General features: G+C 27.6%; 2 protein-coding genes and 1 long non-coding RNA gene across 6 annotated transcripts; 2 read left to right on the top strand and 1 right to left on the bottom strand.

The window, feature by feature from the left end:
* Window positions 1-7,497: 7,497 nt before the first annotated feature.
* On the bottom strand, window positions 7,498-23,145 carry LOC107456491 (rRNA N(6)-adenosine-methyltransferase ZCCHC4). 2 transcript variants are annotated; one of them, XM_016074360.4, is made up of 10 exons: window positions 22,782-23,145; window positions 22,356-22,557; window positions 21,040-21,223; window positions 19,194-19,285; window positions 16,111-16,186; window positions 14,092-14,409; window positions 13,154-13,272; window positions 11,457-11,532; window positions 9,648-9,877; window positions 7,498-7,572 (listed from the first exon to the last, which is right to left on the bottom strand). In XM_016074360.4, the coding sequence occupies exons 1-10, from the start codon at window positions 22,828-22,830 to the stop codon at window positions 7,551-7,553; spliced, it is 1,368 nt and encodes a 455-aa protein (XP_015929846.2). In that variant the 5' UTR covers window positions 22,831-23,145; the 3' UTR covers window positions 7,498-7,550. The 2 variants fall into 2 exon arrangements, with proteins under 2 accessions (XP_015929846.2, XP_015929847.2); XM_016074361.4 differs by having other exon boundaries at window positions 7,498-7,569; window positions 22,782-22,940.
* LOC107456490 (wings apart-like protein homolog) lies at window positions 23,070-53,148 on the top strand. 3 transcript variants are annotated; one of them, XM_087153534.1, is made up of 15 exons: window positions 23,070-23,211; window positions 26,256-26,495; window positions 28,735-28,850; window positions 31,054-31,156; window positions 32,688-32,936; window positions 35,775-35,883; window positions 38,589-38,704; window positions 40,368-40,444; window positions 40,917-41,062; window positions 42,262-42,371; window positions 42,449-42,568; window positions 42,652-42,781; window positions 48,140-48,228; window positions 48,448-48,543; window positions 52,129-53,148. In XM_087153534.1, exons 2-15 carry the CDS (start codon window positions 26,262-26,264, stop codon window positions 52,207-52,209), a joined length of 1,776 nt encoding a protein of 591 aa, XP_087009660.1. In that variant the 5' UTR covers window positions 23,070-23,211; window positions 26,256-26,261; the 3' UTR covers window positions 52,210-53,148. The 3 variants fall into 3 exon arrangements, with proteins under 3 accessions (XP_087009660.1, XP_087009658.1, XP_087009659.1); XM_087153532.1 differs by having other exon boundaries at window positions 23,186-24,484; window positions 52,129-52,935; XM_087153533.1 differs by lacking the exon at window positions 23,070-23,211 and adding an exon at window positions 24,361-24,484 and having other exon boundaries at window positions 35,775-35,877; window positions 52,129-52,935.
* Window positions 53,149-59,035: 5,887 nt separating this feature from the next.
* On the top strand, window positions 59,036-59,304 carry LOC147802442 (uncharacterized). Its single transcript, XR_015429829.1, has 2 exons — window positions 59,036-59,154; window positions 59,255-59,304. It is a non-coding gene; the product is annotated as an uncharacterized LOC147802442 (long non-coding RNA).
* Window positions 59,305-63,374: the final 4,070 nt, after the last annotated feature.

The following is a 63,374-nucleotide window of genomic DNA, read 5'->3' as shown; positions in this document are numbered from 1 at the left end:
TACAAATTAAACATATTTCATATTTAGGGGAAACATGGAAAATTTGATCATACAGGAGTTTTAGACAATTTTTTTCTCATGTTTTAACATTTTTTTAGCTGATGATCATTTGATTTCAATGCTCTATTAAACAAAATCATATGTTGTTTCTGTCTATTAGCAGTAAGTAAAATTAAAATTAAATTAAATTTGTTATATCAATTTTATCCGGAACAGACCAAATCAAGAGTTTTGGCAAACAGGGAAACAGGCCAGTCAAAGAGGGAATTGAATAGTGGCCCGCCATTTAAATAAGCAAAAAAAAAAAAAAAAATCTCAATGAATATATAAAAAACTGCTCAAATCTTTCACGTTTTGATTGATTTACCAAAATTGATTTAATAGAAACATTTGCTTACCTCCATGTGAAAGATTTATGTCTTCTTAATATCCTACAAAAAGTTGATATAGAAATTCCTATTTCATTCTCTTACGATTGATTTGAAAAATAACAGAATTAAATCAACTACAATAATTAAATAAAGTAAACAATTATGCTAGTTGAAACATTTAGGATGATTAAAGGAAAGAAAAGCTTTTATAATAAATTAGAAAAAATATCTTCTAAATTTTGTAAGAGAGAAAAATTCGAATTGAACGAGTCCCAATTTAAAGACAGTATGGAAATCTCAAGACAGATTCTAACAAGACCCTCCCCCTATCTACAGCCCTAGAAATGTTTTCTTCTTAGAAATTTATGACCAGAAATCAAACAAAAGGGTGTTTCTGTGGATATCTGATATTTCCGAAGTTAGGAGAAAAGAGCCCCTAGGCAATATCAAGAAGCTAAAAACATATTCTCACAGTGTAAAGTGAGGAGGCTATTTAACAACTCTGTGGGTGGTAGCTACGAAAGTGGGGATATTTTCATCAGTAGAAAAAGCGTTTTATTGCTCTTTTGGTTAGAAAAGTGAAGAATAACAATTATTTTATGTTTGTAAGCACTTCGATTAGATTTTGAAAAGCATCCAACTATGTAAAAAAGAAAAAATAATCTGAATAAATCTCTGAATAAAACTTTAAAAAAAGAAGAAAAAAGTGGGATCTGGTGGCCCTCTTGAGTTATAAATAATAAATGAGTTAGAATTTAAAAAAAAAAAAAAAAGAAAACAATTAATGCAATGAGATTTTAGACTTTTCGGGGGCCCCATCAGAACTCGGGGCCCTGGGCCAGGGCCCAATGAGCCCATCCTTAAAAATGGCTCTGGTTCAAAATTACAAGGCTACGGAGTTAAACTTTAGTAGTCGTAAATCCGAAAATTAGGTCAGCTGTTCAACGACGGATAGAATAAAATAAAATAGCAAGATATACAAATTTTTATATTATTTTGTGGAAGGTAATTTTAAATTGTAAAATACAAAATTTGAATAAAATTGATTGAATAATTAAAGATAAATGAAATTTAAACAAACCGACGTTTTTAAAATTTGAACTCAGAAACATATCGATCGATTGCTCTGAAAGTTTGTGTTTTGAAATTAAAAGGATGTAAAAATATGTAGAACATGCAATTCAATATATTTTATTATTATTTAATAAACTAGTAAAAAGTAACAAATAATTATTTAAAATTATTTTTGCTTAAAAATTTGTGCATAATTTTTTTTTCTTTTTTTTTGTAATTTAATGTATACATTTTTCAATACACTCAAGAAGTTCTCGAGATAATGCGCAATAATCGAAGTATGAAGTTAAAATTAAAGGACCCAAACTTTCCATCTCTCTTTTTGCCATAACTTTGGACACTATCATCTTCCAGATTGCGGCTGTTTCCGCATTTTGAAAATTAAAAACCTAAAACTAAACTTTTGACAAACTTGCATGTTTATCCTGAACAAAATGCGCTTTAGTGCTCTTTTTCGTAAAAATATGGTATTGACTCTTTATACGTGAATATACGATTAAATCAAAAGTTAATCAAGGTGTTCCCTTTTTCCATTTCATACACTGTACATAAAATAAGTCAATGAGAATCTATTATGTTGATTAATATATATTTTAAGATATTGAATACGGACAGTTTAATTGTTTCTCTGAATCAATCAACAATCTTTTTATTACTAAGAAAATGATAGAAAAAAAAATAATAAATTAAATCTGCCAAAAAAATTAAAAATTACAAATATTTTGTTAACGTTTGTTTTTCTTTTTTTTCCGACTGCTTATTTAATGCGTTGATTAAAATATAAACCTTGAATCCGAATAAGTAAATGGTTTTCCTCATTTAAAAGTATTAAAAAAATGAAAAAATTAAAACTGACTTTTTTTTATTTTATTCTTTTACTTTCATTTTGCTTGAAAATTTCACAAAGCAATTATGTGATCCCATAAACCATTAATAAACATGTTACGTAAAAAAGAATTTGTAAAGAGGACCTGCCTCTCTCTCTCTGTCCCTCAGTCGGTGATTATCTATCCCCTCCTCAGTTCTCGAGAAAAAAGAATAGCAGTTTGAAAGATAAGTTTCCAAGAAAATCAAGATGTGTTTGAGGGGAAAGGATTTCTATGGGTCTTCGAAAAGTCTTCAATTTCAACCATGTCTAATCGCAACTGGACTCTAGTTTAACAATGTATGAGCAAAGTTAGGAGTAGTGCAAAGTTAGGAGTAGTGAAACTACAATTACATAGAATTGACAATATATTTTACAAAATTTTGTTACTAATTCTTAAAAATAAATAAATAAAAAGTCAACTACAAAAATTTTTATTAGGCATTTGTAAATGAATTTTTGACATTTTTTAGAAGAAAAAAAATTTGACCAGACTATTTTCCCGACTAGACTTTAAATTTTTCCCGATGGGGGGGCTGGCCATGCCCGACGGGGGTGCTCCAGCCCCCCTACTGGCGCCGCCCTTGGGGACTTGTCTCATTTCTTTAAAACACACGAGCTGCCGAAATTGAATTTTCTGGTTTTGAGATCTTGTCGAGAGCGAATTGAAGCAAGTGTTTTAGCAAAAAAATGCAATTATTCAATGTTGGTCAGTAAAGTATTTTATAGAAAATGGGCAAGAGTCGCGCTAGACTTAGTCCGATAGGGGGTTAGCAATAAGGGCTAAGATAATTTTGAAAATAAGCAATACTTTTTAATATACGAAAAATAATTAATATGATATACATATTTTTGGTCTGATAAAGTACTTATCATGATTCAAATATTAACAAAGAAAAAATATAAAGGTGCTATCTAAATAAATTAAAAATATATGCACATAGTAAGATTCTGCAGTGTTCTGAATTGAATATTATTCTACTCAAACAATAAAATATTTATGAGCAAACTAGAATAAATTCCAAAGATATCTGAAGAGCAAATTAAAACCAGTTTAGATATTTTGGTAACAGAGATACTTTCTTAAATTAGATTAATTATTATTTAACCCATCTTTAATATTTTTTTTCAGCTGTGGCTAAGAGATCTTGAGAAACCTTCAATTTTTTTAGCAAATCAAATACAGCAGCTTTCAATCTGCTTTCCTCAGTTTCAGTGTTTTCACATTCATTTCGCTTTCTTTTTTCTCAACCTCTAATCAAGCAGAATAATTTTTAAATGCTGCACGAGTCACTTTAATCACATCTTTGTCAACTTTAAAGTTATTTAAACCTCCAGCTGATATGTGACACAACTTGTCTCAATCCATTAACACTATGCAAATTTAAACTTGCCCGATTGTCAAGTAGCTTTTTATTCACACATATGAACAAAACTAAAACCTCTCTCAACATTGGCATTCCCATGTGGTATGCACTAAAGAGCTTTAAAAAGCTTTGTTATAAGATGATATTTGATTATTTCCCAAATTATATTTCTTCACAAAATAATTTTTCCAAAATACATCAATTGGTGCATATTAATTTGAGCCAGAAGAATAACCTTCTGGTTCTCCATGTAACAGTAACAAAGATGCCTCTTCAAGTTTTATTATGAATGGGGTTACTGTTGCCAGATATTTTATAGACTTAATAGAATTCCATTCTCATTACAGGATGCAACACTTTAAGATGGTACAGTAACCTATTTTCAAGATGTAATGCTTTTGATAACTTTTTTGCACATGCCATAGACCTTGCACCTAAATACATGGAATTTTTTTCTGAAGAAGATAATGATGTCATCGCATTTGTGGTATCTAGTTCAACATCTATTAAATTTGAATTTTGTCAAATTTCTGCGTTTTCTACATCCAAAGATTTTAAGTCCTTTCCTGTCAAACTAAGAAAAGCAGAACTCTTTAAAAAACGTCCTAACAATGCTTAAACTAGAGACATCATTTCATAATACAGCCAGCGAATCCATGGTGTCTCAGTTTGGAAAAAACCTAAAAATGTATTTAATATAGCCAAAATATTTCTTAAAAAAGAGCTTTTGGCAAAAGCAATTTAAATAAATTCAATATTGAGTGGCTCATACTATTTTTTAAATTAATAATTACTTTATCTAATTCTGTAAAAGGTAATTTAAAACTCTTAATTAATGTAACTATTATTTAAGGTTATTGAGTATATTTTTCTTAAAATTTAAATAAATGTTATTTGTAATAGTATATTCAACAAAACATTAACAAGATTAATATTGATCATTCCGAATTTATAAAAATATGTAAAGAATTAAGCAAACTTTAATAAATTTATATTACAAATGTAAATTAATGAATGGCCTCTAAAATTTTTAAATTAAAATTGGTTACCCAGTACAGTATGTCATTAATGAAATGATTAAAAAAAATTAAATAATTTTTTAATGCAAATACAATGAGTATTGAAGCTAAAAAAATTTTGTCAGAAGTAAATTATTATATTGTCCCTACACTCATAATATTTAACAAATCTGTGATAATTCAAATAATTTTTAGTGACAAATCTGAAAAACATAAGATTTCTTTGCTGCTTTAAAAATTCTGAAAGCCCCTCTATTCATACTTATTTAAAATCTTGCCTCTCATTGACGAAGATGATGGCACTTCAATAACGATGAAATTAACAAGAGAAATAAAATTTTCCTTTGCTATTAAAATTTGGCAATGTTTAGTTGGTCCCCGAAAATTCCAGGGAAGTTTCGGTTCCATTTCAGAGAGTGGAAAATGAAACCTGAATTTGAGAATATCTTGCAAAATTAAGCAGTGTTGCACACGAGAGTGCAAGAATCCTTCCCACTAAATCCAGAGCAACCCTCCACCTGGCAGTAGCTTGGTTGCCGCAAAATCGTGACTTGGCAATACCCAGGGGAAAATATCCCTTTTAGCGCAGATGGGCGCAATTTAAGCCTACTACTTCAATTTGGAGCATGAAGGCGCAGGTTTCCACAATTGGCGTGGATTGGCACGGTACTTGCAACACTGGGAGATAAAATTCCATGATTTTTTTTTTTTTTTAAAAATTGCAAAAATCATGACTTTTCATGACAAATTTTGCTCAATACTGAAATTCATGACTTTCCAGGTGCGCGGATACCCTGTAAATAAGTACTCTTTCTTCATTCTAGAAAGAATTATTAAATTTCAGTTCCCTCAATCACTAGGAATAAAATATATAAATCCTAGTTTTAAATTACTTAATAAGTTACTCATTACAATTTTGAATGAAGAAAAACAGTTTTCTTTCTCCATAATCCCAGAGCAGTGTTTTTTAATTGGGGTAGAAGTTTCCTGACCTCATTTAAACTCAGTATACAAAAATATTTAAGCATTCAAGCTAGAATATACTTTACACCTCTTTGAAAATTCTACTAACGTTATGCTAATTCATTAGTAACAATAATGTAAAAACGAACAAAAATGATACATCTAATTTAACACATTGGACATTATTATAATTCATATCAGGCAAAGTTTGACGTAATGAACTTTTTAAATTAAATAACTTAAAAACCTGAATAAATGTCTGCATTTCAAAAATATATCTGTGGCAAAACTTTGCTTGTTTACATGTTGTTTTTAAAACCACAAATGTTGAGAATTATGATTAGAAATGTGAAAAGAGATTAAACTGTAACTGCTCTCATATAAAGAGAGCGAAAGAATTATGATTTCAATAATTTATTTGTCCGATTAAATGAATTTTTCTTCACAGTAAATAACTAGTTAACTATTAACGATGCAAGCAAAACTTCATTGTGCATTAAATACGCATAATTTTGTAAAACATTTAAGAAATACATAACCATTAAATTTGCTATAAAACTGATAAATATCCAGGTACAGTAGAGCCCCGATTATCCGAACTGCTCGGGACCGAACATGGTTCGGATAATTGGAAAACTGTTTAAAATCTAGTGTACATGATTATTATTTATGCACTAACTTCCCTTCACACCTTTTGTAGGCTTAGGAATGGTAGTAGTATTATCTAACATAGCTTTGCGTGTTTTAAAATTTTTTTCCTTCAATTTTTAAATATTTTTAATTAACTTTTTTTTATTTTGAACTATTTTCATCATATTTCAGTTTTTTATAATTTTTTTTGTCAATTACCGATTTTACCACATTTTTCATTATTTTCCATTGCAAAAAAAATCCAGCAAAGATTTCCTTTCAAAGAAGATGTGTTTTTTTTTCAGCAGCCATCTATCCCTTATTCTGTTTAAATAAATCAACTGACCTAGATCAACATCATTTTGACGTTCTAGCCAATTCATTGCAATATCTAATGAATTGCATGCTTCTATATGAGAAGGTCCACTATCTTGAACTTGATCACTTACTTCTTCCTCTTCGTCTGTGGAGTTCCGATTTTCATTCAAAATTTCAGCAACAACTTCATCATTTTCATTCGAAAGATCTACTGGTTCAGAAACTTCAGTTTTTTCTGTTAAGAATTTTATTCCAAGATTTATTATTCCAAACACTGTAATCACTGATCGTTAAACATAAGTGACAACTGCCCATTCCCCAATTATAAAACTTCAGCACTTAACTATTCATAAACTTCTTCTGCATTCCAACCATTGTAGACTATCAAAAAGAAGCTCGCATTCTTGGAAGATAATGTTCAGTTGTAAAGGAGTAGGTAGGTTTAACAGTATCACCATACATGTATCTATGGCTGCTATAACAAAACTGCTCAAAAAGGTTGTAAACTAAATGTGGTCCTCGGATGTAGGGGATATTATTTATTCTTCTTAATTTAGAAAAATTGTCAAGAGGTTAAAAAGTATTCTAAACTTAAAAAAAAAAAAAAAAAAAAAACGAATTCAGACATAGTTCGGATAATTGGACGTTCGGATAATCGGCGCTCTACTGTATTTATAAATTTTGGGATTGTAACCAAAAGATATAAAAATCTGGGTATTTTACACCTATACTTGTAAGCAAAGCTTTGTAATCCCTTAGGACAAAAATAAATAAATAAAATAAGAAGTATAAAAATATATAAATAATAAGTCCATTTTGAAATTAGTTGAAATTTAAGTGATTAAGTAACAATCTGAGTAACTTCTTGCACAATTAATTGATGAGACGAATTTTCATTAAAAAGATTTTATTTAACAATCATTTAACAACAGGTATCTTCCATTTAATGTTTCTTCTTTTTCCTGCTGAAAAATAATTAATCAAATGAAGCTTTAGAAGATATAAAACATATGAATAGATTTAGAAAAAGTAAAAAAATATAAACAATGCATTTATTTATTTTCGAAAATATGAAGGATTTAAAACAAGATATCCCATACATAATTGTTAACAAATCAAATTTTATTTGACAACTACAATATTAGTCGAAAATATATCTAAACCCTTTTTTAAAAAAAAAAAATCTACCCACTAACAGCATCAATAGTAATGTATCAGCTGTTTAGGAATGCCTGCCTTAGGTGGGATACGCTTCAATGAGCTTAGTATTATTTTCCCCTAAAAAAAAAGTTACACACACACACACACACATATATATATATATATGGTACGGTCAATGTGAATAGTTGATTATTAATACTAATCAGTCAATACTAATAATAACTAAATAAACTGGTTAAAGTGAATAAGCAAATTTATCACATTAACCGGTCATTATTAATAATAACCAATGAAGTTTAGTCAATGTCATTCTTTTGCGTTTTTATAGGGGATATTTCTGTATCATGATATGCCACACCAAATTTATTTTAAACCGTAAAAATTAAAAAAAAAAAACAAAAAAAAAACATGTAGATGTTTGCCTGGGGATGGCTGCGAGTTATACCCTTGGAGTTGGTCCTATTCTGTGATGTCTTATAGTTTCTCTTGGGCCGCTGCACGGAAGTTTTCAAGACTTGGCAATTATTCTGCCGCAGATCACGAAACTGAAATCTCCAGTTTTTATTTCCCACTTCGACTAAAAAAAGCGATTGTTATTAATTTCGTTAGTAATAATAATAAACGGATTTATCTCTTCAACCGAAACACATATACAAAGAGGCACACCCATGCCACAATGCTACATAAACTGTTTAATCACATCGACCAAACTTCATTGGTTATTATTACCCAGGGGTCTGTTTAGAAGAAATTTGGGGCCGTTAACGAACTCTTCACGAAATAATTTATCTTTTAATTGGACCCTTCACAAATTTGTTTATCTTCATTATTGTTTTATTAATCGAATAACATTTTTACAAAAACGGAACTTTCACAAAATGTGTGGACAGACCCGTGTGACCAAAAGAAGCGATTATTATTAATATTGACCAGTAATAGTATTCATAGATCCTATAGGTATTTCATGCTTACTTCTTATCAGGTATAACTATAATGACTGATTATAATTATATTATTTTAGATATGACTACAATAAATGTGGTAAAATTAATAAAATGATTTTAGTCATCATGTGCGTTGTATTCGATTCAATATGCAAAAGTGCCATGTCACTTATATGGCTGCATTGTTCTGTTAAGGGTCAAAATAAGAAATAAGTAATAGTTGTTCTGTTTATTCTATTAAAATAAAATTTTTCCAGAAGACTGTAAAATTATTTTCTTATATATTTAAATATAAATATTTTGCTTCCATATGCTTTATGTTTTTATTTCTTGCAATTTATTTATAGATATCTATAAATGTGTATTAGCTTTTGAATTTCAAATTCATTATTGATTTCCTAAAAACAAAACTGAGCATTCATATGTCTGAATATGGCAAATATCATATTCTATGATGTTTATATAATTTCAATCTCAGGGCCGACTTCTTTCAGAATAAGAGATATTTGCACTTTCTTTGCTTTTATTTTTGTGCCAGTGTTAGTTTATAGCAGTATTTATTCAACTTGGCTAAATTATGTATCAATGTTTATGTTTGGCACAGTATAGCCAATTCTTACTAGGATATTTAAGGATTCAATTCAGTTTATAAAACATATTGACTGCATGTTCTTTAATCTTACTGCAAGCAAAATACAGATAAGTGAAAGTTACAATGCAATGATTAAAATAACACAATATGGGATAAATATTGGGATATGGGCAAAATACTATGTTAAGCGTATAAAGATTGTAACCAATACAAACTAAAAGTACGGCTTTTTCATATTCGTTTCCCCTATAATAAATATTCAAATGAAAAGCAGAAACACAATGTATTGTAGAAACTCGACAGCCAGAAGATAATGGATGGATTAAAAATGTTAGATATTCACCTCTGCTGATTTGATGGGCAATCTCTTTTTCTATGGCCATAACCAAAGCATTTAAAACATTTTTCCACCTCATTTCCATCTTCTGGACCAGGATTGCATGCACATTTCTTTTCTGATGATTCCAAGGAAGTCGGGACTTCGGGAGAGCATTTGTTATGGGTATTGCAATGTACATAAGAGCTTTTTACACATCTCTGGCATTGATCACAATGCTTATAAGTCTTACCATGCTGAAGAAAAAAAACATGTTCAGTTAAAATATTGCAAAGCAACTCAAGCTTTATAAAAACAGTTCTATGGCATTCACTTTGTACAAATTGAAATTATTTCAATTATAGAAAATACAAGATGTTCATAAATTTTGAGACTAGTAATTTTTGCTCATAAGAAAATGGATTTTTTGGGAGAAAAATGGAAGGTATGCGACTGACCACAATTTTAAGGAAACACTTTTTGGATAATATATTAGTATTTAATATAAATTGTGTAATAGTGCATATAATGTGTTAATAATATATATAGTATTATATTATGTGTTAAGTGTATTATATAATGTGTTAAATGCAAGTAGAAAAATAGTTAGCTATTCAAATATTTCTAGAAACCTTTATTGTTATTGCAGCTATTTCAAGGGTAATTGGATAAGAACCCCTTTTCAATGTCAAAAACGAAATTTACATGAAAACAATCTTTTGTTAGCAATATTTTTAAAGCTCACTTTTTATACATTTCATTTGTTATAAAAAAAAACCTAATTCCTGCCTAAATACAAAAATGTTATAACTTCAATGTAAAAATTTGGTTTGAGACAAACACTCATATTCGAATCTAAGTCTAAAATACGATCATTAAGACTTACACTGCTGAGTTTTTAAATAGATGTTGACATTGAAGAGAATAAAATTAGAACATGCAATTAACCTTCAAAACAACTTCCTTTAACCCCTTCAAGACTAGCAGAATGAGAAAAAAGCGCTTGTCCATGTTTGCATGTTCTGAGAATATACATACGTACACTTACATACCAGAATAAATACACTTACAAATAAGCAATGCAACACGAGAGTACCGTATTGAGATCTCACCCTGCATGCGTGATCTTGAACCACAAGAGTAAAAAAGATTTGTTTCATTTGTGACACAGTGGAGAACGAAGAAAGTTTGCGGGATCATATTCACATAATCACTGTTCTGAAGGGTTAAATGAAAAAACGTAAAATGACTAACACCACTTAATTAATTGGATGAAATAAATAAAATAAAAAGTTATCATTCATTCGAATCAAAACCTCATAAAGGTCAGTAATAAGCTTAAAACTACAAAACTTAGGGAGAAAAAATGGTTCAACTAAACTTAAAAGGTTTGGTTGGAGAGGATTTCACTCAATCTGAAGAAGATTGATTAGAGTAAAATAGTTTCATTATGAAATATCAAAGGAATTATGTTCTTTACACAAATTTAAAAAAATATATTACGTAAAAATATATGTATATGATTGCATAATAAAGTAACGAGGTATGTGTAAATGTTAAAATAAAGACTAGGTACAAAGAAAGCAAGTAGATTCGTAAAAATCAAAAACTTGCAAAGAACAGTATTTAAGTAAGTAATTAATTTTCCAGGGGCTTAAGAGGAAAACATTTGAATCCAAACCTCATTAACAAACATGGTTGAGTTGAGTCACATTAAGATTTTCTTTTCTTTATTAAGATGAATACACAATAATCACAAATATGTTAAATAAAATACAGTTAAGAGGTATTCTTACGTATATCCAATAAAAGATTAGCAAACAATAAATGTCTTACCTTTGTTGTACAGGCATTACATTTTTCACAGTGCAAATTATCTTTAAAAACATATCTTTTGCACTTGGTGCAAAATCTGAAATGAAAATTTTATAATTATAAAAATGAAAAATTAAATTTAACATCTACACAAGAAAATAGACTTTAGTCAGCTGTCTTAATATATTAGAGGGGGAAAAATGAAACAAAAGGCTGAAGGCATAACATTTTTACTAAACTTCAAGTTATCAACAATGTTAAATACTTTTAATTAAATTTTACAGGCTCAACATAATACTAAAAATTAAATATCAAGAAAAATAATAATAGGGACTTACAAATCATTAAAGTTATAAAAATTTATTTAGGAAAAGAAATTAATATATATAATTAGGCAGTTTTGTGTTGAAAGAAAAATGAAAGATTAGTGACAACAAAGAGTTCTGAAACTGACACAGGCGAGCATCAGTACCAAAAAAGTGAAGGTACATTCACAAAAACATGCAGATGCGAAAAAAGTCAACTAAATAACAGGACACTATACCACGAGATAAATTTTTCATGACAAATTCTGTTTCACTTCTATATGTATAGCCAAAATTTAAACCTCAGAGCAAAGTGTATTCAATGTTTTTACGGGATTACTTGCCATAATTTAGTTGGATTTTAATATTGAGAAAAAAAATCCGCAATTGAAACTTTATAATTTACTTGAACTTCCTCTTTCCGTATTAATATAGGCCATTGAAAATTTGCCATGAAGGATTTCTCTCATAATATAGCATCCCTTAAAGTAGGAACAATGAGAATTACATTGACTGCTTGGTCAAAAAGAAAAATAAGATGGATTGCAAAGTGGAGGTGTATTGAAAATCATAATTAAATTTTATCATGAAATCATTTAATTATGCCTCAGTAATGTCATTCATCGAGATGTTATGGCACAGGACTTAGGTTTCATCCCCAATGGTGGCTTGAAATATAGCCAGCTGCATATCGGTGCAAATTATTAACATACATCGCTTATTTAATGATAATATTAAATACTAATCCGGAACATTGAAACAGCTTTTTGTATTTCACTATAATTTTCTTAAATTGAATTTTTTCCCCAAAAATCTCATCAATCAATAATAGATTGCTTTTCATCTATAATTAAATTAATAAAAGCAAAATATTTAAAACAGCAACTGGGTCAACAACAGCCAGTTGTTGGTCAAAAGGTACATAGAGGTTAAGGCTCTTCTAATGATGTTGGCAAAGTAGTCAGCTTTGTATACTGGTTGGCTTTAATTTAAACATAAGCTGTATCTATCATCCTGCAGCTGGTTAGATTTCGAGCCACTACATAATGACTGCTTGATGCTTTAACCAATGTGCCACCATAGCTCGATGAATGACAATACATAAGATAGATCAAAAAGTTAAAACAAAATGCTATGTTTTAGTGCTAAGATTTAATCTGACAAATATGACAATATAACAAGAGTAACACATCAATGTGCAATTAGGCAAAATTAAACCATTTTAAAAGTTTTAATTTCTCTTTATTTTAAAATTAATTAATTAGAATTATTTTACAATTAAATATATACATCTTTTTTATTAAAGAATCATTTAATTTTTTAGGAGTAATATAAATGCGCATAAATGCACAAAAAAAAAAAAAAAATACTTCACATTCTAACTATTTACTTGAAATAAACTAAATTAATTACCCATAGCCTTCATTTTTAGGCAACTTGAAGGAAACAGGCGGAATATTAGTGTAAATACGAACTGGTGAATCTTTCATATCAAGCTTCATTCTGAACTTTTTATGGTTTACATACCCCACCTAAAAAATCAAAATAAATAAAAATTACTTCATTGCAATAAGCAACATATCTGATATTATATTAAATTAAATAAAAAACTGAACTTTAAAATTTTAGATAGTAAAATTTTTATTATTTAAGTTTAGATAAAAAGGAAAACACCCTTTAACAATTTTTAAAGGTGTAAAAAAAATATGAAATGATTTGTCCACACCAGGACCCTTAGTAATTTAAACTAGAGGACACTTTTTTTTCTTCTTTCTTTTAAATACATACATATTTACACATAGTGTCAAATTGTGGGCCCTCTAATTTGACTAAAATAACTTCCTTTGGTATGGTACTATAGTACCTTGTAATATAATACCTGGCTGAGTTTGAATATTATGGGTTAATGTTAAGGGTATTATCTAAAAACAAAATTTATTGTGTAATTCTTATAATTTTGAAATAAGAATAAAAAGGATTTTGAGGTGCACACATTTCTTTAAAAATAAAATATAAGAATCAGCAAAAGTCACGAAAAATAAACTCTTAATTGATCAATTATTTACATTAATCAAACTCACAGAAATAAGATTAATGACATAAGTCAGACATATGACATCGTGACATTGAGATAAAAAAGAATCTTTTCAACTTATGATTAATTATGAAAATATTACGCTACATTATTTCAAGCAAAAAAAAAAAAAAAAATAATAATAAGTTTAAAATTTATTTAGGATAAAACTTTTGAAGTTAAAAAGATAAAGAAAACAAATATTATGATGATCTTCTAACATTATAGTGGACAATAAAAAAGTGAATGATTATAAATACCAAATAAATATAGTTACTTTATAATCCATCATTACTAAATCAGGGAAGTTTTTGACAATTCGCTTCTCGAGAAAGTATGGGAAAAACCATAACAAGGGAACAGTTTCTGAGCCTGATTTGGAGTTAGACGACTGCCACAATTTGTTTATAGTCTGTAGTGTGTACGAAATAGCATCGACAAGGCCACCAAATGGAGGATCTATCAAAATTGCAACTTTGCCACCATTAGATTCAGTTAGAAACTGTTTAACTCGATCTTCACACTCCTCGCCACCAAAGTAGTGATTGTTAAATAAGTTGTAGTGAACAAACTGTTCTGGACTGAAAAACTGCAACTAAATTTACAAAAAAAAAAAAAATCATTACAAAATCTTAAAGAAGAATTATTAGCAAAAAATAAGCAATAATTAATATAAAATATTTTATGTCTTTAAAACAAGGGAACTAAACTTTTTGTCTTAAATACATTTTAAGAAAAAATGTTTAGTAATGAAAAGAATCTTCAAGAATTTTTTTTTTTTTTTAAAGATTTAATTACAATAAATTGCAATTTAACTTATTCTCAATAAAATATCATCTCTATGAAGATATAATTGAAACAAAATTAATGATCAATACTAAAGTTATTAAGGGAATGTTTAGTTCCTTATAATAAATAACAAAACAACAAAAATAATAAAAAAATAAAAAACATGAGTATAGATTAAGTTATAGTTTGATTCCACAATTAAGCCATTAATATACATTTTCTAGTGTTTTAGAATTATTTGACTCGTAAATTTATATTTAATCCTTTTCTCAAAAAGGACCTTGATTAAGAAATTTTCAAATTCTATAAATATATAGTCTTTCTTTAATATATTTACACAAAGTTTTGAAAACCTAGCGTTGAAAGTTAGGATTCAAGCAAATTTATAATGCCCATATTGTTCTTTCTAACCACCAACTATTTATAATAATTTAATCCTCACTTCCTTCATTTGGATTAACTTGCGATAATTATTCAAATAATAAATTCAATTCCAAAATAAAAATAAAAACAATAATTTAAAATTTTTATTATTATGTACTATATGCTTGGAAATGAATGCTATGAAGATGTAAACAAAGGAATTATGAGAATTAGTATCTTCAACAAGAGAATAAAACTGGAATTGGACAAATTTAAATGGATTTTTCCACTATAAATAAACTAGCTCCCACTTTATTTTAAAAATAATTTTTTCATAAATAAAGTACAGAATATTTTTATTGATTGGATTAAAGATTTTTTTTTTACAGTTTTCTCCAAACAAAACAAAAAACTGCACCAATAAACCTGCCCTATGGTAAAAGCCTCTTCTCAAATTTATAATAAATACGAAAATGTTTTTCAAACTAATCTGTTTTTAAACATTTCAATTTTACTAATAATTATTGAAATTTTCTTCAAAAAAAAATAAATTAATAATAATAATAAATAAATAAAAGAATTAAAATTTAAAAATGACTAAAGTAGAACTAAACTAAAACTAATTTTTCAGTTGTATTAACTTTTACTCAATCTATTGCTTGATTAATTATATATAAGTTCTTCTGTCCATAAAAAATGATCTCAAAATTTTAAACAGTATTTACATTTATAAAAATGTTTTGAATGAAGTGATTGTATTAAAACCCTTCAAAGGCTAAGCAAATGTGCTGGATTTTTATAACTTACACAATATTCCAGAAAAGTACTTTCAGAGAGGTAAGCAATGCATAATTAATTGCATAGAGTCAGTTAGGCATAAATAAATAATTTCAAATTATTTTTTGGAATTGGACTATGGTTATCATTTCTAAAATATTAAAATTAAATTTAGAGTGATTAATAATTTTTTAAAGCAGTTTTTACTAATACCCGAAATTAAAAAAATGATACAAATAGACTATTTAAGCCTTTTTATTATCGTATATTTACAATGAGAAAAAAACAATATAAAACAATTAAGTAAACACACACTCCTAAGGCAATGACAAAGAAACTTACTAACTGAAGATTTGATACTACTTACATATCTTGGATCAATATCCATTAGTAGTGATGATATGGATAAAGCATCCTTTTCTTTCATAATATATTCATGAATTCTAAAAAAAAAAGAAGAGTGTGTTAATTTTTTTTAAACACTTATTTGCTAAATGCAATATTCTTTTACAAAACTATATCAATGCAAATATCCAATGCGCAAAATAAAAGATATGAATATTTAATTTCCAAATAAACACAGTGATATAATATTAAAAATTAATAAAAAACACACCTGTCTCATAAAAATAATGAAGAATTAAATCAACAATAAAGAATACAGAAAATTAAACGTTTGACATCACAGATAAAATTGGTAATGAATTATGTTCTACAGGTATTAACTTTTCTATCTTTTTATTTCTCAATATAATATTCAAATCTTAATTAATAACTTTCTATAAGCAATTTATTGACGATCATAACTAGTTCCAACCCTTTTGTCCCCATCAAATTTTGATGAAATTTGTACGAAAATCATTGATTCTTTTTAAAAAGTGCTTGAAGTTTAAAAAAAACTCTACATTGATAAGATATAAAACCTAGTTGCTGACTTACCATGTTTTAACATATACATAATTTTCTTGTAAATCTAAAATCTAAGTTGTTCCGATGCATTTCATTGCTAATATTTGATAAATATTTTTATAAGAATCACTTTTGAATTCTTCTCCACTTTTACAATATGGTTTTTTTTGCAGACTTATTTTTAAAATATATTATAGTACAAAAAAAATACTGGCTGTAATGTAAAAGGGGATAATTTTTGACATTTTAATTTTTTTTTAATAAATAGTAATATTAAAAAAAATTTCTGTTATGATGTGCATATTATGCATATCTGGTGATTATGGAAAAAAAAACAGCTTTTATATATATATATATATATATATATATATATATATATATATATATATATATATATATATATATATATATATATATATATATAAAACCCCCAACAATTACTCCTAAGATAAAAATTCATAAATAACAAAGTCATTGGAGGATTTAAAATAAAAAGCTTTTCAATGATAAAGGAGTTATAAAGCTTTTGACAAATTTGTTGGAAAAAAAAGCCAAGCCTATACTAAAATATGAGTGCTTTATATGAGTAACATCTCTACTAGTAACAACCTTACTTCAATAGAATTCAACATGTACTTAGTCAGCTAAATTTTATGAGATATAGGAGTAGGCCTTAGGCTAAGTGTCCAGATTAAACTATTTGTAGTTTTTATAAAACTTAAGCACTATTATAAGAAATATAAACATTCCCAGATTATATAACATTGTTCTTGATATTTATTAAAGCAATAAAATGCATGGATACTTTAAGCCCATTTAAAATATGTATAATTGCTGTTCTTATCATTTTAAAGAACTATAGCTTCCTGAATAATTGAGTTGGCTTATCCAGCTATATCAATCAATATCATATATAAACATTAGTTTTATTTTATTTTGAACACCTAATACATTAAAGTGGAAAAAATTAACAGTAAAACAACTCAATAAATACATGATTTTCAGAATAATTTTATTACTTTCATTCACTTTTGAAGTTTTAAGACATTTTTACTTTTTGTGTTATTCAGTAGAAACTTGACGAACCAAAGTAACTGGTATCAAGATTATTCAAAATGCAGAGTTTTATCATTTTCATTCCTACATTCTCACGAAAATAGTGTTTTTAAATAGTGTTAAGTACAATTTTGATGTGCTTTTTTTGACTGGGTTCTTCTTTTTTAAATTATTCGGATGTTTGATTATCTGGACTGGGACAAGACCCAATTAATCCTGCTGAACGAAGTTCTACCACAATCAGAAACACGAAAAGTAATTATGAAGTATCATAATTAAAACAGGAAAAAAAAAGGTGCTCAGCTGGGAAATACAAGTCATTTTAACAGACATGAGAGTGGATAAAGATCAAAAAGTATGGAAATCCCTGTCAACTCTAATCCTTAAAAATAAAAATGTGTGAAACTATTTTGCTCCAATAAAAACCATTTGCATAATTATTTAAGTTTTGTTTATTTAAATTATATGTAAACATTGTCATACAAACTGTTAAGCTTTATATGATTAAATTAGTAGTACTTTATTTACAGTGCACTATAGCTGTAGAATAAGCTATTGGTCATGGTCTAGAAAACATTTTTGAGGATGATCTAAAGACATGCCATCACAATTTTGATCCTCTGCAGAGGGGATGGATCCCCTGTTTTGGTAGCTTGATGACATGTGTGCAAAATGGAGAAGTTTCTGATAGGGCAGTTTATTGAGGACGGGTACAGCAAATCCTTTGCTGGCTGATCAAAGTGGTCACCCACTTGCCCCCTGATCCTTGCTTTTTAAGTTTGACTTTGGTATTCTATTGAGAGCCGTGTTTTATAGATCAGTCCACTGCGGGGCTATGATTAAAGAGAAAAAAATAATACAATAAAGTAAAACAAGAAATTTATGTAGCACAGTAGGGTACCGATTACCCGAAACGATCGGGACCATCGCTATTCCGGATAACTGATTTTTCCGGTTTTCTGAATCGCTGCAAAAAGCAGTTTTTTTTTATTGTTAAACCCAACTAAAAAAAAAATGTTTGGAAATAATCATAAAAGGAAAAAACGATGAAATCATACACTAATGAATATTTCCAAAATGATGGTAAGGTAAACATCTTTCAAAAAAGAAAGAAAAATCCTAAAATATTATGAGGAAAAAAAAAATATTTTTTAAAAAAATGGTGGGAAAATTTATCGAATTTCATTCCGGTTTTTTGGTTTTCCGATTTTCGGATAACAGGTTCTGTACTGTAAGAGACTTTTAACATTTTCTCCAAAAGTTGGAAATTCTGGAAGAAACTTATGCCTGATTTTAAACAACATAAAATTAATGAAAGCAGCCTTTGCTTATTTTTTTAAATATCCAATATTAAAAATATCTAAATTGAACCTAGTCCCAGTTATTGTCTATTGAAGGGGCTACAGTCTATTGAATTTATAAATATATAAAATAAAAATAAATATCAAAAAAGTAAAAAAGTTTCTATGTGAAACACATGAATACTTAGGAGTGCCAATGAGCAGAAGTTTGGTGAATCCAAGTTTTTCCAATAATGTTACGACAAACTTCACTGTATTTTCAGAGAAGAAATATTGCTGAAAAGATGCAAAGGAAAAATTACATACACTTACAACTGGAGATAACATATCTACACAGATAGGCAGCATAATTATTTAGTAGTTTTCTAAGTTAAATAAATAATAACAACAAATTATATTGAAACAAAAATCTTGTTCACATTCAATAACAAATAATTAGGAGATAAATAATGTCATGGATTTCAAAATTCCAATCAAAATTTTTAATTCATTTACATACTCAAATATTGCAAAATCAACATTCAGATTCGTATTTACCTGATTTTATAAGTAAATGTTGAGATTTGTATTCTCATGATTTAAAAATCGTTGAGATTCGCATTCACACACTTAAATAAATAAATAAAAATCTTGCATCAATATTTTTATTAAGACATCAAAAACATTCTCTGGTTATAGGATTTATACATACACTTTTATCTAGATTAAACTTCAGGTATTTTTTTAATTATTTAAGAAGTGCTTTTACACATAACACTTTTGGATTTCGATTTTCAGCTTCTTGATTTTAAACCAAACTCATCTCTGTGGTATGAACCAAGAGTTCCATAAAAATTAAGACATTTTTAAAAAAATCAGTGATTTTTACGAAAATGAGATGGCAACGAAAGGATTGAAACTAAGTCACAGGAGTTAATCAATGCTGACAGAAAGTTTTTCTTTCTATCAAACTCTGCTAACAATACTACAAAATTTCCCCATTTTCAACTTTTATATGTAATCTGTTGCGACATAATTGTTTTCAAGAAATTTTAATTAATCACATTATTCAAAATCATCTTTTCTGTAAAATTTTTTCGATCTTCGCTTACCTTGTAATAGGTCGAAGGGGCTAGTTAAATTGGGGCAAAAAATAAAATTTGCTTAAAAAGGGGACAATTTTGGTAAACTTTCATAATAGGTCAAGCATGCATAGACAAAACAAAATATTTCCTATTGGCACTCTTTTTATGTAAAAATTCATCGATTTACCACATTTACAATTATACTTTTTAATACAAAGCATGGTTTGAGAAATACCTTGAAAAATCTACAAAATCACCCTATTTCAGGTCATGTTTCGTGACTTAGGAGCTGATACTCACCTTATAAGAGGGGGATTGTCATATTGAGACTATCAAAGCAGTTGGAAAAAAAAAAAAAAAAACACTTTGATGACAATTTTTTTTAAAACATTCCTATAACATTTCATACAAAAATACATTTTGGTGACTTTTTACCATTAAAATAAAAAAGTAATAAAAGTAAAGCAAAATAAAATAAAAAAGTATACATGTATGAATAACTTAAACTCATGGCTGCATTATAACATAGGAAACAGCAAGAAAAACATGTGACATAACAAAACATCCTTAAATTTAACTCACATTTGCATTAAATGGTAAGCTTTTACGATAACAGGGGGAAAATATTTATAAACTATTACTTTCACAAAACTAAAGTATCTTTTCCCATAATTTTATATTCTATCCTTTTTTTTTAATTATTATTACTTAATGCTAATGAAACTAATATTAAAAACTATATTTTTTTGTCAATAATAAATCATCTTGATGTAAAATTATAAGGAATAGTTAAGATTTTTTCAAAGGATACAATAAATTTATCAATAATACATTTTTTTATTTGAAAGTTTCATTCACTCTTTTGGAAGAATGTTTATTTTTAGTTTTGTCAGAGATTTCAAATAGACATTTGAAGGAAATTAACAATAAATTTATTTTTAAAAAAAATAAAATAATTATAATTACAGCTTCGGCCTTTTTGTTTTGCAGACTTTGAAAAAGAGAAGTAGGCTGAAGTAACTGATCTGGAGTTACACTAGAAAGTTTTTCATGATTTTGATGATTCTTTTCTTCTGGTAAAATTAAGGAAGAACAAGTTCTGCAGTAGTCTCTTTTTGATTTTGGGAGATTTTGAATTACAGAGAGACGCCTAAAACAGAGTCAAACAATTTAAGCAACACAAAAATGATGCAAACAATAAGATCAATTATAGTAATTCAGAAAAATTAATAAATTTAACACAGAAAAAATCAATGAATTCAACATTAGGGAAGAATACCAAGGTGCCATTATGGCACCTTGACACTAAGTTTTGGCAACTTCCGAGCAATGTCAGGCAAGGAATTAAAACCTCCAGGCAATCTATTACACTTTTTTTTTAATTTTTGGAAGATAAAAAACTTCCTCCCCTTGATAATTGCAATTGGAATGAACAAGAACCCATATGGAAATATTTTCTATCATTAAAATTTGTGGGCCTAAATTAAAAAAGGGAATATTTCTGTATTGTGATTTGCCACGCTAAATACAATTGCCAAGGCAAAAATAGACTTTAAACTTCAAAGGGTTTTTTTAATTTAAAAAAAGGAAAAGAAGGCGGCTAGTTTAGAAAGTTTAAAATTGTCACAGAAGAGACCAATTTGAAGAATATAACTAGTAACCACCCTTGGTCAAACATCTACATGTTTCTTTTAAAAGATCAAAAGTTATTTGGGGTTAGAAAAATTTACTGAGTAGAAATTCACCCAGGAGTGGCTACAAGTTATACTCTTTCAGTTTGCTCCCTTCTATCATGTTTTGGGGATATATCTGTATTACGATTTTCCATATCAAGTACAATCGCCAAGGTACCAATTGGTTTAAAATATGCAATTTCTTAAAAAATAGTACATAGAGGCCCAGAAGCATAAAGTGCCTAAAACTGTGACGTACGTCGCAGAAAAAAGGAAGTCCTGCAGAACAATTTGTATCTTGAATAAGTGAAGCCTTTTTCGCTGTGAAATGCTTGCAAAACATTTGTATAAATTAATAAGTCCTGTTGCAGAACATTTGAAAATATTCTGCTTATGGGCATAGAGGTTTTTCCAGGAGAGGCTACGAGTTATAACTTTCTCATTGGTCCTCCTCTGTAATGTTCTTTTTGTAGTTTTTCCCGTGTGGGATACTGCCTGGATGTTGCCAAGACTTGACCATTATTCTGCCGCAGATCAAGATACGGTAATAATTCCTTAAAAAATAGGGATTGACTGAAAAAAAAAACTTGATGATAAGGGAAATCTTACTTCACACACTCCTCATGGGTGTAAGGAGGTTTGCTAGCATTGTTTATTTTTTTCCAAACAGACTTTTTCTTAGCAAGTAGCTCATCATCAGCCCATTGAAAGAAACTGCAAACTGATCTATCACGACAGGCAGAACAAGCAAAAAATCTTTTTCCAGTTTTTCTACCATTTGCACAATGTCTTTCAAAAAGCAAGCATGGTCCTACAAAAAAAAAAAAAATAAATAAATCAGATCATAAAAACAAATGCTTACGGTTTAACCTCATAATAATTTACAAGAACAAAATAGGGGCAATGTAAATAGGTTGAAATAAAATTATTATAAAAACTGCCTTTACTATGCCCAGCTGTAATGACGGAATACAACGAAGTAAACTTCGTTGATCAGTTTAAAATGAGATGGATAAAACATTTAAAATACTGTACCATGCGGACAAGCAGGATTATTTTTACAATCTTGAGGAATAACCTCCATAATTAAATTAAAGTTGACTAATGGCTAACAGAATTTTAATTAATTGTCTTTCGTTCTTCATGTGGGTACTGGATATTTTGTATGTAAACAAAAAGTACTCCGATAAGTAAGGTTAAAGTTAATTAATAACAATCTCCACAGGGAGTATAATTCTTTCAGAATGTAATTAAAAATAAGGATATTTTTTTCAAAGATTTATAATAAAAAAATATATTAAAATAAATTGAAGTCATTGCAAAATTTAGTTTAAATTGCGTAAAATCAAATGTTTTAAAAGTTGTTCGCATTAAAAAATTTAGTTGGCAGTAATGCTGTAACTTTCTTTAGATTGTTTTCTTTTTGTTCATACCCGTTGTTTGTGCAGTTGCTATTCCTTTGGTGGTAAATTAAATGTTTTTGCTTTTATTTTATTGCATTTACTAAAAATTTGTGTTACATTTATTTATAAATGCGTTTTCTGATCTTCAAACGCAAGTTTCGTTCGCCTAATTGCAAAATATCGCATTCAGGAATTATTCTTTAGGAAGGTTACGCAATTTTGTTTTGGTTTCAGATCGTATCAAATAGCAAATAAATTTTATTTTTTAAGTAATAAATAAGTTCATAAATATCTTTTTACTTCAATTAGATTAGTATGAAATTTTCTTATGGTAAAAAAATTTACTAATGACTCAAATTAAGCTGAAACAATTTTGTTCCATATTCGAGTTTTAAGAATAAAATAACTAACTTTTGTGTTAAAAAAATAATTAGGCCTTAACTGTTTGTTTTCCAGACACTATGTTTAGATTGTGTAAAACTAATTATTAACATTTAAGTTACAATGTTTTTTTAATATCTGAATGTTCACATTTTGTAATGAATATTTTCCACTCATCAGGGATGCGCATCCCCCCAAAGGCTGACAGGAGCATGCCTCCCCACAAATTTGAAAAATCTACCTCAACTTCCCTTTTCCGTAAGCAATGAAAATAAATATTAAATTTATATATTCACTGTTAGAAATATTTTGAAAAATATTATTTTCAGGAAGCCCTAGACAAAATTAAATAATTTTGTGAAAAAATTTCATTTAAATCACTATGCAAAATTGACAGGTAAAGTAGAGATATTTCCTTGTTGAGATCTGTGGCAGAATAATCTAGCAGTATTTGATCCAATTCAATCCTTCGTTAGAAATATTTTGAAAAATATTATTTTCTGAAGTCGTAGACAAAATTAAATAATTTTGGGAAAACATTTAATTTAGATCGCTTTGCAAAATTGACTTGCAAAGTAGGGAGATTTCTGTATCGTGATATGTGGCAGAATAATGGCTAAGTCTTGGTAACTTTTGGGCAGCAGAAACTAAATAAAACATCACAGAAAGGGACCAATTCAAAAGGTATTACTTGCTGCCACCCACACGCAAACATCTACATGTTTTTTTTTTTTTTTTAAATTTGCAAGCTTAAAATCTATTCATCACCTTGGCAATTCTAGTTAGCGTGACAGATCACGATACAGGAATATCCCCTGCAAAGTGGTGATGCGTTGTCCTCTTTAAAAGCTATATCTATTTAAGGGCTAATTCAATTCAAGCTGTTAATTGCAAATTTGCAACCTATGGAATTTATGATAATGATTACCGAAAGTGATGAAATATTTTATTACAGTAAGTAGTTTAAAAACAAATCACTTGTTTTTTGAAAAGAAATTTTCTGTAATTGTCTAATCACAGTATAGTAAATGTAATCATTGGCACTAGAAAATTTGTTAAGTTCTATAAGAATATAAATGGAAAATATTTCGAAGTATGAAATGTGAAAAGTTCCTTTACTCAAATTTCAAACCTTGTATATAAATATATTGAATTAATTTTAAAATATTTATTTAATTAATATTGGGTGAATTTTGTGTCCTGAAGTTTTTTTCCTGTGGTTTTTCTGATACTTTATTTTTCTTTGTTTTCTTTTTCCTAGGATATTTTTCTGTTTTTTTTTTTTTTTTTTTTCCTGAGCTATTTTTCTATTGTTTTTTCCCCCTAGGCTATTTTTCTAATGTTTTGTTTTGTTTACTTGTAAGCAAAAGAGGTTTTAAATTAATTCAATTATATCAATAATTATCTTATAAATATTTACATCAAATCTGTTTTGTTTAATCATGAAATTATTGAATATACCTGTGCTTTTCTTGTGTAAATTTTGAATTGAAGATATAATGAACGTGGCTTATAAAAAATAATCCCCACTAAGAATAAGAAAAAAATATTAAAAGTATCTCTCTCCAAAAAAAGATTTTGAAATATAACCCACCTATCCACCACCAAAATAAATTTGCATTCCTCTCAAATAAACCTTTATTTGTAATTTTTTGTGATTGTACAGTTGCATATTGAAGTTACAATAAACTTGGACAGAAAAATATCCATCTATTATATAGATTTTAAAAATTATCTCCCGACCAAATATTAAAAAATGCCCTCTGAAATAATAAAAAAATTCCTTCATTGTAATTTTCAGATTTAAAACTATACTATTGTATAAATTATTAAAAAAAAAAAAAGTATTTACCCCTTCCCTAAAATAGACATGGCAACTTCCATTCAGTGGATATCCTTGCCTGTGACAATAAATATAAATGTGGCCAGTTGTACAAATTTGCTTCAATTAAGCAGATTTGTACACTTAATTTACTTCAATTAAGTAATTGTTGTAAAGGTTTTATTAAAAAAAAATATTATTTCTATGTCAACTATTCCTAAAATTTAAATGGAATTTGGGATAAAAAAAATCACTTTTAATTTTAAACCAATATTTTTTTTCTTTCAACGTATTGTAGAAAAAATTATTTGAACCTAAGTTATTGTATGTGAGGTTATGAAGGTAAGAGGAAAATTTCTGTATTAGTAAACTCTTGATAATGCTTGCATAGTTTTAGCTACATGTAGATAGTGGCCAATGAGAAATTTAAAAAAAAAACACCAGAAATACAAAATCAAGCAAAATCAAAAAAAAGAAAAATCATAGCTAGTTTTGAGCTAACTGCTATATATTTTTTTGAAATTTATTTTTTATATTACTCAATGTGAGCCAATGCCTTCCTCTGAAGTTTTCTCCATAACGACTTCTGATTCTTAAGTAAAAATAATATGATTTAAATTATTTGAATTTCAATTGACATATTTTTTAATAATTGTATGTTAGTATTCTAGTTACAACATATATAAATGTTTTAAAGTTTGAAGTACCTATGTTATAGAGTATAAAGTTATAAAAATATTAATTTAATAAGGCAAATGTCACTTTAAATTAAGATTATTTATTACATAATAAATTAATTGAATTATGTAGTTTTTTTTATAGTAACATAATAAAGTTTTATCAACTAATACATCTTATTTCTTCTAAAGATTTTTTTCATATAGTTAGTGTTATATTTTGTAGCTAGTGATGGCTGACAATCGTCCAACTACAAGAAAAAGAGCTGAAGTTTTATTTGATGTCTTAACTGCAAAGGACAATAATGTGCATTGTGAAACAACAGCCCCATTTTCTACAGTTGATAATGAGCAGAAAAAGATAAGTGAGAAAAATGAAAATAAAACTGATACAGCTGTTAAAGAAGATGATCAACATGAAAATGTTGTTAATGAAAATAAAGCACCTGAGGAAAATAAAGTTCCAGTTAGTTCAATTTAATTTCTTACTTATCATTATTAGTTTTTAGTAATTTATTCCTGCAATATTTAATTTTTTTAGAATATTATAAATTGTTTTTTATTTTTTTATTTCTCATTATTAATTTTTGAAAAAAATTGCTTACATAATGTGAGTAACTTTACTTTATCATATTGTTCTTATTAATTGACTTTTGAGTAGGTAATAAAGAAATCAAGGTTAGAGAAATGGTATGAAGTGAAGGGCTTTCACTACTTTAAAAAAATCTTAAGTTATTCATTCGAAAAACTTTTATTCATATCTTTATGATTTGATTTAGGAACAATAGAAATAAAAAAATTCAAATATCTCAGATTTTTTTTAAATATTATGAGTTTAGGGATCATTTAATAATTAGCCTCAAAAATGAATAAAGTGTTTAAGTGTAAAAATAAATAAAGTTAACAAAAATGTTTAGCCTCAATACTCATATTTACGTTTCAAAATTATTTAATTTTTTTTTATCATTTCATTAAAGAAATACTGAACCAAGTAACAAATTTTAATAAAAATTGAATAGGGGCCAATCAATAATTTACATTTGTAATACGAATTTTTTACTTTGTATTTCTTTTCTTAATTCTTTACATATCTCTATAAATTCGGTATAATTAATAATATTAATCTTGTTAATGTTTTGTTGAATGTGCTTTTATAAATATTTTTTATTTAAATCGAAAAAAATACACTGGACAGCCTCTTTAAATAATAGTTATATGTTTTAGAATTTTGAATTAAAATTGTTAAGTGCTTATAAATATTAAAAGGTGCTTATTTTTTGTTAAGCAATTTAGAAAAACGCCTCATTCCCATTTAAACTGTGAATTTGTAGCAAACATAATGTAATTAACAAGTAGATGAAAATAAGTTTTGAGAGACTTGATCTCTTTCTATAATTACATTATCTAATTTAAAAAACTACAGAACCTGTGTCGTTTATTATTTTATTTTAAATTTATGAGACATTAATTTGCTCACATTATTTAATAATCAGTGATGGCATGTTTTTTTTCTGAGTGAAAAACTTCTGGAAAAAAAGAATAGGCTTCATCCAACCCAAATAGAAGAACTTTTTTTTTTTTGTAAATAATAATATAAAATTTTTAAACAGTTCATAATTGCAAGCTAGTTTAAATTATCAGACTAATTTTTGTGCCGCTTAATGTTTCATTTTTAAATATAAAAAAAAGGAAAAGCAGAAAAAATTCTGGAATTTCTTAAAAAAATTAAAATGACTAGTTTTTCTATATTTTAGGTTAAAGAGTAAAGTAAAACTTAATTTTATAATAGTTTAAAAAGCTATTAAAATAATATAATCAAGTTTTATTAATACCACTAAATTAACAAATCACATACTAAACATAGATACTACTGAAAACATAGATACATCGAATTCTCAATTTTAAATAGCATACTTAAATTTATAATCAAATAATGTTAAGTATGAATACTCAGACTCTTAAATAATATGATATATAGACTTCAAAATTCTCCATAAAACTGATTAATAAATAAATATATATTTTTTAAAAAAAAGATGAAAGTGAAAAACTTTAATAATTCTGTTACTATATTAAATTTATTTTGTTTAAATTTGAGTTATTTTTATAATACTTATTGTTAAACAATTGTATTGGTCATTTTCAGTTTCTTCCATTTTGTCCAGTTGTCTAGCAACAACTTTAGGTTATAGACGGAATTAACACACAATAAGTGAAGAAATTACATTAGATGCTTTTTTCCTTTAGTTTTTTAGTGTAATGCGCTATTTTTTGGAGAAGTAATGCAGTGAGTATGTGATTTAAAAAAACACTTGTTTTGAAGAGATTCCTGTTTATTACTTTTTCATAAGTTAAGAAAAGAAGAAAGTTTCAAACATAATTTTTCAAACCTAATTGATTTAAATCTTTCATGAGTCCGTCAGCAGACACAATTGGAATGTCTTCATGGCCAAGTGTTTTAGTTTCAAATTTTATCCATCAATTATTAACTTAAGTTTTTATTTATTAGTTAATTCGCTATGTATATTCGTTTTGAAAAAACGAATGAGAGCAATATTTCATGTCTATAAATGTATACTTTTAAGAACATCTTTAATTGGCTATGAAGTTAAAACAGACTTGAACTAGAGTTGTTTGTTTCTTTACAATGCATGTTTGGAATTTTTTTTTTATGTTGTTGAAACTATTTGTTATTTTTGTTCTAGTCTGAAGATGCTTTAAAATATAAAGGACTTTTGCAAGAAATTGACGACCAATTATCTATTGAAGAATTGTGTGCTGTTCTACAAGGAGAGAATACTTTGGCTAAAAGATGCCAAAGGTAGTGGTTTTATTATTTTTACTCTATCTTTAATCTGAGGATAAATTTTTATCAGTTAAATTTTGTCGCAGCTTTTTATCTCTTTTATGCCTGCTGAAACAAGAAGTAACAGACATTTTAGATGTTAATTGACTTATAAATATAATAATGTTATACAACTTAGAAACTACTATATTTACTTTATAGGTTTAATAAACTTGATTAAAAAAACATTGATTTTTTCAGTTTTAAAATTTTTGTTTTGTACAATTTTTTGTAATATTTTAAATTGGTTAACCCATTAACGCCCACTGTCCTCAAATGAGGACAGTCAGTAATACATTATGTAAAATTTTTATTTTAAAAATAATTTTTCTTTTCTGGGAAGATAGTTGGCAGCACTATCAACGCATCCACAATATTTTTAATAAATATGCTGCTATATTTAGTTTGTTATTTGAATCACCATTTTGTGATTTTTCTAGCCTCTCACAAGCCTCTTCTTTTTATGCAGTCATATCAAATAAAATGAAAGCAAATTATTTTATTCATTACAGTTTTTCTTTTACGAGTATGTTTCAACATATAACGCTACATAAAATTATTTCTGTTATTTTAGGAAATTATTTCTCCTTGTACATGTTTTTGAAATCTCCGTATTTTTCTTCAAAAATTCAAAGCAATACTATATCCCATAAATTTCTTGTAATAGGATAGGATTTCTTACAATAGCTCAGCAATATTTGTTCTGAAACAAATCTAGGCAATTCCTCCTGAGGTTGATGAGTAGAATTCGGATGGAATGACAATAAATCAATTACAATTGTAATGAATTTCGAATAAGTAAATTCTGTGGGGCAAACAATGTGGTGGTGAAAGAGTACCTGTAATACGGCAATGAAAAATAGAGTACCACATTAAAAAATCAAGCGTGAGTACAACACTTTCATGAGGGTGGGGATCAACATACCTGCTTCTTAGAAAAGCACACTTAATAAATAATTGGCAAAAAGGGAATTTGTGTTTATTTACAAGAATGATAGACATGTTGGTATAGTATGCTTACATTTTGTATAAAACTCTTAACAAAAAAGAGAGTAAGAAGCAGATGTCAATAAAGTATATTTGAGGGGAGATTGCAGTAGCTTATTTGAAAAAAGGCCAGTTAGATCAAGTAGACGACAAATGATAAAATCAACCTCTGCTGCTGCAGTGAAGTACGCTCCTATTAGACAAAACAATAGAAAAAAGGGTGTGGCGAAGACGTTGTTAGATGGAAAATTGCACTTCAAAACCACGAATAAGAAATGCAACGTAACTTCATGCATACTTTGTTTTCCAAAGTTTCAAAGTAAATTGAGCAATTATTTAGTAGGATATACTTCAATGCATATTTTGAATGCTTTCATATACTAAATATTCTATGTATTTTTAATTCTTTTATGTACTTAAGTATTTATATATGTATTAATATATATGTAGTAAATATCTATCTATATTTATGTACATATAATGAAATTACATGGTATTATTCATTTACTTGCATTAGTTATCTTCATATTGATCCTTTTTTGTAATTCAAAAATTAAGAAAAATAATACTAATAATAATGTTTGCGAACATTATCAAAGTGTAAAAATTATATTTAGTTTTAAGGAGTGATACAATTTATAGCTATTCTATACCCAAAAATTAAATAGACATTTAAAATAAGAACTAACCATAATATTTGCATGCTTATCCAAGAGAGATTATTTTCTAACGGGAATGTCCAGTGTCCTCAAATGAGGACGGACTGCAATTTTATGCTAATATAAAATCTGCTTAAATTTAAAGTTTTAAACTCTTAGGTTATAATAAATTAGATTTGAAAGATTCATTGAAATATATTAAGTAGAAATAATTTGGGCATTAATGGGTTAAATACTAAAAGTTTTTATTTTTTCTTAAGTTATCTATGCTTAATTTGATACAATTACTAGTTATTATTTTCATATAATTTGGGGATAATTAGTCTATTGTTATTAATAGTAATTTATTAAATGTGTAACTGCAGCACTCTAATTTATTTATTATGTGCTATCTATTTATTATTAAAATTCAACAATATTAATATTTAATAATATTTATAATTTCTGATTTATTATTTGTGCTTATGCCAAATTCATCTTCATTTCATAATTTTTCACCGCATTAGCTAAAAGTTATTTCTTTTCTTTTTCAGTACACTTAGTTTAGCTGTTCTTTGTCGTTCCCAGTTAAGTGAAAAAGAATGCAAATTCATCTTTGATACATTGACTTCATTACCTAATCATCATAATTTTTATGTAAGTTGAAGTTCACATTTTGTTTTTCATTCATGCGAAACTTTCTTTTCCTCATATAACAATGTTTGTGTTAACTTGGAAACTTTCTTTTTTTTTTTTAAATATTTGTAAATCTTGCTTTCATTTTAAATTAGCTTTGTTTTGTATTATGTAAATTGAATACATTTCTTCACTTTTAAATTTACTTTTTTTCACCGGTTTTTTAAATATATATATTAAATTGTGAAGTTCTTATCATTCTTTGATCGATATCTATCTTAGGCAGGGATAGAAATTAATAAAAAATTTTCACTTGTCCAAAGGACCTGTATAAAAGGTACTAATTGTCCATATACCTATTCATAAAGATTTAAAAAAAAAATTGATGAAGTGAGTTTCTGTAAAAATGTAAAAGCTAAGTGATGTATGCTCACAATTAACACGAGTTGTAACGCAAGATCAAAGAAACTTAAAAAAACCTTAACGGCAATTCTTCCTTTTATATCAATTTGCTGGTCTGGTACTACTAATAAATTATTTTATGATATTCCGAGTACTATTTTAGTAGTCCCGTACCGATAGACTACAGTTAATTTTGAGCCTGTCTTAGAGCTATTTGTGCGTAAGCTGGTAATATTGAAAAAGTATGAATACTTTATTTCAATACTATTCATATTTTTTTTTTGTGTGGATAGTATTGGTTAGTAATCATACTTAAGCTTTAAATTATCAATATTTCTATTTAATTGTTTATATTTAGCTCAATAAGATATATTTCATTTACATTTATTTCTATTTTTCATAACAATCTAAAACACGCAGTTCTTGGGCCATATGTGACATGCAATATGATTAGTTGACAATGACCCTTAAAGACTTTGACAAATCATTACAGCATTTAGAAATCAATTGAATGCTGCAGGTATTAAAAAATTTAAATTATATTTTCTATTTCTCCCTTTATCGAGTTAAATGAAATTGCCATGTTAATTCTCTTTATAATTAAATTCTGATTTATTTAATCCTTAATAAACTAAATTCAACTTCTTTGGGAGGTATTTTTTTGAATTGCAGCTTTTGCCAACTACAGTTACTTAAATAAATACTGATACTGGCAAATGGGGCTTACTAAAACGCTAATCATTGTCAATAATGGAATATTACTATTGATAGCATGAATCTAAAACATTAAATGAAATTTTGTAACAATATCTGAAGCAGTATTGATATTTTGTTTGGATAGTGTTATGGTAAAAATACTTAAATTTCAATACTTTTTCTTCGTTGTCAATACTTATTTCGTTACGATGTCACCTATATTAAATTAACTTGTTATTGAGTAATAAAAAGTCGTGCAATGGTAGGGGTACAAATTGATAAAAGTTTTGCTATTTGCATAGTTCTGTTGTTTGAAATATCATGCAAAAAAAAGTTCGCATTAATTAAACTTATAATAAATATATTTCATATGCTGTTAATTTTTTAAAAATCTCTTTGTCTTTTAAGCTTAACTGAAAAAATTTAAATTAGGTAAATAATTTGAATGTTTCAGGCATTTTCATTCTGTCATTCATTACTTCTTTATATGTTGACCACCCAAAATTTGAGTCCTGAGCTTTGTTCCATTCTTGAGGCCAATATCTTAAAAGTGGCTCACTCTGTAATCAATCAAGATGCTATTCTAGGAAATGGCTTTACAGAAGCAAGAATCATACTTCTGGGAGGTGAACGTTATATGACTGCTTGCAAACTCTGTGAAGAAATATTTTGTGATGATAACTTGGATGTGAATGCCCTTGATGTAAGAGCTTAACTCACACTTAATTAGTATGAGTGTTTTAGTGTTTTTTTGCACTTATTTATGTTATTCTAAATTTAAATATATGTCTTTAAATTTTACATGTAGTTTTCAGGATTTATTTGCAGTTGCCCCATATTATATATTGATCCATAGCTGCAAACTGTACTAGATTTTTCAGTAGACTACTGAATTTTGCCAGTTTTTACTGGTTTACGGTCTACTGGTTTAATAAAAATTCTCCTGGTTTTTATACATTTTATGAAATTCCCTAAAATTGTGTACATTTTTTTAAAAAATCCCTACTGAAATAATATTTTTGTGCAGGTTATTGTTTGCTTGAATATTTAAATAAGTGTCACTAATATGTAGTAAAGCGAGCCTCATTTTTAAAATTCAGTTAACCATCTTTGATGAATTAAATGCCTATTACTATTCAAAATTATGAATAAACTTAATGCATAACATTTCATGATTATTTAATGTGAAATCATTACTGGAAAATATTGCAGTTTTTCCATTTTGAGGACTATAAAAATCCCTGAAATTAACTAAGTGTAAAATTTTTAATATATTTTGCAACAATTATCAGGAAATTTATATTATTTCTTAAAATCTACTGGATTTTTTCCTATCTGTGTTGGTAACGGTGTCATGTAATGTCTCTCTTGTTAAGGATATCTTATGCAGAATAAATTTTTTTCTTCTTCTTAGTATTGTGTAATACCTTTTTAATTATGGGGCGCAATAACTTTAACTTAATCTTTATGCTCCAAGAAATATTAACTTTTTTCTTTAAGGTGTGGCTGATAATGGTGTATTTTGTTTTATTGGAGTCGGATATCGAATTTTCTTAGTAGTATTTCACAACTTTGTTGTGAGATTCAGCAATTTAAACATATAATCTTTATTTCATTAAAATTTCTGTGCAACAGTGTAAATATGAAGATAGGAATACTGGTAATTGGAATACTCAGAAATAAGAGAGCTTTTATTTGTGTGTGCATTTTTTACACTCCTAAAAATTCCAATTCACCCTTCTTTAAAGCTTTTATTTTTGAATGGCAACAGATTGCTATTAAATGATTAGTATTAGATTTGAAATCCTGGAAACCTTGCAGCATCCCTCATTTTACTTTAGTATGAATTGAGGCGCCGTAGCACACACCTGAGTGCTCCTGGTCTACAAAATCTTGCAGAAAAATACATGGCTTATTTTTTACAGTCATTCTTAGAAAAATTTAAATAATTCTATTTCTTTGTTATTGTTTTTATTAGTTCAGTTACTTTGAGTTATTATATTTAGCACAGAAACATTTTTATAGAAGTTCAACTCATCAAAGTAGTGTTTAACAATACCCAATACATACCTGCCAACTTTTAATCTTTTCGAGGATAATTTTCCCCAGTGGTAGTAAAATGGAACGCAAATTACAATTTTAGGCCGAAACTTTCATTGTATTTTGAGAGGACTTCTGCGGACTAACACAACAGTATTCCATGTTATTATATGTACTTAATTTTTTTAAAAATAGTGGTGATCAAAAAGATTATAAATTTAGTTTATAAACGCAAGGAATATATAGAAAGCAGACATTTTACTACCACTTTAAATATAGAAATAAAATTTTACGCCAAATGCGTAAAAGTTGGCAGGTATGCCAATATCATCTGGTAACAAAAAATGATGTTAATGATCACAGCCGACTCCTGATAGTAGTCAAAATTTACCATAAATAAGCCATTTTGCCAAAGAATTTGCATTTTAGTTCGTAACTTATTATTTTATTTATTTCAATTACATTTAGGTTTATAGAAAAGCATTTCTAAAGTGTAAGTAGCATTAGATATTATAATTATATGATGGTACTTTCACATATCATTCAAATTTTTTTTACTTGAGCTTTCCTTACATAATAAGTATAAAATCAATTAAAAATATGTAAGAGTAACTAATTTTTGATTCATTGGAGCTAGGCATTACTTAACATCGCTGATATTTTTTAAATAATCGGAGAAACAGAATTGGTTTTGTTTGTTCCTCTTGAACATACTAATTTAAATTTTATTGATTGATTGATGAATGATTTTATGGATCGAGGGCTAAAATTGCATTTTGCATCTTCTGTTCAAATATCAGAGCATCCTAGCAGCAGTAACAGCTGTGAAGTTATTAAAAAAATGCCACACAAACTCCTTTTTTAATATTATTATAAGTAACATTGGGCTCTGAGACATAGTATGACAAGCAAAAGTCAAAACTTAGTAAGTAGAAAAATATATTAATGAAAATACTTATTTGCTGATTGAGAGTTGTAATACTTTTATTTTTTTACACTTAATAACTGAACCATACTGGTTCTTTTAATATTTGTTTTGATTGAAAGTACAGTACAGAACCTGTTATCCGGAAATCAGAAGACCAAAAAACCGGAACAAAATTCGATAAATTTTTCCGCCATTTTAAAAAAAAAAAAATTTTTTTTTCCTCATAAGATTTTAGGATTTTTCTTTCTTTTTTAAAAGATGTTTACCTTACTATCATTTTGGAAATAATCATTAGTGTATTACTCCATCGTTTTTTCTTCTTTTTAAGATTATTTCCAAAAAAAAAATTTTTTTTAGTTGGGTTTAACAATAAAAAAAACGGCTTTTTGTAGCAATTCGGAAAACCGGAAAAATCAGTTATCCGGAATAGCGATGGTCCCGATCGTTCCGGATAATCGGTTCCCTACTGTCTATGAAAAATTTATCAAGAGTTTACATTAGTCTGAGCCTGTCTCATAAAAATATTCTTAATTATTCCAGTATAAACTAAAAATATTTTGGCAATTTTTGCAGGTTTCTACAATATGCTGTTCTTCTTTAAGGAGTATGGTTAAATTAAATCATATTTCCACTGGTAGAAATCAATTTTCTGACGATACTCTTAAATATATTTTAAGTATGAGTAAGTAAGAAGTTTTGCTACATAAAATAAAATTTTCACTTAGTATTTTATTATCTCTGATTGAAAATAAATCTTCATGCGGTTGGTTTTAGAAAAATTTAATTCTATGGATGTGTCAATAATATTAAATCTCAATTCTCAGTCATTTTATTTTTAACTGTGTTAAAATTTTTATTTATTATTAGATTAATTTTATTTTATTTATTTTTATTTATTATTTTTATAAATTATTAGCTTACATGACTTAATTGATTTTATTTTATTAATCAAATCAAATTGTTTTGATTAATAAAATCAAATCAATTATTGTTTTGATTTTATTGTTTTGAAAATCTAAATTGTTTTGATTTTATTTGTTAAAAAAAAGTTGAAAGTTTTACTTAAAAGTTTTTTTTTAGTACTCTAGATTAAAAGAAATTATTAGGATTACATTTTTCAACAACCATAAAGATGACTATTTAGTCATATAAAATCCACTTGTAAATTTTAAGTAATAAACTGATTTAAAAATAAGTTTACTAAATATGTGTAATTTAATTAATAAAAGAAATACTTTTTTTGTTGTAATTATTGAAAAGTTTTTAGATAGATTTAAAAATTTTCATGTTATTTATGGCATCAATATTTTTTATGCTAGAATATTAATAATTTTTTTTTTCTCTGAAGTTATATTGTTAAAAAAGTTGTATAAAAATTCTAATGCTATGCTGCCCTATTCATTTATTTATTTTTCTTTTATGCTAAAGGAATACTTTTTTTTTAAAGATCCACAAAAAAATTTTCTTGCTTTAAACTCAATATTTATATTAATTGATTATAACTAATTATTTCAGTGTTTTCATCACAGAAAAAAAATGGGTGAGAATTTCTCACCCTTTCTCAAAAACAGGATGAGATTTCAAACAGTTAAGTGAGATTTCTAAAAATTAAGAAAGAAAACACAAAGAGACTTGAAAAAAAAATCATTTCTTTAATTATAATACATTTTTAACATCTTCTAATTTTTAAAGCATTGAATATTTTTACTGCATCATCATATGGAAAATGTTCTATATCTACTTTTTCATCAGCTATTCTCATTAGGTTGCTCAAATGTGTATTTGTTTCGTTTTGATCGTTTCTACCCACATTTGTTTCATTTTCATTTGTCCGTTTCGGAGTAGAATATATTGCCTTTACAAGGCATTTGTCCATCTTTTATTAATGCGCAAGAAATTTGAACGTCTTACATGAAGAAACCTTACCTACAGTAAACACGTGGTTGCAGAGAAATGCGTTCTGAAAGAGGTTCCGAGGGATGGTGTTCTGTTGTTCTTAAAGGTTCTGAACAATACTGGTAAATAGGGAAGCTAGATAATGGGGCAGATGTTGAAAATAAAAAAAGATCCAGGAAGAAAAGTGAAACGGAAATTCTCGAATTTTGAAATTGGTTTATAGAATGCGCGAATTTCTCGCTGTAATAATTTTTTTTAATGCGAGAAAAGAAAAAAATATGCGAGATTCTCGCGTTCTCGCTCTGTAGTGAAAACACTGTATTTGTTAGTGTAATATCAATGAAAATATATGAAGCAAATTGTGTGCATAATCTTTTTGAATAAAAAAAAAAACATTTGTATGTTTTTAGCTTTCTCCGTGAATAAATTATTTTTTTCTGTACAGAAATTATTCTATCAAGGTTGCCACGCTACAGGGAAAACCTGGAAAATACATGGAATTTTGATTTTTTCTTTACAAACTTGGAAAATACAGTGAATTTTGTTTCTTAAAAAATGGTGACCACTCAAAGCACAATCTATGGGATATTTAACCGTGATATTTCAGCCATACTAAACTGTTTCATTTACTATATAACATTATTTAAGTTTATTCAGCTTATTTCCCACCATATTGAAACTAATAAATATAGTTAGCTCAATATAGCTCACCCAAGAGCGCAGTAATTGTTGTTTCCTCTTAAAATATTGTGTATAATATGTACAGGGAAAACACAGGGAATTTTTTTCCAGATTTGAGTGGTAACTCTGTCTATACATTTATGAATAAATTCTTTTACACTAATTTTAAACATGTTTTTGTTAGAAATATTGGCAAAAATCGATAAATCAAATTTTTCTGGTTTTAATTTCATAGTTTTTATTTTTTTAAGCTAATTGTGTGGTGTTTTTGAATTTTTGTTTGGAAAGCAGAGATCCATTAACATTTAAAAAATAAATAAATCCATTGACCATTTAACATTTAAAAAAAAAAACTCAATATCTGAAATTATGTTCAAAATATAGGGTTTTGTTAAATACATTAAGTATTTTTTTGAATATACTACTCTTCAGTTTCTTTATTTTGGTTTATACATAATGATTTTATCTAGTGAAATGAACAAATTTAATACTTTATCCTGAAATAATTCAGTCATTTTATCATTTTAAGTTTTTAAATCATATTAAGTTTTTCTTTATAACATTATTTCTGCATAAGGATTTTGAAATAAAATCTTTTAAAATAGTTTTATGTCTGTTTTTAAAATGTTTTTAATTTGCTAAAAATATTTCTTCATTTTATGTCAATTTTATAATTGTTTAACTGGTATTTTATAATTAGTGTATTCAAATTTAATCACAACGTTTTTGTTGTGCTCATAGCTTTTAAGCATATTTTTTAAATGTTAATTTATTAATTTTATTCATATTGAACAATTGTTTTTATTTTAGTTGGAAAATCTACTCAGGATATAATTTCAGAGAACCTTATAAATATGGAAGACGAAGATGAAAGTATAACCATAGCTTCTTATACTGTTAATCAGTGCTTGCAAGTTTTAGAACAAGTGAGTTGATAAATAATTAGTTTAATCGAGAAGTTTATATTTCTTTTTACAAAAATGTAGTTTTTATTTTTCTCTTATGTGTAACTTCTATTTAAAAGCCTATTGTAACATAATTTCTCTTTAAAATTATCTTCTTTTAAAGTTTTTAATGAAAAGTAAAAAAATAAATAATTGTTCTAATTTTCAAAAAATTAGCCTGTTTTTAAAAACAATGTTTCAGTTAAATGAGACTTTTAATATTAAAATAAGCTTTTAATGAGAACTAGTTAAATCATTTTAAAGAGCCACTCAAAAATTCTAATAAAACTTATGTTTAAAGAAAGGGTTGGAAATAAACAGAATGAATGTAGTCTCCTAATGTAGGGCCCTAAGGAGTATAGTTAATTTCGAGCTCTACTTATAAGATTGGATGTAAACAGGATGAGTAATAGATAGACAAAAATGATTTTGTTTCAAATTGATATATGTAGTGTATATCATGTAGATATACATAGTATATTATTTAAAAGTGTCATAGTGTCTTTATTTAAAAGTGTCAAAGAACAAGGTTAAAAGTATGTTTAGTTACTCAGTTATCAGAGATTAAGTTATATCAATATAAATAATATTTAGATAGTTTTATTTTACCTTGAAATCAGTTTAATTTGATTTATCAGATCCTATTACTGGAGTACTTGATAGAAATTATATTCATTCTTATCCAGAGTCATGTGTTTAACAAATAAAATAATTTTCCATTAAATCCTTAAAAATATTTGTATCTATATTAACATACTTATAGCATATATATTCCTTATAATTAGTTTATTTTTTATACCTTGGATATTTATTGTACAGTACTCAAAATAAAACAACTTTGAATAACTTTTGATGCAGTGATCAGATTTTCATGTATTAGGATTTAATGATTTGAGAGTCTCACCTTAAAAAGGCTATTTAATTAGTGCAGATGATATTTTAAGTTAAAAAATCTGATTTAAAAACATATTTACTTTAAATGAACATGATTTTTTTTGTTGTTGATGATTTTGGATCCATGACCCTCAAAATTTAGGAGGAATCGGTCACAATCTGGAAAATATGCTGCCAATAGTCTGGTCTGGACAGTTGTCGAAAATTTAATGCCCCTTAACTTATTTTCTATGTAATTTGACATAGTTTGAGAACTTTTTGGGCGAATTGAAAATTTTTTTGCACAAAATTAAGAAAATGCAGAAAGTTTTTTCATAAAGAGTTAGTGTTTCCAAAAAGTTTTTCATTTTATCTAAGCCTGCCTGCCAAAAAGTAAATGAACATTAAGGGTTCCAATCTTTTGACTCCTCTCTTAAGCAAGTTATTGGGGCCATGCTTTCCAGATTGCGGTTACCCCCATATTTTTAAGGTCAAGAATCCGAATCTGCCGAAAAAGAATTGTTTATTCTAAGAAAATGTATTTTCATGTCTGAGGAATCCGAATCTGCCGAAAAGGAATTGTTTATTCTAAGAAAATGTATTTTCATGTCTGATTTTTTAAAGTAAAGTCTGAATTAATTAACATGTTCAAGGTTAAACCACTAGTTTGATTCTTAGTATGTGAAAATCTGATCATTAAACCAAAAGTTATGCAGGGTGTTCACTTTTTCATTTTGTGCACTGTTCATTATTATTCTATTTTAAATTGCAGATTTTGTCTGTTGATCCAAGTTCTCCTTGTAAAACCTTAGATCATGAAGATTTTTCACTGCTACGATGCCTTACTAAGTAATATTTTTAAGTAAATTCTTTCAGCATATTCAAAAACTAAACTTTACTTTAAATGTTTACAGGGTGGCCATAGATCAAGGAAGTTAGGGAAAATAGAGAAAAGTCCAGGAATTTTATCAACATGGAAGTAAATTAGGGAAATGAAAGGTAGTTAAACTACAGTTCCGAGAAAATTAATTAATTTATGTGTGAGGTACCTAAAAGTACAATATCTTTTCCAAAAAAATTTGTCTTCTAACGTTTTTGTTAAAAAATTATTTTTTTAAATTTTCAACCCTAATGACGCATGCTAGTGATTTGCTATGTATTTTATGTTTAAGAATAAGGCATTTCTTAAAAATTTAAATTTATGCCACAGGTTACAAAATCAGGAAAAAGTCAGAGAATTTTTTTCTGAGTGTTTGGGGCCACCTTGTATGGCTATTCTTTATCTCTTTTATTTATGGACTAAATTATCTATTTTCTGCAGGTTGTTAGAATGGAGCATGATATCTTTATTCCCTCAGCATGTTTCTAATAGAGCACCATTTAAAGTTAAAAATGCTGTACATGCTTTCCATCTTTCAACACTTGTGTCTATTCTGAAAGTATTCTCAATTTTGTCTTTTGATCCAGGCAAGTATATATATATATATATTTTTAACATTATATTAACATTATCTTAACATTATCTTAACATTATTAACATATAAGAACTTTCAAAAAATGTAGAGATGGTAATACAAGTTGACATGTTTCAAGTATTAAAAAAAAAAGCACCTATTCTTAAGAACGGTCAGACGTGAATGAAGAAAACAAAAGTGATTTGATGTAAAAAACATGAAGTTGCTAGCAAAATAATAGAAAATATAGGTGAAAATTCTTTATTTATTTTTTATTTTCTAGTTCACGCCGAGGTTTTTCTAAATTGGTTTTTCCGCCTTTATTTTTTATTATTTAATTGGAAACTTAGCCTTTTCTGTTTCAAATTGCTTATTTTTACCTAATTCATATCTGGTAAATCTTAAGAATGGGAGTAAATTTTTGAGTGCTCGAATCATGTCGACTTGTATTGCCATCTTCCTATCTGTGCACCTGGAAAGTCTTGAAAAATCATGGAAAGTCATGGATTAAGGTCGCCAAAAAGTCTAATTTTTAAAATGGAATTTACCTCCCTCCCAATTTCATGGTGTACCGAATATCTGAATTTGTAACAAAATCCCCACTCTCAGTCATATTTTATTAAAATATAAAATGTTTTTTAAAATGTTCTTTAAAAATTATGGTGTTCTTTAAAAAAAGGAAAGAAAAAACATAATTTCTAGAGCGAATTATCTTTTAAACTTCTGTGATTTCAGAATTTTTATTAAATATTTATTTTAGTTACTTTATCAATTTAAAATTATGAGAACAGAAAAATCAGGAGTATTTCTTTCCTCTCCGATACACAAGAAAAGTATCTTTAGAATATAATTCTGCAGAAAAAAAGAAAAAAAATTATTTGCTCTTGTATTTTTTTCAGCTATTTTATTGCTTCAACTCTTTCTTTACTCTGTTATTTAAATTTAAAATCTATAAATATGAAGATGCAGAGTATAACAGTTTTGGTTATACCTGACTTCAATTAATATTATTATAATGCTTTTTTAAATTTATTGTTGTGTTTTTATCGGAGAAAATAGTAACTTCGTTAAGTCCTGAAAAATTCTTCGAATTAGTCATGGAAAGTCATGAATTTGAATATCTAAAATGTAGCAGATACCCTGTACATTCACTACTGGATAAATGATTATCCTATGTCCTCTGTTTGTTAATTGTTATCAGTTATTTTTTAGATCAGTATGATTCCTTCACCAATGTAAAAGGGTCAATGGAGAAAATTATGTTAGTTATATTGAAGACTTATTTTCAAGCGGAAGATAAACATTTTGATGTCCTCGTCTTGGTAAGTTCTGGCATTGTTTTTCAGTTTGTTTTTTATATTAATGTCTATTGTGTAATTTATTCTTAATGTTTTCACAGGCCCTTGAACTAATGATAAATTTTGCTTTGAAATGTAAGAAGACATTTGTTCTTTTATGCCTCAAAAAATTTGAAATTAATAGTTCTGAAGAGATTTTGGCAATTGAAGCTCTTTTAAAGGTAACATCTTTTATCTAAGCTTTATTTAAATATTAAAATATGTGTTAATAAAGTGAGTGCATATATTTTTTTAAATGTTTCAGATTCTTGATACTAGTTTAGAGAAAATTAGTAGGGTCAAATTAAGAACTGTGGAAAATCCTGAATCTAATTCTGAAGTAGAAGATCAAGAAGCCCCTACTGAACAACAAGAAGTGGATTACTTAAATCTTGGTAATTATTTATTTATTTTTTAAATACTATACCCAGACTTAGATAAATAAAAAAAAACTTTCTTGGAGCAATTTATTAATTTTAAGAACTACTATCAACTCTTTCGCCATCACATAATTTTGACAAAATTTGTTCAAAAATCACTGATTTCCTAAGTGTTTTACTTTTTTTTAAAACTCTAAAGTATAAAGTTTTTTGATGAAATAAAACCTAGTTGTTGATTTGTTTTAATACTTGGCTTTCTTTGTATATCTAAAATCTAAGTCACTCAGAAGCATTTCAATGCAAAGATTTAATTAATATTTTTATAAAAATTACCGTTGCCCATTAAATTTTTGTGTGCCTGAAAGTCAAATTGAGTTTTGAACATTTAAAAAAAAAAGAATATAATGAATAATTCTATAAAATTTTCTATGATAATGACAAATTCTCTGTAAACAAATGACAAATTCTCTGTGTGTATGTTTGTGTATATCATACATACCTGACTGTATATCTTTTTTGAAGTATGTAAACTTGAATGGAATCTTTTTGGTTGTGTTATTTTGTTATTGAGCATTGGTCTGTTTTTTAGTATAGAACTTTTTTTAAAACATAGCATTTTAACATGCCAATTCTATACTCCAGATATCCCTATAAATTCTGGATTTTTGCTGCATGATGGTGTGAATAAATAGATTTGAGTACTGTCAAGTTCTACTACAATATTATAAACAGAGTATATGTTTTTTAATTATTGAAAATATTTACTTAGTTATAAAACAACTGAAGTTTTCTCTTTAAGGTAGGGGTGCTCAACCTGCGGCCCGCGGGCCAAATGCGGCCCGCAAACCCTCGATGTGCGGCCCGCAAACCCTCGATGTGCGGCCCGTGGCCGCAATCTGAACAAAATGAAACAAAAAATTAAATATTTGTTTTTGAAGAATAATAAAAAAAATTCGGTAATTTAAATTTACACTTTTAAGTTTTTGACGCACCCAATCTCAATCAATGTAGTTTTTCGATGGTTAACGCTACGAATTTCAGCATAGTTTTAAAAATCCCAATATTTTTAATACATCATTATTACGATTTACGAATTTTAATTACCACTTTTGACGCTTTTCGTATGTGCCGATTCCAATGACTTTTCAGTAGTTATTGCTACCCATTTTCAAGTAGTTTCTGAAATAGCGATTTTTGAAAGTTATGAAACGCTTTATTTGTGCAAACTTCATGGAAAATCTAAATGACTTTAGATCCTTTCTTCAACATTTATTGCTGCACATTTCCGCCCGGTTTTTAAAACTTCGATATTTTAGCACGATATTATTGCGAATTGCGAGTAAAGAATCGCTCATTTAGGTAACCATTTTTTGACATGGCTTACTTGTAACGATTTTATCGCAATTCAAATTATTTTTCAATCGTTATTTTAGAAATTATTACTACACATTTCTACAAGGTTTTGAAAGTACCGATATTTTATACGCTATTGCGACATTTTAATTTCAAATCCGGCATTTAAATTACATAAAATTTTGATGGACTTTATTTACTCCAATTTCATCTGAAATATAAAAGTATTTTGGTCATTGTTTTAGTAGTTATTACGCTTTCCCTGTGATTTAAAAAGATTATGATATTTTTAATACTATGGTTTGACAGCAAGCGAGTTTTGAATCGCGCATTAAAATAGTTATTTTTTACGTGCTCTGTTTGTGCCGATTTTATCATTTGCGTTGTACCGATTTTAACACGCATTTTTTAAGAGATTTTTCGAACGTGTTTTTTCTTCTTTCCCGCTATTGCTGCATTTTTATTTGTGATTTAGAATATACCTGATATTTTCACACAATATTACAACTCGTGAAATTCGATTCAGTTTTAATTTTTTTCGTAACTTAAAAAGTAATTACGTACCTTAGCCAAATCAACACCTTCCCGGAAAAAAAAAGGGATGTGTTTATATTAAACGCGGTCCGTTTTGCAAAAAAAATAATTCAAAGCACGGCATAATTCTTTAGTCTCATGAACATGTGCAAGTTTAACAACACACATCGAACCTATTCTTTTTGTTGTCACAGGTAATTTAAAAGTCATACATCGTAATTTGTATTTATGCTCTCTGAAAATTGCGCATCGCATTTCGTATTAACATTAACGAGATTTAAAAATAATCCATCGCGTTTCGTATTTACGGGATTTAAAATCACACATCGCGATTTGTGTTCTGGCGTTTAAAATATCATCCGTTGCTACTTTTCTCGCAATTAATATGCACGCATTTTAAAAACCATATATAGCGATTCATGCATTTTAAAAATTAAGTGTTGTGAGTAGTCCTTTCGCAATTTAAAAGCCACACGATTTGTATTCACGCGATTTGAAAAACAGGCATCGAGTTTTTTATTTACGCAATTTAAAAATCACACATGGCAATTCGTATTCAAGCAATTAAAAAATAACACATAGCAATTCGTATTCAAGCAATTAAAAAATAACACATAGCAATTCATATTCAATCAATTAAAAAATAACACATCGCTATTTGTATTTCCGCGATTTAAAAACCCAGAAAGGAAGAACACCATCTAGGACAAATTCCAAAACTGATTATGTTATTTGCTCTAAGTTTAATACTACCCACAACAACAGCTTCTGTTGAAAGACTGTTTTCAAGAATAAATTTGGCCTGTTCAAAATTACAGAGTAGTCTTTAAATACAATCATTACATTTTCATTTAATGGCTCAAAAAATATCACATGATCAAGTAGATAAAATTATCACAATATTCAAAAATTTTGCAAATTACAGTATAACCATTAAGAAATTTTTTAAACCATATTCTACCTTCTTGGAGCATTTTATATCATTTATGATTATATGCTGGGAAATGATTTGTATATCATTAAATTTTAACTGTATAAAAAATTTAATCAAGATAAGTTTCGTAAAGTAATGTAAATTTTATTGATTGTTAATTGATTGTGTATTAATTGTAAATAGTAAGTGTTATGTTAAAAATATATTCGTCATAAAAAGTTGTAAACAAGTATCTTAATAGTTTTTTATTATTAAGGAATATAGTTCCTTAAAATTTAATGTGTTTTCTTTCTTTCTTTTTCTTCCCTCTCTCAGCCTCTTATTATTAATTTAAAATAAAAATGTCTGAAAAAGTAATGTCTTAAAGTACATTCCCTAATAAATGCTAAATCTTATTTTCCACTTAAGGGGTTTTGTTTTAGTTTTAATCATTTTTAACCCTATAAACTTTCTTTAAATCAAAGTATTTAACTTGAATTTATATTAATAACTAGAATATTTATTTATTTGAAATTTATTTCTATGAAAAAAAATTTAACGTTAAAATTTATGTTTAAATGGACTTCTATATTTTGTAGTGTGATAAAAAAAATTTCAATTTTTCCATAGTTTTTTAATTATTTCAATTTATCTAAATTTTTTCTGATAAATTGATTCTGATTTTCGAATTCTGTTTTCCTTCTTAAGTAATCAGTTTTGCATTTTCTAATTTTAAACGCTTTAAAGTATTGTATTTTCTGCAAAGAGATTACAAGGTTAACCGACAAAGAGAATTTAGTGTTATATAAACAATGATGTTTAGATAACAATCACCACCAACAATTGCTTTCAATATGTTGGTCTAAACACTTTGGCATGCGGCCCTTCATTGGTCAATCTGCTGTGCATGTGGCCCTTCACTGAAAAAGGTTGTGCACCCCTACTTTAAGGGAATATAAACACCAAAAATAGTGTAGTAGTTGATTTTGAAATTTTAAAATAAGCATAGATTGGACATACTTCAAGGATTTTTAATTTAAAAGTAAATGTTACGACTGATTATGTATTGTATATATTTTTTCAAGTTTTAAAGCTTAATCATAGATGGTTATTACAACTGTTTGAATTTTCTCAAATAAGAATAGCATTTTTTTTCAGTTTTCATTAAGGCCACTTCGATGATTGTAGAATTTTATGAATTTTTTTTTAATGGTATATAAGTATGTTTTAAGCATTTTGACTGCAGTCTGAAAAAATCTAATATTGATTAGAAAAACAAAAATCTTTGATGAAGTGGAAAATCATATGATGATGCTTTTATGGGATGTGTGAGAAAAGATAATCCTGAAATTTCTTTAGTTATGTTGTTCTAATATTTGCATTATAAAGTATATTTCACATAAAGATTTGTTTGATTTTTTAAATTTTTTTAATGTTAACATTTTGGTGACCGATTCGGGAGTTTTGTAGTTGTTAGTTGTAGCTGTTAAAAAATGTGCTGTGGCTAGCTTATACTCAGGTGCTATGCATTCAGACAGCAAATTGTTTATGCCCAAAACTCTTCATCCTTTTAAAAGTTGTAATACTTTATGTCACAGTAATTTTTTTATTTTTTTTTTGTATCAGGAATGGAAAGTATATTTCAGGGGGTTTGCTTTCTTTTTCTCTGGTTCAGATCTTCTTTATATTAACTATCCTTTTTTGTTTTGTTTTTACCTTGCGTTTTAATCAGATTCAGCGATTAAAACTATTTTGTGTCCTTTCCTTAAATATTTAATGCCATGTGTGTTTAGGACGATATAGCCAATTTCAATCCTTATGCTGTTACACTATCTTTATATTAGCTATCCTTTTTTTGTTTTGTTTTTACCTTGTGTTTTTATCAGACTCAGTGATTAAAACTATTTCACGTTCTTTCCTTAAGTATTTCATGCCATGTGTGTTTAGGGCAATATAGCCAATTTCAATCCTTATGCTGTTAAACTATTCATTCATTTACCTCATTAAAAGCTTCAATTGTATTAAATGCAGGATTCCCGCGGTCTTTGAAAAGTTTTAGTAGTAATGGTAAATAATTTAGGTTAATGCTTTTCGTATTTTAATGAACCACTTTATTGTTTAGAGGGTGGAGTCTTCATGCTTATATAATTTCTTTGGAAAACAGTTTTTAGCGGTGGTTACACAGAAATTCAAATATTGACAAATGTTTTATTTCTGTTACCGTTTTTTAAAATTTTCAAGGCTCGTGTGAACATTATATTTATAGGGTTCCCTGAGATGAACTATAGGAATTTATAGTTCATCCTGTTTCGAGTGCCGAAAAATAGGTGCTCATTTTAAATACTTGTTAGATGTGAGTGAACAAAACAAAAATACTTTGAAACCAAAACACAAAGCTACCAACAAAACTGGAAAAAACGTAGAAAAATATATTTGTAAATGGATTTTATGGGTTTTGATTTTAACGCAAATGGATTTTATGTGTTTTCTTCAAATCAATTGTGTTATTTTAAAGTAAAGAATCTGTTTTTAAGTTTAATATTATCAATTATATTAATAATATATTCTTTCAGTTCTACAAGCTGCTGACGAAGATATGGAGTTGAGCATGATTGTTTCTTTTACCGGAATCCTTTTGATGTATTTTATTGATACAAAAAAGGTAAGAAAAGAGGAAGCTTATTTACATTAAGAGAGCTGTAATTTAAGTTTTCATTTTTATATCATATTTTAATGAAGTTGTGAGGGATCACCAGTGATATATTTGTTGCAAAGAACGAACCATTATTAATTTCAGTCCTGAGTTATTTGAATTATATGTCACAATTTTTGTTATATGTTTGTAAAACTGTTATGCTAAATGAACTTTTTGTTGTTCTAGAGTTTCTCAGAATTTGTCCAAGAAAGGCTATCATCAGAAAAATGTGCTGATGTTGTAGCTGTATCTAAAAAGTTTTTACAGTTTACATTGATAACAGTAAGTGTTCTTATGAGTTCTCTATCTACATTGCTAAAAGTTGCTTTCTAGCATTTTGTGTTAAATTTTTTAAATTTTTAATTTTTTTTAATTTGCTTTTATTTACAGCTGTATTCAGACAACCAGCAAACAGCTTTTTTTTTTCTTCAAAAAAGTTTACCAATATTAGGGCCATAATAAATTTTTCAAAACTTAATAACATTTTGCTACTTTCATAAAAGAAGTATTCAATGATATATTTATGAAATATGCATAGAGAAATTAAAGAATATGTTTGGTATAATTTAAGCAGATATGTCTAACTTGATCAAGTGGGAATGAATTGTGAATTTTTAAAAATGATGAAATGAATCTAAGCCATAGTTAGTTTGTCCTCACAGAATTATTTAGTATATTGTAATCCTCTTGCTTATGACTGGTACAACAAATGGAGCAGAATAACGGAATTTAGCATGTGAAGTGCAGACTGATAAACATACATGGCAGTACTTTTACTTTCGTTACTTGTACCGCCGGTACAAGTAAAAAGTACGTACTTTTACTTGTACTTCGTTACTTTTTAAATTTAGTACTTTTACTTGTACTTTCGTTACTTTCTTAGGGAAAAAGTACAAGTATTTGTAACGGAAATATCGAACGAAATCGTTACTTTTTTTCTAAAACTCGGTAAGCTTTCTAAAAAAAAAATATTAAATTGAAAAAAAATGCTTACGTTTTTTTTTCAATTAATAAAATTAATGTGCAATATACATGCATTCACAGCTAACTTCGTGTTTAAATACCTTCTGTTTCAACTTATACTGCACATTCAATTATTTTTTGCTAGCTCAAAGATCACAAAGCTATCTGAAACCCCGTGTTTGCTTTATTTATGTTTGTGTTTTTTAAAAAAGCGTTTCTAAAGAGTAAAACAATTTTAAATCAATGGTAATTTAAATAATAAACTAAAAATTAAAATTGATAGATAAAATTTCTTTTTCGTGCAAATCCATTAAAAGTTTAATATGAAAATTATATTTGATTTTAGAATTATATTATACGATTATATTATAAAATTATACTATAATATTCTTCCGAATTTAATAATAAATTGATGTCCATAACTTTCAAAATTAAAAATAATTAAATAAATAACAAAAATTTTGCAAAAACATTAAAGAACATAAGAATATTATTCAATAAAAGTTTCGGTTACTTTGAATTTTCGATTTCCTAGAAATGTACTTTTAAATCGCTGCTTTTTTTGTTTAATACTTGTACTTTTTACTCGTTACTTTTTAAAATAAGAACTTTTTACTTTTTACTCGTTACTTTTTTTAAAAATACTTGTACTTTTACTCGTTACTTTTTGAAAGTAACGTTGCCATATATGCTGATAAACTGCTAAATAAACAGGGTGGCCACCCACCTGGAAAACCTTTAAAACCTGGAATTATCAGGGAATTTTTTTATACTGGATAAAACCTGGAAAAGTCAGTGAAATTTGGATAAAAACCTGAAAAAATCAGGGAAATTTAAAGAAAGGCTGGAATTTTTCTTAATTTGAATTATTTTACCATCCATTATATTCACTTTATTTAAACTGAAATTTATCGTCAAACAGTTGAAATATCATCAACTTAGTAATACTTTGCTTGTATTAAAATTCTTTCCATTATTACCCTGTCAAAATAGAAGTTAGCAGAATTACTAGAAAATTAGTAAATTTAAAGAAATATTGCTTGAATATGAGTTTTATTTACATTGTTGTTAATATATCTTACATAATTAAAATTAGTAGTTATTTTTCTACTAGCTTTTACAAGATGGAAAATTGTATAAAACATTGATCCATCCATTCCAACAGGAAAAAGAAGGCAATTAAAAAAAAAATTGGGTCACTGTATTTGCTATTTGGTACATTTTGTGCAAAAACTACAAAACTAGCACTTTAAAAAAAAAAATTTTCATTAAAAGTAATATATTTCACAAGCTAAATATATTATTTTCCCCACATCTATTCAAGATGATACATACAAAAAATAACATTTTAAATAGAATACTTTATAATATTGACACTTTTCTTGTATTCATCTGCACTTAATGAGAAAATAAAATACGCTGACCTGGACATTTTAAGATTGTTACTGGAAAACCTGGGAAAATCAGGGAAATTTGAAACCTGATTTGAGTGGCCACCCTGATAAAAATCTGCAATGTTACATTGAAAATATGAACTGGATTTTTTAAAAAAATCAGCAGTTGAATGATGGTTTACTTTCCACAGTTGAAGCAGTTCATGGTATAGGACAAAATTGATAGTTGTCGCTAGCCACATGGCGACTAAATGTAAGAAATGGCAATTGTCTGCCACCTGATTACTTCATTTTTTGTCAGAAATGCACCCTATGAGCATTTTATTATTATTTTTTTAAATAAATATGGAACTATATTTGAAAATTTATGTTATGCTCTTTTTATAAATTTTTTCTTCATTTTAAAAATGAATTCATTCACCATGCTTTTAGAGATCTTTTACACTATTATTATCAAAAGTGTTTTCAATGTATTAAAAAGTTGCCTCATGTGTTTAAAAAGTGGTCCCTGTTAAAAATGTAATAACTGATCAGTGGCAACACATTCTAATTTTGTCGTATAGTTTAGAGTGCTTTCCACTGGCTGAATGTCACAGAACTCTCGTATTGTTTTTCAAAATTTATTTTAAATAAATTAATATTTGTTACATACCTGGTTGCAGAATTTAAAAAGTGAAACTACACTAAATTTTTTCATATATTCAAATTTACTTGCAACTCTTAGTCAGTCAGGCTGACACTATTATCTTAAAAACAATTCAAATAAAAAGTTAGAAACCAAAACAAACAAAATCATTACCAAAATTATTTATTCAGTAGAACTGCAATCGATCGTTTCTTATAGGATCAATCATTGCAAACAATAGATATGGAAAAACAACGAATGTTGGTCAATGTAGGAGATCAAATATTGACTTGAAAATGTATGGAAAGTAGAAAAGAATGGACTCGAAAATAAATTTACTATAAGTATAAAAAATTATGTTCTTAAGGCGGAAGCATTAGCAATGCAAAATAAACGCTAATATTTATTTAAAATTTTAAAAGTCTGGTGCGAAAGGATTTTTTCCTTTCAGTGCAAACAATTTATGACATTTGCAACAGATCGCTGTTCATTATCTCTGAGTTTGTGGGAATACAGAAAGGTGTTAGTACTTGTTTCTGTTCTTGTTTGTAATCTTCATTGATATCAATTTGCAATACAAGTTTCAACATTATTTTATCAACCGATGGATAAACATCAAAAGTGCTGCTTGAGACATTTTTCCTAAGGTGTACCAAATCCTCATATTCTTCTTTATTTTAGCATCAGGAGTTAATATTTTTCTTCTCAAAATAAAATACTATCTTTAATATTTTACTTACTTAAAAATACTATCCGCAAAAAGATATTAGTGCTAGTGAGTTTTGTCGCAGATACCTCGAAAAAATTCTGCCACGAGGTATGTATTGTGCTTTGACAATATAAACCCATTTTTCAAATTTTCCTGATATCTTTGTGTTTCATTAGGGAGGTATGCCTGCAACTGGAATTCTACTCTTAAGAACCTCAATAACCAAGTTAAGTGAGCTCCACCCGTCCTCGTCGTAGCTCTCATTCGTATTTTCTGCTTCATTTGTAAATATTTTATTAGTTTTTTTAAATATTTCTTTTTCATTCATAAGTTTTATGCAAAGAGGACATGTTACTAACTTGAATTATTACAATGTCAAGTTCTTCAAGCATTTAACTGATAATCTGTGATGTATAATATCTCTGTAATGTATGTCTATCATTTGTGATGTGTGACATTTAACCGACTTACATTTTATCTCATTCATTTGAAATGAAAGAAAATTTTGACGAAGAATCTGTTGCAATTTAGAAATGAATTAACATGTCTTGACTACTTGTGTAAAATCCATCTGGCAGTTGAAAATCTGTGATGTAAAATATCAGTGTTGTTACTTTATGTTATGAACGTTTGTAATGTGTAATATTTTATCTTTGTATTTATTTTAAACCTTTTTTTATTTAAAACTTAATTGAATTTTTTTAAAAATTGTTTATTTTTTTTGGGGGGGTTTTTTTTTACTGTTCATATGTATTATTGATTTAATCATGAAAGGATTTATTATCATCAAATGATTGAAATGAATAGTAATTTATATATTTAGAAAGTTTTTCTTAAATATAAAACATCATTGTAAAAATTAGTCGGAATTCTTTTAAAGTATGTTATGTATCAATTTTAGTGAATGCAATTTTAAATAATATTTTAGTAATGTAACAAAACCGAAGTCACGAAAAACAATCTAAAATAGGGAAGAAAAAAAAGCAAATGTGCCATTAAACAAAATAAATATATATTAATTTATATACATGCAATGTACTATCACTTTCTTTTTTCAGTTTGAACACAAACAATACAAAATTGTGTATTTTACAATAGAATCAGTTACACTTGAAATAAATTACTTTTGGGATATAATATAAATAATTGCAATTGATAAATAAATTTAAATAAATCTTAACAAAATAGTTTTTTTTTTTTTTTTTAATTTTACTGACTTATTTATCTTTCTACTTTTTAATTGTTGGATAATTTATTTGAGAGTTTTAAATCTTCTGACTAATTTGTAGTTTTTTTTCAAAAATCTATTTAGCTTGAACTTCTTGGTAGCATTTTACTTACAATGTCTAAAGAAAGAATTACTGTTCCATTATTTTAAAAAGAGCAATTGTCCCTGTCTTCTTCAATTAGAATGTACCTAACTTCAGGCAATAGGTTGTTTTTGCTTGAAAACGTATGTATTATTTACTGAAAGTAAAATATAAATGTCTCTGATGTAAAATTCTGCTTAACTAGTGCCAACATATTAAATTAATTCTTAAATGGATTTTTTTACTAAGTACAGATAATTGAGCCCTAATGAGCCAGGACTGCGACTTAATATAATAGTGGCACGTTATATTCTGCTAGCTTTAACAAAATAATGTGTTTTCTTAATTAGTTTTGGGACCTAGCCACAGATAATCTGAACATGGTTAAGCAGAAATACACTGTAATATAACATAAATCTGATGCGTAATTCTGCTAGTAGTTGCAAATTAAAGTAATTTTATTTTTTATTAAGCGCTGATAATCAGTATATGGATAATCAAACATAGTGTAATATAAATTAAAAATAGTTATTCTGGCCAAAGTAAAAATACATTATTATTATTTTATAAGCACAGGTAATTAAGACTGTACTGTATTATAATAAGAAATGGCAAAATGAAGTATCAGGTTACACTGAGTTTTTACAGGGATGAGATTCTTTCGCGGATTTCCGCTTTTTCTCTGATTTTTCCCGCTAATTTCCGCCGAAATTTTTTTTTGCACAAGTTAAAATATTTTATGAGGAATTTAATTTTCCACGGAGCAAAATTATTGAAGTCCTCATTCCTCCCTCTGAAGTTTCTCTAAAAATCATTTCCTTGGGATAAAACTGGTTGACCTTTATACAGGGATGAGATTTTTTTCGGTATTTTCTCACGAATTTCAGCCTTTTTATCAAAAACTCAGATTCTCTAAAAGTTTCGTTTTTTTTATTTATTTATTTATAAATATCCTGTTTTTTTAAAAAAATTCAGTTGTTGAAGTCAAATTATTATATTTATTTACGATTTTCAAAGAAAAACAGAAAATTCAAACTACGTCCTAGCTGCTAATCCTTCCGCATGTTTACTTATATTAGCTATTTTCTCCGATTTCACGCACAGAAAATAAGATTTTTCGTATTTTTTATCCGTCGGCCGGATAGCTCGTATTTTCGTAATTTAGACGTCGCTGCTTCTTGTATTCTGGAGAGAAAGCAAACAAAAAAAGTGAAAAAAAATAGGGGCGGATTTGTGGTGAAAATATTTATTTGCTCATTCAATTAATCTTGTAAATTTTTATTTATTGTGTAAACAAAAAACAATTCAAACAATCCTTTTAGAAATCCCAAGTCCCGACTCTGCAAATATCTCGATTTTTATTCACGCGATTTTAATATCAATCATCGATTTTCGTATTTACCTGATTTAAAAGTTGCGCATTGCAATTCTTATTTACGCTTTTTAAATATCGTACATTATGACTCGTATTTACGATATTCAAGAGACTAATTTCGCGATTTGTATTTACGAGCTTTTAAAATCCTCTGTAGCTACCCAAGCTTGAAATCCAATGTCGTGATTCGTTTTTGCGGTTGTAATATCGCGCGATTTTAAAATTATGCATGTTGATCTAAAATTTACGCATCATGATTTGTATTATCGCATTTTTTAAATTCGATGTAGAGTTTTATATGCACGTGATTTAAAAGCCTCATATCGGGATTTATAATCACATGGATTACAAGATTAAACAAAAAAAGTGCAATTTATATATATATATATATATATTCTTGGATTTCCTCTTTTTTACTTTCTGACTACTCTCATCCCTGGTTTTTAGCATTTGCTAAATAACATGCAAGAAAAAAAATTAATGCATAAGGTATGTATAATAAACTAAATTTTTCAGAATAACCACTGAAAAAGCATTTTAACTTTAGAAATCATTAATTTATAATGAGAATAAAATTTTGCTTGTTTTACTATTTGTTTGAGTTTCTATTATATATGCAATGATTTTGTTAATGATATTAAATGGCAATGCTACTGTTGATTTAGTGTGATTACATGTTTCCCATAAAATTTATTATAATTTCTTTTTAAAAACAATATGCCTATATTTAAACGAATGTGTTTATTTTAAACAAATATTTTTAGTAACTATATTTTTTGCCTTTTTAAAATTACAAGTAAATTTTAATTCATTTTTAGAGACTAATTTTAAGCTTAATTCACTTGATACATATTTTCTGATGTTCTATAAAAGTTTTGTTTTTAATACGTAATTTAAAAATATAACTCAGTTTCTTGTAATTTTATAAAGATAAGTTTACCAACTTCACCCCATTTCTAAAGAATAAATATGTAAGTTGAAGTTATGTAAATAATTTTTTATTATGTATTAGCTTATTTTAAAACAGCTTTATAAATTTACTGCCATGTACATTTTTATCTTATGTATACACATTTGCAACACTATAACAATTCTTTTTTTTCCACCTGCATTTTCCAATATATTTGTTTTTAGGTTTTTCATTATAGCGCATTTGTATATTTTCGCATTGTCTGTGTCCTGTGGTTATATTTTATAAATGTGTATAGGTATGTATATTTATAACGTATGTTTTAATATTCAAAAACATAATATTTACGTGTCAAACAATCAAACTTTAGGGAAAAAGGACATAAGACTTATTTGTTTTTCCAAATGTATTAAGACATTGTTAAGGCATAATTTTAGAGAATATTGTTCACAATTTTTGAAAGATAATTGTATTTGCTAACTTGGCGGCAGTTAAGTTTAAATGTTAGCAATTTTAAGTAATGAAAAAAAAAAAAGAAGAAGCAAATTTTAAATAGAATACCTAAATTGTGATTTCATTTTATACCTATTTATTAATAACTTAGAAAAATCTTTTGGACCTATGTGTATTTGTAAACATTTTTAATGTATTTAATAAACACTTTATTAATATTGATTGCTTTTTATTGATTTCCTTTGTGAGATTATAAAAGTGTATACAATTAAAAAATGTTTTAAAATCAAATATATGTTAAAATTTGAAAAGCTACTATTCTGAATGCTCAACAATTGTTATAAAATATTTTTTATTTGGCCCCTATTTAGAGAATTAGATTTTAGTTTAGTTCTTAATTAGATTGGATTTTTTTCAATTTTGTAATCAACTGTAAAATTTTTAGTTTGAATTATTCATAAAATAAATTTTGAATGTGCATGATTTGCTGGGATAATGTATTTTGAATATTAATTTTATTTTATTTTTCAGTTACTGAAATGAAATATTCTTAGAAATTTTGTATCAATTATTAAAATATGAAATATAATTCTTTTTATTTTGCATTAGCATGACATTACGGACTATTTTCAAAATCCCTGGCAATCTTATATGAATTAACCATTATATAAATCCCCTCCCTAGTTTTAATGCTCTCTTAATTGGTCACAGACAATAATTTGTGTCTAAAAAGATTTATTTTAAATTCTCGTAACTGATACAGCATAACAAATTTAGTATGACTGGTCACCTATTCTAGCGCAAAAGCTTTGCGAACGGCGAGTAATTCTGCTGTTCGCAGAAATGCGACTAAGGAATTGAAATTTGACCTATCGAAAGTGTCATTTTTATTTATTAACTTAATGTAAGTTATTTTTTCAAAATACCAGTTTAGTTGAAAGCTCCTGGAATTTTTAGTGTTTTTTTCATAAAATCAGTTTTTTTTTTGCTTTACATATTGACTATTCTTTCAGTGTTCTGGAATTTTTTTTCTCTTTCGAGATTTAAATTGATATCAAAAGTTTACAAATATATATATATAGATATAGATGTTGCCAATCTTAACATTTATATTGAAATTTTTAAAAATAATAAAGGAAAATACAAAAACTGTAAAACCGGTTCCTGTAAGTCTTGTTAACGATTAAGATTACTTCTTGTGGTGTGGCTAAATCAAAAAGGGGGGTGACTAACATTAAGTCAAATTAAGATTAAATAAAATTTAGATACTAATTATGTAAAGGCCGAAAAAGTATAAATGATGTACAGAGGAAGTGGGTGCAAACATTAAGGTAAGCGCAACAAAGGAGCATGCTGAAAAAAAAAAAGGAAGAGAAAACAACTCATACCGTAAAATTACTCACCAGACTCATAGTTAATGATGCAGAAAATTATAGTTTATTTATAAAATAACATTTAAAAAACAGGTAAAAATGCTTGGCAAACATGCCAACACCAGAAATCTCGGCCTAAGCCGCAAAAACTAAACAAAACTACAATTGAGAGAAAAACAACTGCTACTGACTATTTCTTCATTATGAAGATAGGGGAGAAAACTCTCGCCAAAAAATTAAACTTTTGCGAATAACCATTCGGTTGGCTGGAGAAGGATCAGAGGGGCAAATCACAGAGCTGCAAATATTGGCCAACTGGCGAAATTAATTGTTAAGCTCCATGCCAAACATGAAGCGGGGTTGTCTAAAGTGGTGATACACCTGGTAAAGAATTTTGTGGAATGTTCTGGAACATTCTTGGCGCCATCATAAGATCAAAAGGGGCGCTTTGCAATTGATGCAAGCCGAAACGTGGGAAAGAGGACTTGCTGACATTCCTTCTCCATCCAACAATAGGGGTTTGCTGACTGGACATACATCTTGCTGTCAGCAAGTAACAAAAGGAGGAATCTTCTTTTAAAGGAAGAACATACATGCAGAGAAAGATTACTTTCCCAAGGTTACAAAACAAATTGAGGCTTAAAACTTAAATATTACATGAAATATATTGCAAAGAATTATTGAATACTGATAACTAAATAACATTAATTACAAGTGTAAAAAGAAGAAATTAAAAAACATACAATTAAAAGTTTATCACAAATTTAACAGTTACAATTATTTAAGCGTTTAATACATTATTAACAAAATAACAATTAACAAATGATTATTAAATTAGATGAATGATGATGATTACATAAATTAAGATGATTAGATAATTAAATTAGAATTAACAATGATTAGATAATGAAATTAGATAATTAAATTAAAATTAACAATTGATTTTATTTAATATGTAGTATACCATACTACATATATTCCCCCCAGATACAGAAAAAAAGGTGAAGCCTTTTTGTACAAAAACTAAATTCAGGACAGCAGGATCTGAAAATAAACAAATGCCAAAACAATTAATATATCCAATGCAATAATGGGAAGACAAAAATCAGAAGCTGGGAAAAAGGTAAAAATTTGCATCCAACAAAAATTAAAAAAAAAACTTGAATAAATACTTAATTGACAACACACAAATACACTACACTGAAAAAAAAAAACTTGGTGAGATGTTAAGTTGTTTTCAATGAATAATGGCAACACAAAGTCTAAAAAAAAATATATATACACAAAAAAGGAAAAAGGTTTACAAAATTCATCTGAAAAGCAAAAGTATTAGTGCTTGAGAATGAAATTCGTGAAAAGTCACAATTCGGGAGGGAGTCCATGTCAAGAAGAACTAATCAAGTAAGACAGATAAAAATATGTACTGCTCCTGTAGCTGTGCACCTTGATCTCAAACAACACATCCAACCATTTAGCTGCTATTAATTTGACGAAATACCACAGTTCAGTGAATCCAGAAGTCAACCATATATAATGCACGGTGAACTATGAAACACCGACATTGAGTTGCCACTAATTTGACGAAAACACAGAGTTCAATGAAACCAGTAGGAGCACGATATGAGACTATGTGAACGAAGAAACATTGTCATTAAATAAGAGGCCAAGATTACCTCAGTATAAGACGGCAGGATCATGCCTCAGGAGCCGATAGTAGACAATACACACATCAGACATCTCCAGATACGGGATATAGACATCAGGGACGAAGACAGTTCGAGGTAGCAGATACACTGACCACTTCCAGATAAGGTCTGGCAAAAGACAACTGGCAGAAGTCCAGATGAGGGATAGCAACATCAGGGATGAAGACAGTACAAGGTAGCAGATACACTGACCACTTTCAGATAAAGTCTGGCAAAAGTCCAGATGAGGGATAGCAACATCAGGGATGAAGACAGTACAAGGTAGCAGATACACTGACCACTTTCAGATAAAGTCTGGCAACGACAACTAGCAAAAGTCCAGATGAGGGGTACAGACATCAGGGATGAAGACAGTTCAAGGTAGCACCAGAAGACAGAGCCGAGCAGTACAGTTTGTGTTGTTGTAGTAAGTTCTGACTCATATGTTCATACAAATATTGAAAACAATTTATATTAGCTCAAACAAAGATATATGCATAAAAACAATACTTATAGACAAGTAAGTATAAACAAAAAATGAGAATAATGTACACTAAAAAATTTAGACTTTGTGTTAGACCAACAAGGTTTAGAACATGTCTCCAAAAAAGGTTGCATGAAAATGCATATAAAAATGACAAATAGAAGATTGGGATAAAACCATTACTTAAAATTAAATGCAGTATTAAAATTGCATTAACGGTTATTTGTATAGTACCACATTCCAAAATAAACAAGGAAAACCTAATTGTATTAGGAAAAATCCAAAGTAATAATTAAAGTCACTTAAGTTACAAAATGTTTACATGAATAGTTGAGTAAAAACAAACTAAGAAAATAGGTAAAAAGTATTGCCCTGAGTTGATAAAAAATTTAACAAGAAAGTGATTAATTAATTAATGATTCTGAAACAAACGTTTCGATCACAACATTCCCAAAAAAAATCTTGTCAGGCCTGATAAGATGTCACATGTACGCCAGCGTAGCAGAGACATCCCAAAATTTTATGGGGGTTAGCAAGCAAAACATTAGCAAAATCACACAAACAGTTATTTGAATTAAACATGTGAACGAAGAAAATATCTAGTATTTTGTTGAGGTAATTTATTACTGGTAGCACACAGAGATGTTTTTCTATGCGGGGCTAACCTTAGACGGTTTGCATGAATTTTAAACACAGGAGCATTAGGATTAGATAAAAATTGGATACTAAAATTAACATCATTATGTTTTGTAATGATGGTGTATGGACCATTGAATTTGGGATTAAAAGAATCTTTGGATTTCAAATATACAATATCATTTACTTCGAATTTACGAAGTTTAGCTTTCCTTTCAAACTTACTGTTTTGATCAGTCTGATTCTGCCTTAAAGAAGTATAAGCATTACTATAATAATTATTTAGATCATTTAAAACCTGAGAAACATAAGAAGCTTGGTCTAAACTTATAAGTTTATTGTTAGAATTTTGGTATGTGTCAAAGAAAATACTCATTTCACGACCAAAATGAAGCATGTTAGGGCTATATCCTGTGGCAGGATGAATAGCACTATTATAGATTTGTTGGTGAATTAAGAGGGCAGATTGAATAGAAATTCCTTGTTCTCGCAAGGCAATCAATGAGGATTTTAAGGAAGTGTTTATTCTTTCTGAAACTGAGTTCAGTTGAGGGTGTCCTGAAGTGGTATGTATTACCTTAATACCTAGTTCAGAATTTATAGTATGAAACACTTCACAATTAAATTGAGTTCCAAGATCACTTAAAATCATGGTAACTCTACCAAACAATGACATATAATTTAACAAATGTTGGACCATAGTATTAGCAGTTAAGTTCCTTAAGTGATATAATACAGTAAACTTACTGAAGTGATCAATAACAGTTAGCACATGCCCAGTATCTTTAATTGGTCCAACAATATCAATACTAATAAAATCCCCAGGGCGAGTAGGTAGGTACACATTTTTTAAGGGGGCTGGTTTGACAGAATAATGTTTGATGCGAATACATGCATCACAAGATAACACATAGTTTAACGTGTCAGCATAGTAGCCTTTCCAATAAAATCTTTTTGACAATAACTCAAAAGTTTTCTTGACACCTGTATGAGATACATGAGTAATTTCCAAAACCTTAGGTCTGAGAGACTTGGGCACAACTATTAAATCAGCATAATCATTCTTATTATATTCTTTATGAAACATGAGTAGCTTAGTATCAGGGGATATAAAATATTTATCAATAATTTTAGTGTTTAAGTTATTATCATTTAATTTAGTAATGATATCATTAAGTTCTTGATCTTTGGTTTGATTGTCCTTAAATGTTTCATTAGATATTTCAAATTTAGGGTCAGTTTGAGTAACACACACTAACTCATTATTTTTAGGATCAGAAAAAGGTACAATTAGGGATTCAGTATTATCAAAATCATTAAAATTACAGTCTTCTCTTAAATCAGGATTTTGGCATCGACTAAAATAGTCAGCTAGAACATTACAAGAACCGGGTACATATTTAAAATCAAAAGTGTACTCACTTAATAAAAGAAGCCAACGCGTTATAATGTCAGCAGGTGAAGTAGATTTTTTGTAGTATTTAAGGGGTTTCGAATCAGATAGAACTGTGAATGATTTGTTGTATAAATAGTACTTGAATGCTGTTATACCCTTAACAATGGCGAGCAACTCCAACTTTATAGCAGGATAATTTTTCTCACCCTTATTTAATGATTTGCTAAAATAACCTACTGGATGAAAACCATCCTCATATTCTTGTAATAACACAGCAGAAACTGCCATTTTACTTGCATCAGTGTTTAAAAAGAATTTCTTAGAAAAGTCAGGTAATTTGACAAACGGCTTGTTAAAAAAAATATCCTGTAAGGATTTAAATGCATCTTGATGCTGTTGGGTCCATTTAAATGAAATATTCTTCTTCGTAAGATCAGTTAAAACACCAGTTAATTCTGCAAAGTTGGGTATCAATGAGCGATAAAATCCGCATAAACCTAGAAATCGTTTAACTTGTTTTACTGTTTTTGGAGCAGCAAAATTAGTGATTTTAGCAATATTAAATTCAACAGGTGAAATTATGTTTTTGGCAATACGAAAACCTAAATAATCTATTTCTTGTTCAAAAAATCTACATTTAGAGGGAGTAAGAGTTACATTATATTTACTTAAAATGTTTAACACAGCTTTAACTTTACCCATCATGTCATCAAATTCATTGGCACAGATGATAAAATCATCTTGGTAGGCATAAATATGCTCAATACCATGTGCTTTTAACTCATCAATAATTTTGTCAACGAAAGCTTGAAAGGTACTGGCACTAGTTTTGAGACCAAAAGGTAGTCGTTTGTTAGAATATGTACCAAAAGGTGTAGTAAATGTTAACACCTCCTGAAGTTCATCAGGTACCATTATTTGATTATAAGCACTTTTAAAATCTACTTTTGAATAATATTGAAATTGAGAAATATTGTTAATTAGAGTCGAAATCTTGGGAAGAGGGTACGTTGAATTTTCTATTATGGAATTAAGTAACCTAAAGTCTAAAGCAAGTCTATATTTGTTTTGATTAGAGGAGTCAGTATCTTTTTTCTTTACTAAAACCATGGGCGAAGCCCAGCTAGAAACATTTCTTTCAATAATATTAGCATTCATTAACTCAGTGAGTTCATTTTTTACAATATCCTGTAAAGCTTGTGGTATATCATAAGGTAAGGTTTTAATAGGGTTATTGGATTTTAACTTAATACTAGGTTCAACTAAATCGGTACAGCCAAGTGTGGCAACAGATTTTGAAAAACAAGCATAATTATTTAATAATATATCAGCAATAACATGTTTTTGAGATTCATTTAAATTATCAAGGTAAAAATCATTAATAGACAACTCTAATTTTCGTCTTTCAAGCATTTCAGGTGAAGCTTGAATCAAATTTACATACTCATTATTGACATTTTGGTTATCAAGATTATTTTTAACATCAAAATCACTAGAAATTGATCCAATTTTGCAAGACTTATTTAAATGAATTGGTGATGCACTTTTGTTATATATTAATACATGAAATGAACTTTGGGTTAAATTATGAACACTTGGATGCATCAATAAATCATTATGATTAATAAGGGGAGTAAACAAAATGTCATTATTTAAAAATTTGTCATTATCAGTAGAGACATTGATGAAAACACTTTCATTAGGATCAATAACAACCTTATTAGTTAAATGAACATGTGATATTATATTTTGAACATTTTTCTGTTCAGACAAAGGTAAAGCAAAAGGTAATTTAAAAGA

Source organism: Parasteatoda tepidariorum, chromosome 10, assembly GCF_982258835.1.
Source record: "Parasteatoda tepidariorum strain Cologne lab strain chromosome 10, Ptep-v5.0, whole genome shotgun sequence".
NCBI lineage: Eukaryota > Metazoa > Arthropoda > Arachnida > Araneae > Theridiidae > Parasteatoda > Parasteatoda tepidariorum.
Note: the sequence above shows the minus strand (reverse complement) of the source record. Positions and strands in the feature narration are given on the sequence as shown.

Bases quoted from the DNA above. Each gene is read 5' to 3' on its own strand.
- LOC107456491 (XM_016074360.4), bottom strand. From the start codon at position 22,830: ATGGAGGTTATTCCTCAAGATTGTAAAAATAATCCTGCTTGTCCGCAT. The intron at 22,558-22,781 runs GTACAGTATTTT...TTTTTTTTGTAG, and splicing joins TAATCCTGCTTGTCCGCATG to GACCATGCTTGCTTTTTGAA. The intron at 16,187-19,193 runs GTATTCATGTGT...TTTTTTTTTTAG, and splicing joins CTGCTCATTGGCACTCCTAA to AATTCATGAATATATTATGA.
- LOC107456490 (XM_087153532.1), top strand. The intron at 41,063-42,261 runs GCAAGTATATAT...GTTATTTTTTAG, and splicing joins AATTTTGTCTTTTGATCCAG to ATCAGTATGATTCCTTCACC. The intron at 42,372-42,448 runs GTAAGTTCTGGC...ATGTTTTCACAG, and splicing joins ATTTTGATGTCCTCGTCTTG to GCCCTTGAACTAATGATAAA.